Source organism: Castanea sativa, chromosome 8 (assembly GCF_040712315.1).
Source record: "Castanea sativa cultivar Marrone di Chiusa Pesio chromosome 8, ASM4071231v1".
Taxonomy (NCBI): Eukaryota; Viridiplantae; Streptophyta; class Magnoliopsida; order Fagales; family Fagaceae; genus Castanea; species Castanea sativa.
The window spans coordinates 49,462,011-49,533,237 of record NC_134020.1 but is presented as its reverse complement, the minus strand read 5'-3'; the positions used below and the strand labels follow the sequence as shown (position 1 = coordinate 49,533,237).

The 71,227-nt window shown below is 35.2% G+C and overlaps 7 protein-coding genes across 8 annotated transcripts; 4 read left to right on the top strand and 3 right to left on the bottom strand.

Moving 5' to 3' along the window:
• Positions 1-1,405: 1,405 nt before the first annotated feature.
• LOC142606487 (uncharacterized) lies at positions 1,406-3,754 on the top strand. The gene is made up of 2 exons (XM_075777826.1): positions 1,406-2,551; positions 3,191-3,754. Exons 1-2 carry the CDS (start codon positions 1,406-1,408, stop codon positions 3,752-3,754), a joined length of 1,710 nt encoding a protein of 569 aa, XP_075633941.1.
• A 9,304-nt stretch (positions 3,755-13,058) lies between these two features.
• LOC142607209 (L-ascorbate oxidase-like) lies at positions 13,059-19,964 on the bottom strand. The gene is made up of 5 exons (XM_075778636.1): positions 19,363-19,964; positions 19,055-19,147; positions 18,728-18,940; positions 17,801-17,998; positions 13,059-14,284 (listed from the first exon to the last, which is right to left on the bottom strand). The coding sequence occupies exons 1-5, from the start codon at positions 19,660-19,662 to the stop codon at positions 13,322-13,324; spliced, it is 1,767 nt and encodes a 588-aa protein (XP_075634751.1). The 5' UTR covers positions 19,663-19,964; the 3' UTR covers positions 13,059-13,321.
• A 10,206-nt stretch (positions 19,965-30,170) lies between these two features.
• Positions 30,171-30,935, top strand: LOC142606486 (putative F-box protein At4g22030). The gene has a single exon (XM_075777825.1). It carries the CDS (start codon positions 30,171-30,173, stop codon positions 30,933-30,935), a length of 765 nt encoding a protein of 254 aa, XP_075633940.1.
• Positions 30,936-32,182: 1,247 nt separating this feature from the next.
• Positions 32,183-37,726, bottom strand: LOC142607263 (leucine-rich repeat protein 1). Its single transcript, XM_075778691.1, has 6 exons — positions 37,181-37,726; positions 35,092-35,163; positions 34,722-34,865; positions 34,290-34,361; positions 34,125-34,196; positions 32,183-32,588 (listed from the first exon to the last, which is right to left on the bottom strand). The coding sequence occupies exons 1-6, from the start codon at positions 37,426-37,428 to the stop codon at positions 32,516-32,518; spliced, it is 681 nt and encodes a 226-aa protein (XP_075634806.1). The 5' UTR covers positions 37,429-37,726; the 3' UTR covers positions 32,183-32,515.
• Positions 37,727-43,009: 5,283 nt separating this feature from the next.
• On the top strand, positions 43,010-45,165 carry LOC142607261 (L-ascorbate oxidase homolog). Its single transcript, XM_075778690.1, has 3 exons — positions 43,010-43,257; positions 43,437-44,546; positions 44,668-45,165. Exons 1-3 carry the CDS (start codon positions 43,010-43,012, stop codon positions 44,966-44,968), a joined length of 1,659 nt encoding a protein of 552 aa, XP_075634805.1. The 3' UTR covers positions 44,969-45,165.
• Positions 45,166-62,954: 17,789 nt separating this feature from the next.
• Positions 62,955-65,815, top strand: LOC142608263 (L-ascorbate oxidase homolog). The gene is made up of 3 exons (XM_075780008.1): positions 62,955-63,230; positions 63,787-64,896; positions 65,432-65,815. The coding sequence occupies exons 1-3, from the start codon at positions 62,983-62,985 to the stop codon at positions 65,730-65,732; spliced, it is 1,659 nt and encodes a 552-aa protein (XP_075636123.1). The 5' UTR covers positions 62,955-62,982; the 3' UTR covers positions 65,733-65,815.
• Positions 65,816-67,235: 1,420 nt separating this feature from the next.
• Positions 67,236-69,646, bottom strand: LOC142607986 (gibberellic acid methyltransferase 2-like). Of its 2 annotated transcripts, none has more exons than XM_075779679.1 (3): positions 69,001-69,645; positions 68,364-68,657; positions 67,236-67,866 (listed from the first exon to the last, which is right to left on the bottom strand). In XM_075779679.1, exons 1-3 carry the CDS (start codon positions 69,559-69,561, stop codon positions 67,498-67,500), a joined length of 1,224 nt encoding a protein of 407 aa, XP_075635794.1. In that variant the 5' UTR covers positions 69,562-69,645; the 3' UTR covers positions 67,236-67,497. The 2 variants fall into 2 exon arrangements, with proteins under 2 accessions (XP_075635794.1, XP_075635793.1); XM_075779678.1 differs by having other exon boundaries at positions 67,674-67,856; positions 69,001-69,646.
• Positions 69,647-71,227: the final 1,581 nt, after the last annotated feature.

The window sequence follows — 71,227 nt, the reverse complement described above, 5'->3', positions numbered from 1 at the left end:
GATAGGGGACTATGATGTGAAAAGAGTAATGGTTGATCAAGGGAGTGAGGCTGACATTATGTATCCTGACTTATTTAAGGGGCTTAAATTGAAGCTGGAGGACCTTACAGCTTATGATTCTCCATTGATAAGTTTCGAAGGGAAAACTGTTATTCCAAAAGGGCAAATTCGGCTACCTGTGCAGTCGGGTTCAGTGGTTGTAAATGTAGACTTCATAGTAGTAGATGCTTATTCTCCCTACAAAGCTATTGTGGCGAGGCCTTGGTTGCATGCCCTCGGTGCTGTCTCCTCAACTCTGCATGTTAAGGTGAAATTCCCAGTTGGGGAACAGATTGAAGAAATTGTTGGGAGTCAATTTGCAGCTAGGCAATGTATTATAGCAGCAGTTATACACAAGACCGAGCAAGAGTCGTCGGCCTCAACAGGAAAAGGTTCATAGCAATTAATGTTATCGGCCACACCAAAGGTGGTCGAAGTCGAGGCGCCTACATGTGAGGAGTTGGAAAAAATTCTTATTGATACTGATGTTGAAAAATTCTTCCAAGTGGGAATTCAATTGCCACTTCAGGAAAATGAGGAGCTGGTTAAGTTTCTGAGGAAGAACATGAATGTATTTGCATGGAATGCTTATGAAGCCCCAGGGGTTGATCCGAATTTTATTTGTCATCATTTGAATGTTAATCCAACTGTAGTGTCGAGAAGGCAATCACCTCGGCGTTCGTCTAAGAAGCATGCTGAGGCTGTCAAGGAAGAGGTACTTAAACTAAAGCAAGCTGGTGCTATCAAAGAAGTGTTCTACCCTGAGTGGTTGGCGCATAGAGTGGTTATGAAAAAGAAGAATGGGAAGTGGAGAGTGTGCGTGGATTTTATGGATCTGAATAAGGCTTGCCTGAAAGATTCATTCCCAATGCCTCGCATAGATCAACTGGTGGATGCTACTGTTGGGCATCCTTGGATGAGCTTCTTGGATGCTTTTCAAGGTTATCATCAAATACCCTTGGCGTTGGAAGATCAGGAGAAAACAACATTTGTCACTCCTACAGGGAATTATCATTATAAGGTGATGCCCTTTGGTCTAAAGAATGCAGGGGCTACCTACCAGAGGATGATGACCAGGATGTTTGAACCCCAATTGGGGAAGACAATTGAAGCATATGTGGATGACATGGTGGTAAAGAGCAAAGCAGTTGTTGCGCATATATCAGATTTGGATGATACTTTTCAAACGTTAAGAAAGCACAAGTTATGTCTTAACGCTGCTAAGTGTTCTTTTGGAGTGGGATCTGGTAAGTTCTTGGGTTATATGGTAACTCATAGGGGAATCGAAGTCAACCCAGCTCAGGTCAAAGCAATAAATAGCTTATAACCACCTCGAAATCCAAAAGAAGTACAAAGATTAACAGGGATGACTGCTGCCCTTAACCGTTTCATTTCACGATCCGCAGACAGGTGCAGACCTTTCTTCCAATTGTTGAACAAGTGGAAAGGATTTGAATGGACTGAGGAATGTGAGGTAGCGTTTCAACAGCTTAAGGAATATCTATCATGTCTGCCTATTATGTCTCGACCAGATATTGATGAGGTTTTGTATGCGTATATCGCCGTAGCTGACCGTGCTGTTAGTTTGGTTCTGATACGAGTTGATAATAATGTGCAGAAACCCATTTATTATGTGAGTAAATCTTTGCATGAAGCCGAGGTTCATTACTTGCCATTGGAAAAAGCAATTCTAGTTGTGGTGCATGCTACACGTAAACTCCCCCATTATTTTCAGTCTCACATGGTGGTGGTCCTAACTCAACTTCCTCTCAAGTCTGTACTTTGTAGTGCTGATTACACGAGTAAGATCGTTAAGTGGGGCACCATTCTAGGGGCTTTTGATGTCAGATATATGTCTTGCACCTCTGTGAAGGGTCAAGTGCTAGCGGATTTAGTCACAGAATTTGCTGAGCCTACCATAGAAGAGAGTGTTAAGAGAATGGGCATGGATGAAAAATCAGTTGGCATGGTCGCTTGCAAGGAGCATTTGGTGTGGAAAGTGGATGTTGATGGGGCAGCAAATCAGAGAGGCTCTGGTGTGGGGTTAGTAGTAGTGACCCCTAAAGGAGTAACGTTGGAAAAATCACTAAGATTGGGATTCTCGGCTACTAATAATGAAGCCGAATATGAAGCTTTGGTGGTGGGAATGGATATGGTTCAAAGAATGGGTGGAAAAGCAGTACAAATGTTCTCGGATTCGCAATTGGTTGTAGGCCAAGTTGAAGGAAAATTGGAAGCTAGAGATCCGAGAATGCAAGAATACCTAACCCAGGTCAGGTACTTACAATCTAAATTCGAGTCTTTTACTTTGTCACATGTATCCAGAAGTGGGAACACCCATGCAGATTCTTTAGCCAACCTCGCCACATCCTCGGCGCAAGGTTTAGCTCGGGTTATCCTTGTTGAAGATCTGTGTAAGCCAATCAAAAGCAATGGTAATCATATTCAAGTTCATCAAGTCAGAGTGGGGCCTAGCTGGATGGACCCTATAGTGTCCTTTCTTAAGGATGATGTATTGCCATAAGAGAAAATTGAAGCAGATAAGATGTGCAGGAAAGCACCTAGGTTTTGGTTGTCCGAGGATCAAAAACTATACAAGCGTTCTTTTTCAGGGCCATACTTGCTATGTATACATCCTGATGCAACGGAATTGCTGTTGGAAGAGTTGCATGAGGGAATTTGTGGGAGTCACACGGGAGGACGATCGTTAGCTCATAGAGCCCTTACACAGGGGTATTGGTGGCCTAATATGCAACGAGAAGCCCAGAATTATGCAAGGAAGTGTGATTAGTGCCAAAGGTTTGCCCCTAATATTCATCAGCCAGGAGGTGTTCTTAATCCTTTGACAAGTTCTTGGCCTTTTGCATAATGGGGCTTGGACATTGTGGGACCCTTCCCAAAGGCATCAGGGAACAGGAGGTGGCTACTTGTTGGAACAGATTATTTCACCAAGCTGGTGGAGGCAGAGCCGTTATCTAACATTAGGGATGTTGACTCGAAGAGGTTTGTGTGGAAGAATATCATCACTCGGTTTGGAATTCCTCACACTCTCATCTCAGATAATGGCTTGCAATTTGACAGTAAAGCTTTTAGAAGGTATTGTTGTGATCTGGGTATCGTTAACAGGTACTCTACACCAGCTTATCCCTAGGGAAATGGGCAGGCTGAAGCGGTTAATAAAGTTATAGTCAGTGGACTTAAGAAAAGACTAGATGATGCCAAGGGTAGGTGGGTAAAAGAGTTGCTGCACGTTTTGTGGACGTATCGAACTACGCCTCGAAGATCAACTGGAGAAATACCATTCTCTATGACTTATGGAGCCGAAGCTGTGATCCCATTGGAAACCGGCTTTCCAAAAATGAGAGCGAGTTCTTTCACCCCTAGTGACAATGATAGTTTACTAGAAAAAAGCCTAGACCTGGTTGAGGAACGACGAGAGATTGCTATGGTCCAGTTGGCTTGTTATCAGCAAAAACTCAAACAGGGATACGACTCTCGCGTGAATCCAAGACCACTTGCCCCTGAAGATTTAGTGTTAAGGAAAGTCTTAGGAACTGCCAAAAACCCAGCATGGGGAAAATTGGGCCCTAACTGGGAAGGGCCCTATCGTATCACTTCAGTAGCTGGTATAAGGGTATATTATCTTGTAGATTTGGATGAAAAAATTGTACGGCATCCCTGGAATGTAAGTAACCTGCGAAGGTACTATTATTAATGTAAGGCATTTCTGCCACTTTTGTTCTAATATTCTTGCTTTACACTGATTATTATGTTTTTTTTTTTTTTCCTCTCTAAGTATCAAACAGAAGCATGGTCATGTTTGGTTCCTCGGACCACATACCTTGTGGAAATTGATATCCTTATATTAATGTTAAACAGAACTTTAGTTACGTCTGGTCCTCAGATCATCTACTTTGGGAAAATTAATACTTCAGTTCATTTCTTTAAGTATCGAATAGAAGCATGGTCATGTTTGGTTCCAAGGACCACATACCTTGTGAAAATTGATATCCTTATATTAATGTTAAATAGAACCTTAGTTACGTCTAGTTCTCGGATAATCTACTTTGGGAAAATTAACATTTCAGTTCATTTCTCTAAGTATCAGACAGAAGCATGGTCATGTTTGGTTCCTCGAACCACATACCATGTGGAAATTGATATCCTTATATTAATATTAAACAGAACCTTAGTTACGTCTGGTTCTCGGATCATCTACTTTGGAAAAATTAACATTTCAGTTCATTTCTCTTAGTATCAAACAGAAGCATGGTTATGTTTGGTTCCTCGGGCCACATACCTTGTGGAAATTGATATCCTTATATTAATGTTAAACAGAACCTTAGTTACGTTTGGTCCTCGGATAATCTATTTTGAGAAAATTAACATTTCAATTCATTCCTCTAAGTATCAAACAGAAGCATGGTCATGTTTGGTTCCTCGGACCACATACCTTGTAGAAATTGATATCCTTTTACTGACGTTAAACAAAATTTTAGTTGCACCTGGTCTTTGGATCAGCTAATTCTGAGAAATAGACATATCGGCTTCAGTGTTAAGGTAAAACTTGGTTGTGCCTATATCCTTAAACCACATACCTTGTTGAAACTAACCCTTTGTCATGTACGGATTGTAGAGGTTAAGTTGTTCTTGTTCCTTACATCATTTATATTTGGGGAACTCAGTGCTCTCTATTCTTTTGTTTGTTACACATTGAGGCTTGATTAGATTGGGGGTACATTCTGGTTGGATCATGAATAGGTTCGTTTGTTTATTAAATTTGAAAACTCTTAAATCAGAGGTAAACGGAAAATCGTGAGCATCACTTAAAAGCATTTGCGAGTGTGATAACCTTGAATGACTTATGCATATTTCTATCTTTTGATTAATTAGCATGAAAAAATAGACTAGTGTTCTATTATGATACATAAATGTTAAGTAGAATGATATGTTGGTAGTAAATGCAGTTCAAGCTTGTGGAATAAATAATTTTCTCTTTTCATTAGTAAAAGTCGTTATAAATACATTCACAAGCAAATCGTTGAATTAAATCAGCCAAAAGCAAATAGAAAGGAAATTTAGAAGAAAGAAAGTAATCATGGCTTAGGTTTGGTCTTCAATGGGTCTGAAGGAGCAATAGGAAGTGTAATCTGGGCCGAGGATTCAGCAGTAGTTCCTTTGCCTTTGGGGCCTCCCTCTACCGTTATGGGCACAGTCGCTAAAACGATCTCCAGCGTTTCATTGGTCTTTTTGGCTTGGGGGAGTTCTTTGGGCTCAACAGGAGGCTGTGTAATTTCTTGTGTTGCCGCTTCTGTCGAACTAGCTTGCCTTGAAAATTGGGGTTCAATGGAAGTGGGATCTTCGGCGGCATCACTCGCCTTTTTCTCTGCTTCGGGGAGACCAGTACCATCATCGGCTTTAAGGGGAGTCTTGACCCTGATGGCTGGAGGAATATAAACATTTTCTGCCTTCCAAAGAGGCGAAGAAGTGTTAACCCCAGCCTGGGATAATGCTTCCTTCCACACTTCAAGGCAATAATCCCTACATACCCCCGGCACTTGAGCTTTAAAGTTTTCATTGGTTTCAGCCACCCCCACTTCATAGCCATCTTGCTCCGCCTTGTTTATTGCCTTTTCAGCCTCCTCTTTTGCTTTGGCAACAGCTTCTTCTTTGGCTTTGAGGGTCTCTTCCTTTGCCTTCTCGGATTCTTTTAAATCCTGCTTCTTTGCCGCAGCAAAGTTCTCATCTGCCTGCCTGAGCTGCAATCTTTGATCCTTGGCCTGCTTTGTAGTGGTTTTTAAAGAAGCCTTCAAGCCAGATTTTTCACTTACGACTTTATTCAAGCTTGCAATGACCTCTTACAACTTTTTTTCCTTCAGTTCGAGGATTCTCTAGGCGTTGTCGAGCTTCAACTCTGTAGATCTAAAGGATTTGTATGTATTAGCAGCGATCTCTTCTGCCCTATGAGTGGACTGAACAACCTACATGAAGAAGACAGCAAATCATAGTATATAGTTGAAATTTCTTGAAGTAAATGACAGGTAAAAATAAAAATAAGTAAATGTAACATTTAGCTGAAACCCTTACCATAACAAGTTCTTTCTTCAACGTCATGAAGACATTCTGATCCCTCATTCTTCTGAGCTCACCCATGTCCTCGGGAAGTAGTAGAGCTTGCTCCAAAGCGTCTGCTATACACGCAGCAGTTCCCTCATCAGAAGTCCTGATGGAGGCATCAGCAATAATTACGTGGTCGTCCATAGTCATTGGGGGAGCCCAAATGGGGGCATGTACAACTGTTTGGGATTCAGTCCGTTTGTCCGATCTTGTTTGCATGATACGAAGTTGCTTCCCTCCTTTCTCGGGCTCTAAGTCCTTGGGAAGAGCCACTTTTCCTCCCTCCATTACCTCCTTCCCTTTTTGGTGATCCCTCTTCCTTTTATGGTCGGTTTGATCAGCGTGTTGGGATTGGGTTGGTGGAGGAAGAGGGAGCTTGGGTTGAAGACCTTTCTCGGCACCCTTATCTTTGGATTTCGTCTGGGGTACCTTAGGGAGCTCTTGAGTCCCTACTTGAGCCTCCAACACATCTTTAAGGTTTTGTTTTGGTTTGCGTTGAATGCCCATAATATCTGGTTGTTGGAGAGTATCTTGTGGGGTCGAGGGAGATTTGTCAAGGCTGGCACTTTGATCTTTAGGAGTAGAGGGGCGGTTAAAAACTTCAAACTCGTCTTCAGAGTCTGATACTTCAATGATTTCTTCTTCTTCTTCCTTTATAATAAGACTCGAGGAGGATCCTTCACCTACTGCAGGTTGTGTCGGAGGGGCAGTGAGAGGAACACCTTCTGGTATGAGCTGTGGTGGTTGAGTGGTGATGGTGTCTTATGGAATGGGGCTACCCTTAGGCAAAAGAAAACCTTCAACCGCAACACTAATCCGATGTAGCCGAGGATCCTTTGCCTTGATTACACACTTCGGCGCTTGAAAAGCTGTGAAATCGGATTGTAGCCGAGGATCAGGTGGGCTTCTCGGAGTTGATAATCTGAGTGCACAAACACCTCAGCCTTTAAAATTTTGTTTAGGCGTGCAAAGTCAACAAGGTGATCGTGACGAGCAGTGGCGTGTGGGTCTGCAAAATTGTTGCAAAGAGGAACAAGGTTATAAAAAAAAAAAAAAAAACTTAGCATTACAAAATACCATTTCAATTGGGATTCTGAGAATTCACCTAGTGTCCCCTCCTTTGTCAGGCAGGGGATACCGTTATGCCAATCCCCGGATATTATCAAGAAATCTTTATTCAAACCCTTAGTGGAGTGAGGGAGGCACTGGATTAACCTAACTTCTGGCCACCTAGATTTCAAGTAATATCCTTGTCCTGTTAGGTGGTGAAGGTTATAAACCCAATTTACATTGTGGTGGGTGAGTCCTAAGCCTATCTTTTCATTTAGGGCATCTACAGAACCTAAAATCCTAAACATATTAGGGGCGCATTGTGTAGGAGCTAACCTAACCGCTCTCAAATAGTCCCTAGTAACCGACCCCATAGGGATTTTCATCCCTCCTTCTATGAAAGCTATCATGGGGATCACTACCTCTTCGGTTTTTCTCTTGGCGTGCCATTCTCCTTCCTTACAGTATGTGACAGACACGTTTTGGGGAATTCTATAAGTTACCTTAAACTATTCTATTTTCTCAGCACTGTCCACTAAAGATGCAAATCTACCCATTTTTTAAGAGTTGGGTGCAGAAAGGGTGTAAGGGTTAAGGAAGCAAAGGTGGCTGAGAATAGAGAAATGCAAAGTAATGGAAGTGGAAAAGAAAGATAACAAATTTTTTTTTTGAGAGAACTTACTTTTGAGTGATGGAGTCACCTCGGCCTGATTCTCGGGTAACGTGCGGACGCGTGTGGAGTGCAAGGATAAGTAAAGTCGTTGTATGAACTCAGCAATGGATAGGAAGGGTTGAATTGATGATATTTATATCAATGAGGTTATAAAAGCGGGAAGTTTCCTGCTTGTGTCCTTGTGCAAGCCTCAACCGTTGGATGGGTATCGCATGGTCGAACGTGGAGAACAAGCAGCCGCCAAAAATATTAATTAGGATATGCCTAGCATATCGATACGCCAAAAGCGTGCCATGAGAAGTGCAGAAACATCATCATAGCAATAAAAGAACATGACAAATAGGGCTTAATTGGAATCTGTTTCGAGATCCTCATTCCTCCCAGGAAAGTAGAAATAAGGATCCCGAGGGGCTATTATAGGGTCAATGGGCCCATAATTTAAGTAGGGCTGGCCCAAGGGTACTCGTAAAGCTAAAAGTCCAGCCCGAAAGTGTTAATTAAACTCAAGGATGAGGAACGCCTGTCTATGAGACAAGGTGGGAGGAGGAAGAAGTCAAAGTTGGCCGAGACATTTAAAAGTAGTATGTTCGAGGATGGAAATGTTCTCGGCCACCTATAGCCGAGGATGAAAGTATTCTCGGCTATCTGTAGCTGAGGTGGGAAGGGGTGATCTAGCAGTACAAGAGTGTTTTCCTTGAAAATCCTGAGCGTAAAGATGTGAGGTAAGAGATGAGAAGGAAGGATGTAAAATATCTAGGATAAAGCTGCCATCACCGCATTCGCAACTACTTCTCTGGCCGCATTAATGGGTAAGTTATGGTTGAACGTGGTAATTCAGTCTTCCCTCTACTGCTAAAGACTTAAAAGGAAAAGTTGATGGGACAAGTATCCAAAGGAGGACTTTGATCTACACGTGGAAGATGAAGATGAAAGGGAGATGATATAAAAGGGAAGGAAGAGCAGAAAAGGAGGGGGGAAAGAAAAAAAGCTGGAGAGACTAAACTGTAATACAAATGATCCTTGGCCTTTGTCAAGAGAAAAGTGGAGTGTTGTGAGGCATGAGTGCAACAATCTAGCCTAGTATTTACGCCTTCCAATATTCATAAACCTAGATTTGAAGTCTACTCTCTATACATCTTATTGTTTTGGGCTCATTGGGCCGGTTCCCTTCATATTATTGGATTCTGGTGCAATTTGTGTCCTTACAGTTCCTAACAACATAAATAAATCTATAAATTACAATTCATAATTTATAGAATAATAATGATAATAATTAATCAATATAATGATATTTCATTAAACTTTTATTTACTATAAAATTAGAGAACAAGTTGATAGATTTTACCTTGTTGATGCTTCAAAGTAATTCCATATCATGAGAGATAAATTACTGTCAATTTTTTGAGTTTGAGGTATGAAAGATCCTTGTTGAATCCACCAAAGTGAGCCAATAAAAAAAAATGTTGGTACAAAATTATAAATTTTTAGGAATTATTAATACTACCATAATCTAGACCTTTGGACAAGTTGTGTATGAGAAGAAAAAAAAAAAAGCTTTAGTTCAAAGGTCTAAATAACCATCGAGAGGGATGAGACAAATAAACCGTCTACGAGGATACCCTATGTAGGGACTGGAGGTCCTAAGAACTAGGTTCAAAGGAAAGAACTAACTATGGAGTAGTTTAGATAGCATCTGGTAAATTTATTTTTGAGTATAACTACTCTTGTCTCTCCTTATGGTGTAAATGCATGTATCTCGTAGCGTTATATTGGATGAGTTTTCTATTAAAAACTCTTAATGTGGTCTATAGCTCCTATATGAGTGGGATGTTAGAGTTACGAGAGCATCCTTGATAAGCACATCTAAGTGAGCATGGAAGTGAGATTGCATCTTATGAGAATAAGACTAATTCTTTAAATTGCTCATAAAAATTGGGATCAAGCACAAGGCTGGAATGTGCTGGCTTGAAAATTGGTGATAGAGTATTGAAATATTATGTATATGATGAAAAGTCATAGTTCAAGACATTGTTCACTATTGACTTTGGAACAATATATATTGTTAAAATGCTAAATGAGAGTTCAAGCTATTGGCACTCTCATTATGCATGGTATTCTATCTTAACCCAAAAAGGTCTTATACGTACTTAATTATAATTTTATAAAAATAAGTGGGGGATTGTTGGACTATTTTTACAAAATGTATTATAATTATTGATCAATTTTTTAATGTCAGATAATGCAATGTATTATAACAAATGCTATTCATATATGTTATTTGTAACTAGCTATTAACTATATATTTTTTTAGACAGTTTCAAAGAGCTATTAGCAAATGGTATTCATATACGTTATAAAGAGCTATTAACTATATAATTATTGGCTTACCGTTGGTGTATTACAATAGTTTTCCATGACAATTTACTATTAAATTTTTTTGGAGTGTGTGGGCCTTTTTTGCAAGTGTTGGGTTGGGCCGCCTGCTGCGACACTAGGCCCAAGGAGTTTTGGATCAGGGAGTTGGGACTAGTCCAAGAGCAAACCTTCTTGGTCCGGCTTGCGCACAAATAATTCCCCTGTTGATCAAGTTTTTACTACACGTCCATGGCAGGCAGAACTGTTATATTAACTACAGTTGACATATATAATAATGACAGTGATAGAAATTCCTTTGGGATTCAGATAAAATAAACAATGGGCTTTGATAAGGGGTACCCGTTTTACAAAACAACAATAAAATGATAGGTATTAAATGAACAACAGCAAACTTATTAAAGGAAGTAAATATTAGCCTGCCGCGTTAAGTTACTGCCAAGTCTAAGTCAAAAAGGGGAACCACCTCTTCAATGTGACTAATCTCTTATGCAAGGAGAAATTAGCTGCTTTGAAGGAGCGGGACTAAATGGCTTGTGTTTTGTAAAGTCCTTTCCTGTTATCAGAGAGCATGGGTTGAAGAGGGAGAGGGAGATTGACCCATTCGGTGCATGCTTGCCACTTAGTTCTTTCTCTTTTGTTTTGCTTCTTCTCTTTGCTTTTTTTATCCTTACTATCTTTTCGTTTTTACTCTCCTTTCTTTCATTTTTCTTTTCTTTTCTCTTTTTTTCTGGTTTTCTTACTCTCACCGTTCTTATGATTCTCACGATTATAACCCAGAGGTTGCATCCCCCTGCCGTGCACAGCAAAGGTCCCTTATATAGGGCCAGCCGTGGCAGGTTTTTACCATTTTGGCCCTTAACCTTTTTTTGTCTGGTGTGGGTGTCCTTGCCGACCATCATTGACTGGTCAGTCGCCCAGCCTGCACTAGCCGCGCCTCCCTACCTCACCAGAAAAAAAAGTCTCTTTTGTTTGCTTGCTTGCCGTGACACTCTTACCTGCCACGGTGTAAATACTCCCTTTCTCTCCATCCCTCATGGCATGCACCTAGTGGTTCCAACTCAGTTTTGCCTCTTTTGGATGGTATGTCATCTCAACAGGACATTGCCTCCAAAAGAGCTTGAGCAGGAAGCACAAAAATGGGTCTTTCCCCATCCCCACCGCCAAACCATACCCTCTTACTTCTGACCCATGACCTCATCGTTTCCTGTATTGGTTGGGTACAGGCTGGTGATGCTTGGGTCTTGCGCATGCTTTACCTCCATGCTCATCCAAGTTCTGCCCGCTGCTCATGTGTCTGTCGCAGTCTGAAAGTCAATCTGCCCCGTCTGCCGTTCACTTTTGACTTCTTATGGCGTGGGCTACTTTACCTGACTTTGCATTTATGGTTTGCTTCTCTTAGGAGCTGGGCCTTGCCCGTTTGTGGGCTGTTCTTATGCTCCTAGCCCTTGTTATTTGTTTCCTACCGCATCCCACTATTATGCCTGCCGTGAGGTTTGTTTAACCCAAGTCTGCTAGGCCTCTCCTGGGCTTTTCTATTTATTCTTTTTCTGAAGGCCCAATAAACTCTTTGGGCCCTTTACTACTTGTGGGTTCCTTCGTCCCACCTACTTTCCTTTGGGCATCCTTGGCTCGTTTACTTTCTTGGGGGCATCCTTGGCCCTTTTCCAATTCTATGCTTCCCATGGGCTTTTGCTAACTCCTTGAGCTTCCTTGGCCCAAGTGCTTCTTACTTCCTCATTGGGGCTCATGGATTCTCCATTGCCCCTTACTTTCTTTACTTATATTTTTTCGGGCCTGCCGTGACAGCCATGACACATTCTTGCTTTTCTATATCCATACAGCCCATGGGTTTGTTATTTCTTTCTTCCGGATCTTTTTAGGCCCACTCACTTCTTCAGGGCCCATTTTCTTGCTTTATAGACCCATGATCCATTATTCCTGCCGCTTGGGCTTAATGACATTTTCTATCCAACTTTTCTTCTGCCCACGTCTTTGGGCTTTTCCTCCTGCTAGGCTTCTAAAAATGAGCATCTACATTGAGAAAAATTTACCATTAAATTGATTAGTCATAGCTAGTAAAAGGAAAAATAAATTATAGTAATTTCCACTTAAAACATGATGTTAAATGGATGGATCTACTAGTCTATATATATAAGGCCTATATGTTCGATCATAATGAGTGCTTCTAATTGTTTCATCTCACACTTCAATGTGATTGAAAAATTTGTCTAAATACTTTGCTCAATCAAATTTTCTCTCCTCTCTTGGAAAAAGCGAAAAATATATCTTCCTCTATATTATATTTCTGGATTAAGAAAGTATTATATTTTAGAGTTTCTTATCTTACAAGTGGTGTACTTGTTAGAATATATAGTTTGGTGGTTAAGTTTGTTGTATATATCTCGGGAATAGCACGCAAAATTGTATTGTTTTAAGAGAGTGACTTGATCCATGCCTCAACTTCGCTACCTTAAACTCAAAACATTAATGGTAATTTTGTTATATTATTATGAGATGATTTTGAAGTGGGGTAATATCTCAACTTGCTTTCTAATTTTATGGAAAATACAATTTTAGAGAAATATGATTATATAAATTATTAATTGTAATTTATTTATTAATTTATGTTATTAGGAACAACTTAAAAACTCTTTGAAAAATTCTTTCTTAGAAATCTCTGCACATTTTTAAATCTTATTGATTGACAAAAGATAAACCAAACCTAATTGGCCTCTATTCCTCTAATTATTTTTAGAACACATTGCCTTCAATTTTCATTTTCTCTATTCATTAAGATTGTCTCTCTAGGAAATCATATTTTTCCTTACAATTAGTGAAGGAAGAGAGATTTGAACACAAGTTCTTAGCAATGTTACTGAGTTACATTATTTTTGACAAGTTGTTCGAACTTTTAATAAACTCTAAGTTGCATTGCATAAATAGCAATGAAACTGAATTACATTATTCTTGACAAGTTGTTCTAACTTCTAATAAACTCTAAGTTGCATTGCCTAAAAAAATTGCACAGTTACAAAACTGCGGTGGACTAAAAGGAAGGTATTACTCTCAGTTCTTCTGGCCCGAGAACATCTTTCCAGTGAGACCACAGGTAAGACCCTCATTAGGTATCGTACTCAAACGATCAACACCTTCGGCAAAGATCACACCCATACCCATATGCAAATGAGGTTCAATGTGGCAATGGAAGGCCCATACTCCTGGATTATCAGCCACAAACCTTAAAGCCGTCCATCCATATGGGAAAATGATTGCAGAGTTCCTCAACGGTGGATTCTTCAAGTTCAGTTTCTTCTCATCCTTGTCTGCAGAGAATTTCCCATCACCATACCCCAACACCCAAAAATCATGACCATGCAAGTGCCAAGGGTGTATTTCACTAACATTGGCACTCAGTGCATTGGCATTTTGAAGTATCACGTCCACTGTAGTATTGAAACCTAGCATGTAAACCCCATTTCCATAAGTTGAATTAGGATTCACTGGTGGTTTCGTCACATCATAATTAATGCTATCAAAGTTCTCTGGTGGGTTCTTTTGGTCGAAAGCATTTTTAAGACCATATTTTATGGAGCCCAAGTAGGGTGTAGGTGGTAATACTAAGGACACATTGTTTAGTGCCCACTTAGTATATCCATCGATTTTGTTTTGAGTGTTGAGGAGGATGATCCTACGGTCATGGTTTATAGGAGGCTTTGGGGTCCCCATGAGAGCAAGAATTTTGTTGGTGAAGGCTTTGCTGTGGTTATAATCATTCCACACAGGAGTGACTGGAGGTGCAGAAATAGGAAGCTTTGAGGCTGAATTTGGGTGGTAGTTTAGGATGGTGAGGCCTTGAGGGGTTTGAGGAAGCCTTCCTCTTACACCTATAGAAAGCCAGTAGTTATTTGAAGGGTCTTGGTTGGTGGTTAATAGGACTGAGTAGCTCTCGCCGGAGTATATGTCTAAGTCATCAACCTCAAATGGTTGGACGTAGTTCCCGTCGGCTTCCACCACCAACATTTTGTGATTCTACATGCAACAATGAACAAACATGTGTAAGTTTTTTTGTTAGAGCTGAGAAAGTTACAGTTTAACACTAAAGAGATTGAAAAGCCAGAAATATACATACAATAATATTGTGTCTAAGTCTAGGAAGTAGAGAGAATTGTTTTTATGATAAAAATGATAATAAGGGGTGATTTTATATGAAAATAGTGTTATTTAAATCATAATTTGTTACGTCAACTGTTATGAAAGTAATTATAAAAATGGTTGTCCTTGTCTTTTTATCTTTGCTGATCTAACCAATAGTTTAGCTAAGTCTCTCCCAAAACTAATAAAAATATACGCTCGATTTTAAACTATTAGGGCGGCAGGCTATCTTGAATGGGGGATGTGTTAGCTATGTCTGCCCTTTCATCTAAAAAATTATTAGTCACAATTAAACACATCAATATAATTCTTTATACAGTCCATCTAAACTTAATACATGTTAGATATAGACCTAAGATATGTATTCGAACAATACCTTCATTGCCTAAATCCAAATACTATATATATATATATATGAGAGCAATTACAAGTCATTCATCTATCAAGTGGGTATTAATTCGTTTCTTAGAAACATATCATAATTTCTCCAATTGATTACATAATATTCCCTAAATTATTAAAGATTGGATTCTCTACATAATATATATTCCAAGGCATATTTTGGAGGTATTTCAGGTAGTTAGAAGATTGAGGGTATCTTCTGATTATTGTGAAGGTTTCAAGGATATTTTAGAGATTTTGGGAAGTTGTTGATTATATATTCTGTAGGCTTCGGGATATTAATTTTGATTATTTTAGAAGTTTTAAAGGTATTTTGATTATTTTTGTAAGTTTTAAGGGGAAACTTTGAAGGTTGGTTGGTTTATTGATATTAATAAGAGGTTTATTTATTTATTTATTATTTTTTTTAAGGTTGGCCAAGAGGATGTTTGGATACTCAATGTCTCGGTTGGAAATATCAAAATGTGTCAATTGAGTAAGATTTACAAATCACTTAACAACAATAGTTAGTTAAATGAGTATATACATAGATAGATGGATATTAATTATTAAGCACCTTATGGTCATTTGTGACCCGCCAAACCACATCCATACCCTACTCATTTTGCACCCCGACTATTCCCAATCCTATTCTTTGTGCATTTTATATTGCTTCATGGGAAAGCATCTAGTGATGCGAAAATGATATTGTGTACCCGGCATATATGCCGGGTACACAACATACCACCTCCTAGTGATGATGCAAAGCAGGCATGCACTAAAATATTCCTGGTACGAGCTTTAAGCAACCACATGCATTTTCTTTTTCTTTTTCTTTTTGCTACAGATCGAGGTAGCACACATTTTCAGACTCAGAGTTGTATAGGACTCAAAAGCATTCAAATTTTCAGACATGCCAAAGTAGTATAAGCCAAATTTCGACACCTACTCCACGATTATTTGCCCCCACCCACTCCACATTCCTAATCCCTTTAAACAACCCATGGGTTCACCAAAATAAAAATAGAAAGGAATGGAAAAAAAACACATAAAAATTATGAATAAGTGATCATTAAATTCATATATATTTTAAACTTTTTAGATAATTAATAATTAATTTATCATAATATGGAAATAAATGATGGTGTTAAAAATTAAGGCTTTAGGTATTAAAATTAATAGTTTAAGACAGATATGTAATTTCATACAAAAAAGAAATCTATTATGTAAACCACAGGTGTTATTTTGACACCTAAATGATTGGAAAACAAATTATGCTTTCAGAAATCTTAAAAGATAGGCATGGCTTAATGAAAATGTTTTTGTTTTGTGGGTTGTTTACATAAAATACCAGATGGTGTTCATATGAATTTTGTAGAACCTAATTAGGTCCCCATCCTACATGGGTTTCTCAATGACAAAGTCAAAGATTTTAGTGCAGATGACAACTGGACAAGACTAAATAAAAGTTGGCAACAAATTTTATCACTACAAAGTATACTATAGTATAGTAAAACTCATAAATAGTATCAAAAAGTATAATGAAACTTATGAATAGTAACAAAAATAAATTAAATAATAGAAAAAGCTAATTTTTGTAAGTCAATGAAAAACATAACCTAAACCGATTGATTATAATAGAAATAGAAGAGCCTAGGCGTGACTTTTGGTATTAGAAGCAAACCCTAATTTTTCCAGTGTTCCTTTCTCCTTTTGACCTATTTTAACTAGTGGAGTGGGTTTGGTGGTGCAGATGCAACATGACTTGGTTGTCACCTTGTCATTTCATTTATTAATATTCTTTGTTTGTTTGTTTTTTTTTTTTTTTAAATTTATTTTTGGGACTCGGGGGAAGCTATCAGTGGGTTTGGTGGTGCAGATGCAACATGACTTGGTTGTCACCTTGTCATTTCATTTATTAATATTCTTTGTTTGTTTGTTTTTTTTTTTTTTTTTAAATTTATTTTTGGGACTCAGGGGAAGCTATCAGTGGTTTGTGAGTTGTGACCCATCAATGGCAATGCAAAGGAAATGACAAATGAGCATCTGGTCCATTAGCACACTGCGAAAATGATTAGACACACAATGTGTGTCACTTCTACAAACCCAACAAGCTAGCATGTCATCGGCTAAAATGGCTGTACTGCACATGTATTCTGCCACAAATACCATGCTTAAAAACGTGGGTATAGAACCTTTTTTTTGTAGTACTTCCACCACCGCTGATGATTACACCAAGTCACCAATAGTACTTTGGACACAACTATTTGATGTAAAAAAACATTTGCAAGGGTCCCTAGCATTACTATTATTACACTTCCACTAAAAAAGAATCAAATATAAGATTTGATTTTTACTCCAGTTTCACCATTTTTTTTGAACTTAATTTGTTTACTTTGGTAATAGTAGGACACATGACTCACCCAAATCTATATTCTGTTTATCTGTTAACTTTAGATTGGATTTTAGTTTTTTTCGAATACAAGAGGTAAACTCATGTAAAAGTGTTAAAATCTAATTAAAAATTGACATATAAACAGGCTGCGAGTTGGGGTGTATCTTTAATTAGTATTATTATTGCATATTTTACTTCTCTATATTATAATTATCTTTTGATTACCATACTTTTTTTACTAAATTATTACTTAAATGCTTTGATGATTTTTTTTTTGTTGAAATTAATGCTTTGATTATTATGTATAACCCAATTTGAACCTTTATATATTAAGGGTCATGCTAATGACTATTTAAGCCACTTTTGACAGCTTGTCTCACCCTTTGTCAGTGGCGACAATGAAATGTATAACAAGTGTGGTATGACATAATACTATGTTTTAATATGTTCTCATCTGTCAACCAGATTAAAAGGTTTCTGGTCTCTACCATATAAATATATATATGAATGTGAAAGCGAATTGAATAATAATATTCTGTAGTTTAACTATTTTAGCGCATAAAAAAATAAATGCAGGCGCAAAAACGCAAGATATAGTAGCACTTCAAAATTATTACCCCAATGGCCAAGCTGAGTGAAGCTAGTGAAGTGGCACTGGCAAGTCTTAGCCTGTAAGTCTTATTTGGTAGCACATGTAGAATCTTGGGTGCACATTGTTCAGTTCCTCTTAATTTGCACTGGCTAATGGATGTATTGCTACTGAACTTTGCTGCCAAGGAACAATTGTACTGTCCCCTTCCATTGATCAGCAAGCTCTGCATGGGAAATGCATTCAATAAAAAGGAAAATAATACATAATAAAAGTTATTTATATTCTATAAGTCAGATAAAAGAATCCTAAACCTATACATTAATGATCTTCTCTTTTTATTTTTTATTTTTAAATATACATTAATGATCTTCTGTGACTTTAATGGGGCTATATTAAATGTATTTGATGCATGATAAATTTTCTCAAATTTAACTCATTTTCATTAACAATATAATAAAATACAATCAATGCACAATTAAATCAACTGATAAAAGGCAATTAATGTATAATTAATTGAATGGTACATGTATTAAATTAAGGAGGGAGCTTCACACACATATACACTTAGATTAGGCTAGAGTAGAAATTCTATCTAGTATTAAAAAAAAAAAAAATTCATTAGCTTACCTATGATCAAATTCATTATGATACTGTACATCTTTTTTAGATATATGTTTATAATTTGATTTTTTTAAAATATATAAAAATATTATTTAACAGATCATCATTAAATGCATCTTAACTAGGGAGAGAAAATGAGTTATCATTCTTGGTGGTGTTTTATGAAATCTTGTACGTACAAAACCGATATTCACTAAAAATAGAATATCAAAATAGTTGCTGGTCAAATGTAAGCATTGTGGTAACATTTTTCGTAAAAAAAGAGACTTGTATGAAATTTTTAGAAAAAAAAAAAAAAAATCAGCCATAACAGATCATAAACAAATTTTACCTGGGATTCACCAACCCAACGAAATGGGTTGGTGAAGAGGCCAATCTCTTGGTCATGAGTATTTTTGTGCCACCAGTCACTCAACAATAGATTGAGCTCACCATCATAATAGAATGGCTCTTTCTCTCCTTCTGCCAAGTCCACTATCAGAGACCCATACAACCCTGCTGATCTCTGCATGCCCAAGTGCCCATGGTAAAAGTATGTTCCTGGCTGCATGCACCAATATATTTTATAAATAAATTGACCATCATACTTTATTTCCAATCCAAGAGAGGAAAAAAAAGTAAAAAAAAAAAAAAAAACAGAACTAGAATACGTTTTTACCTTATCAACTTTAAACCTATAATTATAGGTCTCTCCAGGGTTGATAGCACACTGTGAAATGGAAGCAGTTCCATCTGCCCAAGGTGTTCCAATCTGAAAACAAGAATTAATACATTCAGATAAATAAATAACTATAGCCTTAATCCCGTAATTCATGCTTTTAACAAAGTTTGTACCTTATGATTGATGTATAATAAAAATGAGCGAAAGTGATACTGCTTTAATTACAACCGTGCTAGCTCATATATCGTGAAAAAACTATGAAATTTATTGTATATGTAAAATTGTGAAGAAAGTGAGAGCAAAACCTGTCTGATTCCATGCCAGTGAATTACAACTCCTTCAGTGGAGAGTTTGTTAGTGAGTTCTACACTAATGGTATCTCCAACTTTTGCCCGGATCGTTGGGCCGGGAAATTGGCCATTGATTGCCATCACGATATTCTCTATGCAATCGGGAGACCAATACTTATACTCCACTTCCCATTTGAAGTGCCTGGTTTTGGCTCCCAAAGATAACTGTATACAAGGTAACAAAATGAAACAAATAACAAGAGCCCTCACATATCTATAAAGTGGGTCAATCTTTGAACCACAAGTTGTACCCATTTTCAGCTAGAGGGGAGCTAAAAATGAATTTAGTGATTGAAGAAGAAGGGTAATATATTTTAAAAACAAGCAAAGTCAAGCTATGGCTAGTGGAAGGTTGTGTGGGTCATGAAACTCTTTGTAGTTTTGAAAGGTAGAGGTTTGTTTTGGACAAGGAAGATTGCAGTATTGGTTCGATATCTATATGCATATATATAGGAATCAACATAAGACTAATAATCTTACAGTGCCGAATTTGGGGTAGAAAGGAGAGAAAGGACCATGCAGACTATTTTTTCCAGGTTTTGAAGAAAAAATGGGCCAGATGAAAATTATTATTGACTTCCTTTATTTAGTAGAGCGCAACGGAAAATTGTTTTCTGTTTAAAGTTTTCTAGAAAACAATTCAATTTTACACTAAGTTAAATAAAATAGTTTTTCAACTTATTTTAAGGTTATTATTAAATATATGAAAATGAGATATATATATATATATATATATATATATATATGTATATTTAAAAAAAAAATTCTTTATGAAAAATGATTCTAGTTGAATTGTAAAATTCCTCTTGACAGTTATTCATTTTCCATGGAATACACTATTTACTCTTGAACTATATATAGGAGTTGACAGTTTTCCCATTTTATGTTTTAATTTAGTAAAAAGGGAATACATTTGTAAATTTTAGTAACCTTGATTAAAAAAGTATCAAGTAAAATTTAAATAATTTTCAAACATATTATATGAGTTAAACAAAAAAAATAGTTAAAAGGAAAATTTATTTATTTTTACTGATAAATATATTATTCTATAAATTTCAAATATGACATATTAATTGCATAAATAAACAAATAATGTCAAAATTTAAGAAAAATATATATACTTTATTTTGAGAGAAGAACAATTACAATAAAATTATACAATAAAAACTATAAATATATTAATTATAATAAAAGTTAAAAAAATTATTTATTTTATTGATATATGCTAATTGACACTTTCTAATGTTTACGATGGAGATGTTCAAAGTTTAGATCCACCATCTCAGGTTATCATAACTATCAATTCAATTCCATTGTTTATTGTTATTATGGGCAAAAGAAAAAGTGCCAAATTTCCTCTCTCCTCTTAATGCCCTCTCCTTTATAGCCTAAATTTGGCACTGACAGATAAAAATGTTGGGAAAAAGCAAAAATCTATTCAAAATTTTGAGTTAAAAAGTGATACTTGGTATAAATTTTGTTAGGGCATGTTTGGTACACTAATGTGGATTATAACAAGAATGATAATCTTTATTAGTAGGAACAAATGTGTTATAATGGAATAACTAAACATATTCATAATTTTGATTGTGAGTTGTAAGATTAGGATAAAGAGGTTGTGCGTTGTAACATTAGGATAAAGCTTAAAATCTATTTTATGAAATATTTTTCTCATATAATTATATTTCCTAAAAAATAATATTTTTAAATTTGAAATAGAGATGAGTTATTTTTTGAAGATCTATATTTGTTACGTGGATATAGAAAGTTTTTATTTATTTATTTAGAAATATATTAATTTTAAAAATTGTTACAAATACTAAGAAATAGTTATTACAACCCTTTTAGAGAGAAATATTTATTCTCATTTTAAAGAATAATTATTGTTATGTGGGTATAGAAAGTTTATTTATTTGGAAATATAATAATGTTCCTAGGCATATTTGGAAATCTATTGCTGGATTATGTTGTTTTCTTAGTCCTTTTCTACTTACACAAATGTCAATATGATTAAAGATTAGTAACTATTTCATCAATTAAATGTCCAAATTCAAATTGTTTGTATTTTAAAAAGATACAAACATATGAGTAAAGAACTTAGATATTAAAGTACATATGATTGATATAAGTTTTGATACAGGAATGTTATGTATGGGAAGAATATATAATGCAATGTTTATCGTGTGAAAGATATTAATCTAATCTATAGTTATTGAAAGGTGCAACTGTAACTATTGGACCTATCTATCATATATATATATATATATATATATATATATATATATAAGCTAGTATTGTATATGTTAGGACATATGTGTTTCACTTGTTTAGAACATATGTCATTCTTTTATGTAATTGGCTAATCTTTTGACAAAACGCACTTTACTTGTAATTGAATAGATTTATGATGAGTTTTATACTTTAAGAAGCTGTGTTTCAAGATCAAGTGTTGAAGTCATCAAGTCTGTCCAAGAAACAAGCTGAAAAGTGCAAGTTCCTTGAAGCTCGACAGCTAGCATGTGTTGATGTTTAAAGAGCTGTTCCAGCCCCGTGGCTCGACAGCTTCTCGACAGCAATCTCGACACCTCTATTTGTCGAGGTTTAAGAAAAACAGATTTTGAGTTCTGTTTTGATTCCAATCCGTGGATGTGTCTTTGAGCCTTCTTTTCATCTAATCCTAGGCATATAAAAGGATTATTTTAAGGGCCGTCAAAGAATACACAAGTTGCACAAGCATTAAGAAATCTTTGTTCAAGCAAGTTGTGATCGGAGAAAAAGTTCTTGCCCTAGTTCATCTTTCTTGTGAAGAAGTTGCTGTGTAATGTGCACCGTAGGGTTTTGTAACCAAGCATCTTCTTGATCTTCATCATGTGGATGAATTGAAGAATTTTGCTGCCAACAATCTTCTTTAGTTGGTGATTGAAGTTGCGTACTAGGATCTGCGCAATTGGTTAGTCACGTACCTGGGAGCCGTGCATTGAAAGGAGAAATTGTCATTACAGAACAAGTCCAATTGGGTATTGGGGTAAGGGTTCAACTGTAGGTTGGTAAGGTACTTGAGATTCCTTTACTTGTAACCGCTTGTTGTGATAATAGTGGAATTTCGGGAGTGGTGACCTTAAAATCACCCGGTGGGGTTTTTGCCGTGTAGATTTTCCCCATTCGTAAACAAATCACCGTGTCAATTATTTTCCGCTGCATACTTATTTTAATTGGTGATTTGTTTGTGCTACCATGCAATTTGCATGTTAATTTGATTAATTAATAACTCGGCTAATTAATCAATTAATCCATCATAATGGGTTAATACGTTTTTGGCCTATCAAGTGGTATCAAAGCAGACACACTCTGATTAGGGTTAATCTTTGTGTGTGATCCATTGACCCCTGTTTGTCATGGATAAAGGTCAGTCTCTTATTATACCTCCATTGTTTAGTGGTACTAACTATGCATACTGGAAAGTACGCATGAGAGCTTTCTTGCAGTCTCTAGATGAGAAGGTGTGGCAAGTTGTGGAGATAGGTTGGACCAAGCCTAAAGAAGCGCCGACTGATTGGGATGATGCTAAGATCAAGGCGGCAAACTTCAACAGCAGAGCATTGAATGCCTTATACAGTGCGGTCACTAATGAGGAGTTCAAGAAGATATCCTCCACTAAAATTGCTAAGGAAGCATGGACCATCCTCCAGACAACCTATGAGGAAACAAAGGCTGTCAAAGATTCGAAACTACAGAGACTTACTACAAGCTTCGAAGAAATTAAGATGGAGGAGGATGAGTCGTTCGATGAGTTCTATACCAAGCTCAAGGACATAGTGAACTCAACCTTCAATCTTGGGAAAACCATTCCTAATTAAGCTTGCTAAGATATTGCACCTCTCATTCCCTCTCAGCATCTCTTCAATGTTTTGATGTTTGGAATGAGATCTAATTTAAAATTAATTTATAAATTGAATTTCAAACTTGCATTTAATTACAACTTTCTAATGTACCCCCTTTCGCTTTATGCTACTATGTGACTTCAACTTCCTTGTAATATATATATATATATATAGTTTTGGGCGTGTGATAAGGACAACTCAAATTATTTGACATATATATGATCTATGGGGGTTAAAAACCACCATTTCTTGGGATAACATATGGTTACTCGGGAAGTAGTTTGATTGACAAAGGGAATAAACACTCCACAATGGGAAACTCAAGCAATTAATTTCACAAAATCTTATTTATTCATAGTAAGACTAATATGTTAAAAGGGAAAAATTCAATTTCCAGTGGTGATATATTACATCAATTTTTTGGTGTTTCACTCCTTTCTCCTTCTACTATTTCTCTCCCCCTCTTTTTTTGTCTCTTTTTTAAGTTCCCCTTTCTTTTCCTGTCCTCCCCCTTATATAGGTATTTTTTTGTTCTTATCTCTACAGCTGTCCAGTCGTCAATTGAGTTTTTAGAGATATTTTCTTCTCCTTTATCGGTTTCCTTCCTTCTTTTATCCTGGAATTTTGATTTTTAGGGCTGCTTGTACTGTTCAAGTTGTCTCTTATGGATTCAATGCGGCAGAGGTTAGGTAGAAATCCCATCATTAATGCGGAGGTGAAGATCTTCAATCTTCTTACGTGTTCTGGAAGTCTCCTAAGGTTCTAGGTATCTTTTGAAAATCAGACATGGATTATTCGTGCACTTCACCTCGGGTAAGGCTAGGCTCTCTTTAGCTTATTGCCTTTTTCACGAGAACGATCTACTAAAGTTGCCCTCCTCTTCTTGGGTGCTCGGGATGACCTTATTGCCTGTCTTCTATACCCAATAACCCATTGGACCCTCCAATAAGTATACATGTTTGGCCCAATTTATTCCAGGGAGCCCAATTTAATTTGGATCATGTTTGGCCCAATTTATTCCAGGGAGTCCCCATCCAAGACTCTTCCACTCCCCACATGATCCAAATTCCAATCACATTGACTTGGATTTTGTTAACTGAGATCAATTATTGATCAATCAAACAACACTCACAAGCTACACCTACATTAGGGATTTGAACCTGAATTAATTTATCTGCATAATGGGTTGCATAGAAAGTTTCCAATCATTTGATTTGCCCATGTAAGAATCATATTCAATGTAAGATATTTGCCTCTTTTTTGTTTTTTTTTGTTTGTTTTTGTGTGGGAGTCGTAAACGTACACCTAAGCGTATGAAAAATAAACACAAGTCAAATGACTTTGTAAGCATTATCTTCTGTCAAGGAAGTATCTTAGATTTAGGAATGCTTTTATGGTGGGACATACAGGGGTGGCGCCACCTTAAGGCCAGGGTGGTCCAAAGTCAGCATTATCTTCTGTCAAGGAAGTATCTTTGATTTAGGGATGCTTTTATGGTGGGACAGGACATATATGAGCTGCAATGGTCAATTTCTTAAAATTTTGGTCTCTTCATTTCCTTTATGTTCATTTTTAATTTCATGTTCTCTGTGAGGCCAACGAAGCAGCACATCATCTTGCTAGCTAGTTGGGTCTTCTCGATCTTATATATAAATTAACAAAGTTGGAACCATCACCATCTCTTCTATTCCTTCTCATGTGATAAGCACTTGATGGATATGGGAACGGTTCCTCTTTTTTAGTCTTTAAAAATAATTATTATAATTTTCCAGGTATATATATGAGGTGCAATGTTCCACTATATTCTATAATAGCCATCGGAGTTAGCAAGTCGTCCTATGTAAAGGATATTTGCATGGCTGTGAGGTATCTATTCTTGGCATCTGGTAAAGCAAAAGGGTCATTTTCCTTTTTTGATGGAACAAGAGGGTCACTTGTGTGTATCTATATATTCAACATTTTATTAATCTTATACTATTCGAAATACCATCGGAAGGTTCTCAAAAATATTCCATTGGATTATTCGTTATTTTTATTTGGATACACACATTCAGATTCTTGTCAATCCAATCTTATTTATTATTTCATCCATAAAATTATTACTCAAAATTATATATATAATTTATGTATAAAAAAAAACTAAAAAACAAAGTCCTACATATAATTTAGGAAAAAATACAATCTATACTCTAAAAATTTGTGATTGTTAGTTTAGGCCTCGTTTAGGAAGAAGAAATGGAATGGAATAGAAAGAAATGAAAAGAATAATTTTAGAATATTCTTCCCTTCCCTTATTTGGGAGTTTTAATTTGGGAGTTTAAGTAGGAGGGAATGGAATGGGTACGAGGGAACACTCATTCCTCTTTATTCCCTTAAAACCTCAAATTTTCATTCCCTTCGAAATTGGGAGGAATGAGAGGGAATAGAATTAGATTTAATGAATTTTTTACTAAAACTCCCAAAATACTCTTATATACTCAACCATTTATTTTAAAATAGGGGTCTAATAGTAATATTGTCATAAAATGATTTCATTCCATTCCCTCCATGTTACTCCCAAACAAGATTACTTACATTCCATTTATTTTCATTTATTCCCATTCATTTATTTTAAAACATCCAATCAAGGTTACTTAATTTCATTCCATTCAATTCTTTTTCATTCCTTTCCCTTACTTAAATATATTCTGTTCCGTTCCATTCCTTTTCCTTCCATTCCATTCCATTCCATTCCCTTATGATCATTCCATTCCATTCCCTTCTCTTATGAACTCCCAAACGGAGCCTTAGTCTATTACATATAAATTTTGTTTTTTTAGTCCATTAAATTTGAGAATTTTGTCATTTTAATGAAATTTAGACTTACATGGTAAATTAAAATGGAAATCACCAAACTTATAGGATGTAAATTGTATTAATTTTTCCTATAATCTAAAATAAATAAATAAAACATGAAATATTTGATAGATAGGAAGGTTATTGATATCTAATTGTGATGATTTTCTCAAGGTAGATTTCCCAAAAAAATCATCCAATACAAAATTAATAATTGACATTACATTAATAAAAAGGCGAAAAACTCATTTTAGTCCCTACATTTTCACGCGATTCCCACTTTGGTCCCTAACTTTTTTTTTTTTTTTTCCACCGATTTTAGTCCCTATCCTGGAAAATGCGTCTTGTTTTAGTCCCTGACGTTACATCAGAGACGGAAATTGCACAGCTGTCAAACGGCATGCACTGTTGGCCTGACGTTGCCATTAAAATAAAAATAAAAAATGCCACGTCAGCATTTAAATTAAAAAAATTAATTTATTAATTTTAACTAAATAAAAAAAATTAAAAACATAATTAAAAACTAAAAATTATAAGAATTGAGATCTAAGTTTGTTTTGAACAAAAACATCAAGAACACAAACCCAGAAATTAAAAAAAAAAAAACCAACAAACAACCCTTCAACATCGAATTCTCTAGCAAATCACTAATCCACTCGATTTTCACAAAGTCCATAATTGAATAACTAATCAACCATACAACACCGAATTCTCCAGCAAATCAAACCCATAAACCCAGTATACAATCCAATCTCCAACAAACCCATAAATCTATATTTTCTTAGAAAGCAAACACAAAATAAACCCAAAAAATTTAGCTCAAATACAAACTTAGCTCAATTAGCACCAGAAATTTCAACCTCAAACTTAGAGACTTTACCTTCCTTTTCCCCGATTACGGAGGAATCGGAAGCAACAATGGAGTCCAAAAATGGAGTCAACTTAGGGTTTGTCCATCAGCAACAATGGAGTCCAAAAACTCCTGCAACGCGATCGCCCTCTTGATCACACTCTTCCGGCAATCCCTAACCCCCGAATCGACGCCTTTCACCGAATCCATCCTGAAGAGCAAGCTCATCAGCGTCTCGTTCACCCTTAGCCTCTCCTTTGGGTCCTTCTTCATCGATTCCAGCGCCTCCTCCCTCGAGATCCGCCTCTCCACCTCATCAACTTCTCTCCTGATCGCCGCGATCTTCTTCACGCTCTTCCTCACCAGAAACCCTCAGAACACCTTCTGGATCTTCAACGCCGACGAGTCGGACTATGCCCCGCCCCGACCTGACGAATTGGACTGAGATCGACGCTACTTTAGATCTGGGTGTTGTTTTTTTGAATGAGTTTGAGTGAAGGAAAGAAAGTGTGTGTATGTGCGTGTTTTTTTCTTTCTTTGTTCTTAGATCTTGAACTGTGTTCTTGTTGTTCTTGATCTCAGGGTTGTTTTTTATTTTTTAAATTCTATTTTTTTTTTTAATTTAAATGTTGACGTGACATTTTTATTATTATTTTAACGGCCACGCCAGGCCAACAGTGCATGCCGTTTGCCAGCTGTATAATTTCTGTCTCTGATGTAACGTTAGAGACTAAAACGAGACGCGTTTTCTAGGATAGAGACTAAAATCGGTGGAAAAAAAAAATTAGGGACCAAAATGAGAATCGCATGAAAATGTAGGGACTAAAATGAGTTTTTCGCCTAATAAAAATTACATCTACAGTAACAAAAAATGGGTAGAGGGGGGCGATCTGAGTTAGCGTCATTCACTTGGGCGTGACCATAATGACACTCTACTCGCTGAGCTCAGGCTTGTAGGAGTAGAAGATCAGGATGAGTTATAGTTGTGCACGCAGCCCCATCAAGGATGCTAGTGTGCATGAGCCAAGAGCATGGAGTAAGAAGGTATGATTAAGTTTAGAATTCTCAATCGTAGATGGTATGATCTTAATTGTTTATATGTCGATAAAGTCTTACCCATTTTCATCAATAACATTGTGATTATATTTAGGCTATTTGGCCTTTTTTTTCCCTTCAGCCTATCATGTTTTTCTCATAAAAGCAAAAAAGTTCAACAAGAGAGTCCATCCCCATTTTAAGCCTCCTTAGCTAGAGTGAACAATGCCCAAAACAATAACCAAAAAAAAGAAAGGTACTTTCTACTAAGATTTTTGTAACTCAACTGATTGATAGAGATATCCAAAATTTAAATATTTCCGTCCTCGTTGTAATTATTGAATTATTCCATATCAGTCACGATTTTGGACCTGCAGCCAATCAACCAGACAGCCCGCCTATGTGCTGTTTTTCACTTTTTTGACCCACAAATTTAAGGAATTTAGTTAATGGGCCTTAGACAAAGGCTTAAATGGGCCCAAGCCAGGCCTGCAGACTCCTTGTCAAAAATAGAGAAATATTGGTACAATTTTTAACCACTCCCATGAATGAACGAGTAGCCGCCGCATACTGACCAAAAAAAAAAAAAAAAGAGTAGCCGCCGTACGTCCACAAGGATTATTGTAAAGTCGAGTACCAAGAATAGCACGGACCTACTATTATTTTCTTTCTAAGTCTTCTTCTTCTTCAGGTAAAAACACTACTCTTCTCTTCCTATTTTCATTGATGTTCCTTTTCCTTCATTAATCAGTAATCACCCGTGTATATATCTTCGAAAGCTTTGCACCTTTGCGTAGCGCATGAATTAATTTTTTAATTTTTTCATGGAACATATATATAATGTGCGTATATTGAGTAGTAGTAATTCAAAATCATGCCCGTGGTTCTCTCTCTCTCTCAAGACTTTTCTTCAAGCCCTAAGCAATTTATTTTGGCTTCGTCTAGGGGTGGTAATTCATGTTTACGAGTTGGATTCGTGTCAAGTCGAGTCATGAGTATTTGGTAATATGAGTTGACCCAAATCTGACTTATTTAGTAAAGGTGTTAGGAATTCTCAACTTGAACATAAACTGTTTATTAATCAGGTTGACTCAACCCGCTCAATACATGTGACCCATTTAATAATCTATTTGATTAATAGGTCATACCCATCTTATATAATTTTTATTAATTCTCATATATCTGAAATTAAAATATAATTACAACTATAAATATAGTAATAAACATATAAAAAAATAACCATAAATTAAGTAATAATATCAAAATAACTAATAACTTTAGGGTCAAACGAGTTAGACGAGTTTGCATGCATGTTAAACACGAACACGACTCGTTTATTAAACGGATTAGTCATGTCAACCCGAATATGACCTGAACTCATTTAGCCTCAACTCATAATCTGTTTATAAACATGTTAGTCGTGTCAAATTCGCGAGTCATGTCATATTTTGCCACCCCATTGAATTTTTGGGAATGCAAATTCCTTTTGCACTTTCTATTCCAGTTTTGAATTATCTGTTGGTGTGTGTGTGTTTAACCCTGTATTTATCTCATAAATGAGCTAGTAAACATTAATTAGTTGTTGTTTCAAGTAACTAATTGTAGTTTAGTCACTGTCATAAATGAGCTAGCTAGCATGAATGTGGGGCCTAATATAACGTGCACGTTCTGTTTGGTTTATTCCATTGAAAGTTCAAAACCTATTTATGATTAGAAAACCAACTTGTTTGTTTCGTTTTCATTGAATGTTTGAAACCCATCTAAGTAAAAGAAAAGGGCTTAATTCAATATTGCCCACGTGCTCTGTAACACAAGATACCATAATTTGAGTTTTAAGTTCATCAGGAAAATTGTTCATAATGATTAGAAATTATTCTTCCTTGATGTGTAAATTAATATTCTTCTTAATTTTGAGCAGGATTACATAATTAACTTTCATACTTCTTGTGTCCACCAATGGCTCCACCTCCAGTCTCCTGGTCTGACCTCCCAGAAGACCTGCTGGAGCTAATTCTCAAGCAAGTAATGGACATTGCTGATCTTTACCAATGTCGCAACACTTGTCATTTATGGCGATCTATTGCAAAGAAACCATTAGCATTGTCACCTCCACAGCTACTTGGCACAAGAGACCTCTACAATAATAAAAACCATAACCATATATGGGGTTTTGGCACTCAATTTTCCTTCGTGATCATTGTAACAATCCATATAGCTTACCAATCCAGCCAGAAAATGTGGTTTTTCCACCAATCAAGTTATATTTATCATCTAAAAAACCAACAAGTATAAGTTGCATTATTTTCAATCTTGGTCTTGGAATTTATGCTGCGTGGGAGAGTAAGTTTTGGAGACCAGGAGACAAGAAGCGGATACCCATCCTTCGTTCCGGCTTCTGTATTAATAGTATCATACACTACAAGGATGAATTTTATGGAATTGACCCTTTCCCTCACCATAGCTATGTCAATGGAGAAATAGAACAATTCCTTGTACAATTGGAGTTCATGAGTTCCTCCCTTGGTGTCAAAAGAATTCCCACTAAAATCAATAGACCACAGTATATGTCAACAAATCATGCCTCTCACTTTCTGGTGGAATCATTGTGTGGGAACTTCTTGTTGGTTTGTAAGACTTGGAAACATATTGATAGCATCTGGAGGTTCGAGGTGTACAAATTGGATTGGGAGAAGAGTGAATGGGAGAAGATCACAAGTTTAGGGGATCAAGCAATTTTCTTAGAAGAAGATTCTTTCTGCATACGAGCTAGTGCCTCTACAAAATACAAACAGAATTGCATTTATTTCAAGGATTGGAAATTGAGAAACCTAGTTGCAATATATGACATGCGAAATCAGACTCTGTCTCAGCCTCTTTTTCCTCTTCCTGATTTTGATTGGAGATACTGGTTTAGACCAGAAATATAATCAAATGTCATTCGAAGACATACACCTCAGCGCAAGATTCTTCTTCAAGCCTAAAGCAATTTATTCCCTCATTTATTGTTGCTTCTAATGATTTTTTTTTTTTGATGTTAATTCCTTTGTACTTTCTAATCCCGTTTTGAGATATCTGTTTGTGTGTGTAACCCTGTATTTTTATCTCATAAATGAGCTAGAAAGCATTATTTGTTGCTAACATAGTAGATAATAATTGTAGTTTTAGTCACTGTCAATCTGTCATGTTCACCTGCTACTGGCTATGACCAGGGAAAGAAAACCAGTTTGTTATGATCACTATGGGGGCTATGTAACATGTTCTGTTTGGTTTATTGCATTGAAAGTTCAAAACCTGTGTAAGATAAGAAAACCAATTTTTTTTGTTCGGTTTGCATTGAAAGTTTGAAACCCATCTAAAGATAACTAACAGAAAAGGGCTTTTAATTCATTGCCCACATGCTCTGTCAACATGAGATACCATAATTTGAGTTTTTGTTCAGGAAAGATGTGCTTAATGATTATAAATTATTCTTCCTCGATGTGTATGAAGGGAAAATCCATGGTTCGCAGTGCCTATAAATTTGCTTTGGCTGAGTCCGTGAATAGCTGTGTGGGAGAACCTTCAAATGGTGATAAACGCAAAAAAATTTGGAGAACAGTTTGGGGTTTGAGTATGCCAAATAAGGTCAAGTCTTTTGCCTGGAGAGTGCCGAAATATAAAAGCAAGTCTGTGCCATCGGGGGGTTATTAATAATGATGTTTGTGAAGCTTGTGGATTGGGGATAGAATCTAGTGGGCATATGATTTGAGAATGTGAAAGAGCTCGTGAGGTGTCAGTCAGTGTGTCCAGCTTCCCATCCCATGGGATGAGCTTGGGTTTCAAAACTTGTTGGGGGGCAAGGTCTCCCCTTCTTGTAGCCAATAAAGGAAAAAAAAAGTGAGCTTATGTGCCTTAGAGAAGGATGAAGTTCGTTCTACCTGATTCTCCCAACCAAAATGAAGGCTTACATATATGAACTAGAGAAAAGCAACATCACTATTGCACGCATGCACACTAGTTCCTGTTAGGAACCACCCGAGTAAACTAATGTTTAATACCTTGCAGTCCAGAAACAGCACACATCAAACTTATTTTCAACCAGTATTCCCGAAAATTTTGAAGCTGGAAAGAGAACTCACAAGTATATGAGCTTGTATAAAAATCATTAGTAATAATTAGGACAAGGCAAGAGAGATGAAGTCAGACCAAATCAACCATTTGCTCGATAGGTAAACCCTTTTCTAGTATTACATTAATACATATTAATGTCTTGAACATATTATGAGCGAAACAGTCAACCAAATCAACCATTCACATGGTAGGTAAACCCTTTTCTAGTATTTCATCAATACATATTAATGTATTGAACATCTTCGAAAGAGCACAACAGTATAGTAAAATTTACAAATAGTTATATATGAGGGATTGAATTTACCACCAATCCCACTACACTGTAGGTAACACACTTCCAATTTCTGAAATACTTATCTATTCCGTGCAAAGTTGAGCTTTGCGGCATCATACATCTTCATGAGCAGTTAGTGTCATAACTTGCAAGTCCTAGCAACTCTGGACCTTCTAGCCGGGGATTATTCTCAAAGCTACACCATTGGAACAAAATAAAGATAAATTCCTTTGGCCACTGGTTTAAACAGATCTCAACAAAAAAAAAAAAAAAAGAACAATTGGTAGCAATGACATAAAATATATGGCAAAGCTTTGGTTATGGTGCAAGCCCTGCAGTGCAGAAGCAGCAACCGCATGGATACTGATATGCAAATGACTACTAAACCAGTAGATTTGCCACTACAATCCTAGTAACTGATCTGATTGCACAAAAGTGAACTATAGGACGATCTGGATTGATCCTTAAATTTATTATAGAACAATCCTACAATCTGGAATATGATTAGTTTGAGACCCAGCTTCAAGTAATGGAGCATTAGAATCTTTTCAACTAAAAGGGGAAACAATTGTAGATACCAAACATACAGCCAATTTCTCATTCTCAAAAAGACACAGAAAAGGCAAGAAGAGATTCAACGGGATTCCCACAAAAGCATCATCAGAATGGGTTGAAAGGATACAGTTCAATGTCTTAAAAAGGCACATAGAGAAGGCAAGAAGAGATTCAAAGGGTTCCCCATTTAGCATGGGTGGAAAGGAACCTAGTTCATTGTATTTGTATGTAACATTTTTCACCAATCTAACAACATATGTGAAATCTTTTTTTCTCTAACAAGTTACACATGCACCCAAAGGATCTTGAACCACAACTTCACCCTCCACCTTGCTCTTACAAGGAAAAGAATTGTCATTTGAGCTAGAGCTCATTGCTGAAACCTTGTTGTGATACACCATATATGAATTTTCAGCAAATAGAAATATGTGAAAAGTACTTAAACCACCATACTTAGCCATACAAACTGTATAAAAGTAAGACACTTTCTTAACCCTCAAATTTTCATACAAAAGTCAAGTCTCAATGTGACAGCAACATATAGGAACTTTCACAAAACAAGTTATTCAGCGTCCAATAGATCCACAGTCAAACAATGTTTGGGTTAATCATTTTCCGTTCCCCCTCTTAGGTAATTCAGATTTGTTCCAGGACTGATTGCCAATAAATAGATTATTGTAGCCACTCCAAATCATATGTTTGAAACCACTTGAAAACATATGTTACAAAATAGCATGAAAAGTATACTCCCCTATTGCCATGTACAAAACCCCAGTGGTTATCATTTTCCAACAGCCGGGAAATGCTATTCATATTATACGTCTCCAATTCCTAGGCTCAAGACAGAAAATAAACAACTACACACACTTTTATATTATAGACGTTACACATCATACATCAGAATTCAATATAAACTCTTGTATGGCATAGCAGAGAAAAGGACTCAGAAAGAGAGAAACATGATTAATTCACATCTACAAATAAGAAGAGGAACTAAATACACCTTAAGGTCTATGGGCAGTGTCACACAGGTTAAACCAACATAAATTCTGACAGGATGCATGAAAGGGTGTCAGTGGTAGAAGTAAAACAATTTTCCAAAAATTTTAGTACCTATTCTTGAAGATAATAGAAAACACACTAAGATGGATAATGAACAAAAAAAAAAAAAACCTACTTGTTCAAAGGAATGTGCTCAAATGGTCCGCTGGTAGGAATAGTTCCACACAAATCATTGTTTGAGACATCCCTGAAAAAACAGGCAAAGTTTTTAGAACTTTCAGTATGTGTGGTACTCTACAAAATACTACTATCCACCCAAGAAAGAGTTGAAATAACTTACACAACTTTAAGGCTTGAAATACCAGTGAGTTCCCTGGGGACTGGCCCAGTTAATCTGTTATCATTAAGACGTCTGCCAAACCAAATATTAATGAGAAAGAAAATTTAATGGATGTTTCCATGTTATAGAATCGTAATTAGAACCATTAAGAATTTGGCCAGGGCCCATTAGATCATAATATAATATTGGTAAATATTAGCTAACCAGCAACATTGATAACATGTTCACTTGGCATCCTAAATTTTGGCTCTTGGTTGATTCAACGATCTGCCTCACTTATTATGTACAGATCATATTGAGAAAAAATATAGGTGAAAATAAATTACTCAGCTCTAATCCAAGAAGATAATTGAGAGAAATCAAAATCAAGGCATCAGAAAGAAAACTCTAGTCATGCATGACAAGATGAGTACTAAGTTTGATCAAACTTACAAAAAAACAAGAAACTTCAATTTCCCTAATGAAGGAGGAATTGTTCCAGAGATGTTGTTATTGTATAAGTCCAAGCTGATGAGGCTTTTCAGGTTACCAAGCTCTGCAGGGATAGTTCCTTGGATGTTGTTTTTATATAGCTCCCTAATGCAAACAAAGTGAAAAGTGTTTGAAGAGATTAAGATAATACCCAGATATAATAGCATGCTGAACTTTATTGCATGGCAATCAAAACTGTACACAATTGCCTTTAGATATCAAATACATGATCATTTCGCACTTAACAATAACTCAAACGGGCAACTGCTTGTGTTCATGCCTACTATCAAGATAAAATTAACCCAAAAAAATAAACAAATAATATGCATACAAATACTGTAGATGCTCTAGCTTCCCAAGTTCAGGTACCAGATGCCCAGATAAATTTGAATTACCAAGATCCCTGCAGTATGAGAACATAACATTAATACTCTTCTTGAGAGACAAAGAACATTAAGTGTTCTTATAACTTAAAATCTACATCTGTGTTATATAATAACCACATAATAGGACATGGAGTTGCCACTCATACACGATAGAAAGTTACAACTGAACATCATGTATAAGAGCACAGAGACATTTCAGTCAATAGTTGAAACAAGAAGTCATCACAAGACAAAGCACTAGGTTCCCAAAGCACCAATACCATCAGAATAGCATAGTCGAATTCAATGATTTTATGGAGAGTCATCTATTTTGTAGACCGTATAAAATGAAACAAAATGCTTTATTATTTTTCCACTTTAGATCTATACTATAAATTTTCTTCTTCTTTTGTTTTGGTGATAGGAGGGAAAATGAGGATTCCCATTATACAAAATGAATGAAAGAATAGTATGAAATATGTTACTTATTTTTAACAGATACAAATATAGTCCAAAAACAGATTATAAGGCAACAATTCCAAATCAAAGAGATCATATTTTTCAACTAATGAGATCACAGTTAACTAAAAGGCCAGCTTCCCCACCCACTAATTAGCAGAAAACTGCAGACAGATAGGATAGATACAATGTTCAAGAGACAGCGGTCTCCCCAACAGCAAAAATTCATTTTTTTGAGCATCAAATAGCATTAAGGATATGTCCATAAATCTACATGGAGTTCTTTAATTTGGAGATTCATCACCAAGCTTTAAATATATAGTGGACAATGTGGAATGCGTATTTTTCAGATTAAACCAAAAGTACAATTCTAGAGACAATCATCATATTGGTTTTAAACCTCTCAGGCTACTTTAAAAAGTCAGATCAAAACAGTGGACTGTGAATCCATCATGTACAGGTCCATTCCCCTTCATTTGCTCATAATAAATGGACCATCCGTTACAAAGTCATAGAACAAGGCTAATGAGTTGTACTCCAAATAGCTTTCCTAGGAAAGGAAGACGTATTAGTCCTTTTCAAAGCCCATAATAGGTAGGAACAGTAAATTGTACATTCCATTTTAACTTCTAAAAAAACCCTGTCTTCCATCCCAAACTGAGTTTTTAGCATGAGATAGTAGATCAAAAAGAGCACTAAATGACTTCACGTCCCAATCCTAAACTCGCCCCATGAATATTGGATTCCTCTGCACTACTCCCCCATAACCTCCATGTAGGTACACAATTCCGGAGCTTTGTTGGCTCCAATCTGGAAAAATTCCAAGTGTAAAAACCACAAAGCCTCATCCACACGCTCACCATGTGTCATGCCAAAAACTAAGTTTCCCACTATCTCTAATACTAAATCTCAAATACCCTTTACATATATAGAGCAAAGCTCCTATACCTAAAGCTTTAAAAAGGAGCTTCTTAAACTTATAATTAAACTTAAAAAAAAAAAAAACCCCTAGAATGTTCTTAAGTCGCGAGCTACAGAAACCTAAGGCGATGAAGCAACCTTCCCATCTTCCATAATGTTAGGAACATCCACAAAGAAAGTACACCTATGGAGACACAAATGGCCTTTTAGGCCCCCTTAAGGTGGCTCAATGTCCAACCTTCCATCCCCAATAGCTCAAGTTACAACAATAATCTAGGAAGCACGGACACGGACACAGATACGGGTATGATACAGTGATACGAGCAATTTTTGAAAAAATTATAACATAAAACAGCTGATACGACACCCTAAATAAAGAGGCCCGTAGTTCCAAAATTATCGGAGTCAGCTATAAATCTTCAACAGATTAGTGATCAGATTAGTGATCGGGCACTTGTATTCTTTTTCATTTCTACCATTTTCAGCTAAAAAAATTTAAAAAATTAAAAAAGGTTAAATTAATAGTAGTACTTATTATGCTTTACACAAAGCAAGCAAAATCCATAATTCAAGAACTGAAATATAATAGAAAAGAAAAATCAATCAGATCAATTATAAGGAACAAAGAGAAAGAGAGAGAGAGAGAGAGAGAGAGAGAGAGAGTGATAAACAGACACGCGGGTGACGCGGTTATCTTGGTTACAGGTGATATGGAACCAAGTACAGGGGTTAACGAGAGTTGGATCCCAGCTCTGAAGAACGTTGTCCGGATCTGACAAGCTCCGCCTCAGGGTGTACAGTGCGTCCCCTTCTGTGTTCCCTTTCACTTTTAACGGAATTATTCCTACACTTATAACTGTCACTACTATAACTCTAATTACCCACTTCCACGTCATCATCATCATCATCATCATCTCCCTCATCTGCTCCTCCTTCTATTCGATTCAGATTCAGATTCACCAAATCTCTCTAGGGTTTGTATCTACTCCTAATGTAATAATAATAATAATAAAAATAAAAAAACTTTACTATTGTTATTGTTGTGTCAATAATATGTGTGTGTCTAATTATGATTTTCCTACTACTATGGATACTATTGTCAAAAGAAAGGGAAAGAAGGAGTCAAAGATTCTAAAAGAAAAGAGTGGACATTGCGGATCGGCTTTGGGAATATCTCTGACTTATTGGAGTAAAACATGGTTTGGTTTGGTTTGGTTTGGTTGGGTGTCTTTTCACTTGCTTACTTTTTTATTATATTTTATTGTATATTTTGTGTTTTTTTTTTTCAAAATCATTTTTGGTGTTTGATTTTCTATTGTGAGTGTTTGTCTGGTGAAGTTACACTAGTTTAGTGCTTTTTATAGTGCTCAACAAGTACGAAAATTCCCAAAGATAGAAGATTATGATTGTTTTTATCTCTCTCCTTTTTTTTTTTTTTTTGGGTGGTAAAATGGTAAAATAACAGCGTGAATAAGTTATTACAAGAAAAGTTCAATTTTATTTAAAGCCAGTAAGTTTTCCATCACTTACGGTGGGTTATCAGAAATAACAAAGTTGGAAGATTTGTTAGCTCCTAACTTAGCAAGTGTATCTGATATTCTGGTTAGTCCCCCTATAAATATGCTTTAAGTTTAAAATTTTGCGGAACTTCTTCAATAGGGTCCTGCAATCATTGAGTAAAGGCTCCATATTAAGATGATTCAAGGAGGGGTTGTTAAGCAATAAAACAATAATCTCATAATCTAATTCTACTAATAGAATTAATTCCAAGATGGGATGCTAAATTTTTTTTTTTTTTTTTGATAAGAAGATGGGATGCTAAATTAAGACCATCCTTCAAGGCTCATAGCTAGGCCAAGCCATTGGCTGTGAAATCCAGCCCCCATCAGATTTACTTTACACCTTATAACTTTTTGCAATTGTCATTTAGTTCATTAAGTTTAAAAATTATTGTTTTAGTCCATTCAATCTTATCAATCAACATCTTAATTCAGTAAGTTTAAAATTATCATTTTGGCCTATTAACTTTAAACAATTATCATTTTTGCCTACTAAGTTTAAAAAATTATCATTTTAGTCTATTAACTTGATGAATTTTTTTTCTTATAAAAGTTAAACAACGTCATTGTAAGGATGTTAATTAAAATTTTTTTAACGACAATGAATGGAATGACTAAAATAATCTTATTATCAAAGTTAGTGGACTAAAATAATAATTGTTAATTATAGGGGACTAAAATGACCGTTTATCAAAGTTATGGAGTGTAAAATCATTTTTGCCTTTCTTTTCTCTCTTTTCTATTTTGTGTGTTTTCCCTATAAAGAATTTTTTTTTGTGTGTGTTTGTTTTAAGTCTTTTTATTTTTTATTTTATTTATTTATAATAATTTGTTTGTTTCAAAGTTTAACAGATGAGAAAAATGAATTTATGAAACTGCTACTATTGAGATTCTTATCGCTATTCTAGGAGATGCAAACTGGGTTACTTTAAAATCACATTACATTTTGCAAAGTCCACATAGAGTAAGCTTTCCAATATGATAAAACGAACTATAATTAACTATATGAAAAGGGTAGGATTAACTATTGCCGTTAAGGAGATAAAAAGACTGAACAACAAAGATTATAATTGAGTAACAAGAAAAGTCTCTCATTCACACTTTTATTGCTTCAAACCTTCCAAGAAAGAGGGCACAATCTACAAAAATAGGAAGGCAAGAAGAACATGACAGCTCAGTTACAACTTAGGATCTAAAGAGAGAAATGTAAACAAATTACCAACGGAAGAAAAATACTAGTCCCAAAAACAGATATTCAATGTGACACCAAACTTAAAGGTGGAAATTTACGATATAATCTCTAATAAAATAAAATATAGATATAGATGAGTTTGACAACTTTTTGCTTTTTGTCTCAGTTTTATTTTAAATAATCTCACTTTTAGCCTTTTGTTTTACATAATGCAAATAAACTAATGAGAATAAGTTGTTCCTAAACAGAAAAATACGTACAGATTATCTACACAACTGCCCTTTACAATCAGCCAAACCTAATACTAATTGACTAATTCTCATACCCCGTCATAAAGAAGCAAAATGTCAGAAACATGCAGGTACAAATTAGCTTGATGTGATAACATCTGACCACCCATTTTGAACACCCTCTCTTTGATGCATTCTTTTAACAATTTTTTACATTCCACAAATTTTGAAAAAAATCAAGTGCCTAAATCATCAACTTGAACTGATTTTAGTACATTTGATCTGTTACATGGCATGAAATTATGAGAAACAAGAGACGTACAGCCCCGGTATGGTTCAGGGTTCAGGCTCCATTTTGATGACTTTAGAACCTTTATGCAGCCCTTCCTAGTTAACAACATTAATCCATTGCCTGGGCAAATCAACTCTGCTGACTTGCTTCTTTCATAAAGCTTGAAAGGAGTGTAAATTTAGAATTGACTTCAGCACCATTTTCACAATCTTATGTATTGCAAATTTGCAAGTTTCATTCCCAAATCTTAATCAACTAGAAGGTGTGGGGGTACATCAACTTATGCTTGGACTTGCCAATATTATTCTTTTCCTTGAAAGATATGATGTAAGGCTGCAATGCACATGTCCGCGGGAAAAAAAATACCAGATAACAAGATAACAAAGCCTAAACCTTGATTTCATTTCCACCATATACACCTACTAACTAAATACCTCTGCCAAAAAAAAAAAAAAAAAAAACAGTTCTAGATCCACAGCTAAGAGAGGATGTGTAATTGCAAACAAAAACTGACAACTCTTTTAAGACTTCAGAGTCTTTCAAGTTTTCTCTGTTCACTAAACATGTCATCAATCAATAAATAATTCTGAATAACACACCATACCAACATGGACCAACCTTTAAGTAATGTGAAATCGAGTTCAATTAGAATAGTCATTATGCATAACCCTTGTCGGTGTGGACTATCTATAATTAACGACAAATTCTAACACTGAAAGGTCAAGCTGGTGAAACATCCAGAAAAGCCAAAAGACAAAAGATATAATGGCATTAAACCTCTGAATATGTAGCATGCCTGGGAGAAACTGTATATGATGGCATTTACTCTGACTCTGCCTTGAGCAAGCAACAAGTATATCACAATTAACCAGTATGCTACAACACTATGGTAATTTCCCTTTTAAAGTACATGCAACAACAGTGTTTAAAATTGTCAACCTATCAGAATTCTAGGAGAGAAAATAATTTATCAATCCAGTACAAAGAGTGCACATAAACAGAACATTTGTTTTGTCTGGAAAGTTCTATCAGTTTTCAGCTCGAAAATCACAATTGGTCGGGAGCACAGATGAGACAGCTGGTATAGTGAACTTATCTGTGGAGAAAAGGCTACCTTACTCTATTTACTTCATTTCATCAACTAATTCGTCAAGCTCGTTATATAGCTGTAAGAGAGATATTCAGAAAATCTTCAAATCAGATGTCATTCAGTTAATCTTACTCTAATTATGATACTAATTGATGAATACATTGTGAAACATTACAAAGTGCTTTTCAATTTTAATGATTCACCTCCTAACCATAAAGGAGGCCCCATATAAAGAAAATATAGAGAATATACATATAACTTCAACAGCTTGTGAAATGTTTCAATTATGAATACCAAACCATGCCAACCCAAAGCTCTAGACTCAGCAAAATAAGTACAGCCTCAAAGCCAACTATTTCACATTGCTTGTTCAACGTGCTAAAATATGATAAACTATCTATTGGTTTTTATTTCTTCACCTGTACACCATGAGAAAATAAAATGATTAGACTGCTAGAATTCACTTAACAAGGATCTTCCCTGTAAATTTTCAGCCTTGGATCTAAGAGACTACATAGTCTCATTTAATGGTGAAGATTTGATTATCCCTTGAAGCCAACTAATATCAGTTTGAGAAGTTTATACATCCTTAAGAATAGCTGATAGTTCATTCACTTTGGACTTTGTCAGCTGCATAACTTAAGTGGATTGTAACTCCTTAACCACAAAGCCCACACATTCTAGATAATTAGAGAGTTTGGCAATTTAATTCTAAGTAACAACTTGCTGCTATGTCTCGACACAATTCTAAGCCAATTTTAATATAACCTGAATTTAATACTTTAATTGGAAAAATAGGAGAGGCATCAAGTCTCCTAGTGATGATTTTCCAACAACAATACAGCTCTTACTTTTTACCCAGCAGACCCAAAAGGGCACATTGCTTATGAGTTATGACTGATGACTAGAAAAATACCACATCTTCCATACCAAGAAGTAATCAAAATTAAAACTATTATAAGTAGAATGTGATCAGAATTATAAGCTAGCCAATACATTTGCATACCTTTCAGTCTACCTTACTTGCATCCAAATTAAATAACAGTACTAAAGCTTGAAGCTTACATTAAAAAGGGAACCACATTATAAGTTGTCAACTATAAACAGAGAGTAATTTATTTTGCCAGCAGGGGCCGTGAACATTTTACATTCAGTGGACAAAAACCATAACTCCAAAAGGAACTTAAGAAACCAGCGAGGAACAAAAGCAACACAAAACACACAAATGAAGTGAAAGTTTTGTTCTTTAATGATTCAATCTGTTTCCCCAACTACCAAACAGATCAAAAAGATAATTGAAAATCTGAGAAGTGAGTAGGATATAGATCAGAGTTCTGAACCTCAGCATGTTAGAATAAACAGAGTACCTTGAAAAAACATAGCTGACAGATGTGAAATTGGGTCAAGAAAAATGATGATTCTGAGCAACAAATCGCAGGTACAGGGACACAACTTAATGAGGTATCATTTTTCTTCGTGGGGGAGGGGCTAATACCAACAAAGTAATCTATAAAACGTAATGTCAACTTTGTAGAACAAGAAAAAAGAGAGAGAGAGTAACTCTTGAATCAGCTTGTTGTGGAAATACAGAATGTACCATGCTCACTTTTCGGTGAAATCAAGGTTTTGTCCGTTTGATCCTTACCTTAAACAATAATCAAAACGACTTTGACCCGTTAAGAAACCTACAGCGGTGGTGAAACTGAAATGAGATTGACAGGCATATGAGAAGAAAAAATCTGTTTTAAAACAGAAACTGCAATTAATGGTCAGGATTAAAACAACACTAAGTTTAAGGAATTGCGCGTGGATTACATAAGGTACACTTTCGTCCCCTGTGACATAGACATAGTCAAAAAAATACAATGAAACAATAAATAAGAGGAAGGGCGCAATGTAAGGGGCAAGAAAGAGGGAGAGCTATGAGACAATAACGGAATGTTCCAATGGTTAAAAAATAGCCACTGACAAATATAAAAAGGGAAGGGATTGGAGTGCCATGAGGACGGTAGAAGAACTCTCTTCTTCCACTTTTAAGGACATGTAAAGCATTCCCCAAGTAGGAAAAAGATTAATTTCAGAGACAGAGAGAGAGAGAGAGAGAGAGAAAGACACAGACAGAGAGAGGGAGAGAGAGAGACATGGGATCCTTGAGGATTATGTTTCTGCTGTGCCTCTCGGCTGCAGCGATGTCTGTGGTCCGGAGTGAAGACCCTTATCTCTTCTTCACGTGGAATGTCACCTATGGCACCATTTCTCCACTTGGAGTCCCCCAACAAGCCATTTTCATCAACGGTGAATTTCCAGGACCCAATATCAACTCCACCACCAACAACAACATTGTCATCAACGTCCACAACAACCTCGATGAGCCATTCCTGGTGACATGGTATTCATTCTCTCTTTTTCTAACATGGAAATGAATTCAATAGTTGGATTTCAAAAAAATAATAATAAATGAATGTCTGGATTTTTTTTTTTTAAATGATTGGTAACACGTTAATTTATAATCGTTATGTCATCAATCATATATGTTAATGTTTTCGATTTGGTTAATCTGGCATCTAGGAACGGCATCCAACATAGGAAGAACTCATGGCAAGATGGAGTGTTGGGAACCATGTGCCCCATTCCCCCTGGCACGAACTACACATATCACTTCCAAGTTAAGGACCAGATTGGGAGCTATATCTACTATCCCACAACTGCCATGCATCGTGCAGCTGGAGGCTTTGGCGGCCTCCGCGTGAACAGCCGGTTGCTCATTCCCGTCCCATATGCCGATCCTGAGGATGACTACACTGTGCTCATTGGTGACTGGTACAGCAAGAGTCACACAGCTCTCAGGAAGTTCTTGGACAGTGGCCGCTCCCTTGGTAGGCCAGATGGTGTCCTCATCAATGGAAAATCCCCTAAGGGTGACGGCAAGGAAGAGCCTTTGTTCACCATGAAGCCTGGAAAAACCTACAAATACAGAATCTGCAATGTTGGGATTAAGAATTCCTTGAACTTTAGGATCCAAGGCCACCCAATGAAGCTTGTGGAGATGGAAGGATCCCACACTGTGCAAAACACATACGAGTCCCTTGATGTTCATGTAGGGCAATGCTTTGGGGTTCTTGTCACAGCTGATCAAGAACCCAAGGACTACTACATTGTGGCCTCCACACGATTCACCAAGACCGTCCTCACTACCAAGGGAATCGTCCGCTACACCAATGGAAAAGGTCCAGCCTCACCTGATATCCCTGAGGCTCCTGTTGGTTGGGCTTGGTCACTCAATCAATTCCGTACCTTCCGTTGGAACCTCACTGCTAGTGCTGCTAGGCCTAACCCTCAGGGCTCCTATCACTATGGTTCTATTAACATTACCCGTACCATCAAGCTCATCAACTCAGCAACCAAGGTCGATGGCAAGCTTCGATATGCTATCAATGGTGTATCCCATGTCGACCCTCCTACACCTGTGAAGCTCGCTGAGTATTATGGAGTCGCAGACAAGGTCTTCAAATACGACACCATCCCTGATGACCCACCAGCTGAAGCTGTAGATAAAGTCACCTTGGCACCCAATGTCTTGAACATGACATTCCGTAACTTCATTGAGATCATCTTTGAGAACCACGAGAAGAGCATCCAGTCATGGCATGTGGATGGATACTCCTTCTTCGCAGTCTCGTAAGTTATATTAAATTTACCATTTCCTATCAAAGCAAGTAGTCCTGAGTTCGAATCTTATAAAAAAAATGTGAGATTCTTGACGTAGAAATTGACTATTTTATGTGTTTTTTGATAACAGTATTGAGCCTGGGAGGTGGACTCCAGAACGCAGAAGGAACTACAATCTTCTTGACGCTGTAAGCAGGCACACAATCCAGGTGTTTCCCAAATCCTTTGCAGCTATCCTCTTGACATTTGACAATGCTGGCATGTGGAACATAAGGTCTGAGTTGACTGAGAGACGCTACCTTGGGCAAGAGCTCTATGCTAGCGTTCTCTCTCCTGCACGATCCCTCAGGGATGAGTACAACATTCCTGACAACACCTTGCTCTGTGGCATAGTCAAAGATTTGCCCAAGCCCCCACCATACGAAATCTAAAGATGATCCACGTACCTCTTTGCCATGTCGCCACTTCATACAATGAGGGAGAGAGAGAGAAGGAAGGAGAGAACCAGATATACATCGTGTGTAATAGATGAGAGACAATTACGTAATTGTAAGCATTTTTTATGCAAAGAGTGTAGAAGATGGTAAAGAATAACAATGATTGAAAAAACACATAGAGTTACTGTTCTATATAACCTTTTAAACACGACATTAAATTTTTGTTCCATTCATTTTAATATAACTATCTTTTATATATAGTTCTTGTTCTTTTGAGTAAAACTGTGTAAGTTATTTTGCCTCTGTATAATTTTTCTTTGCTGCTGCTTTTATTTTTCTGCCAAATTATAAAAATGGCAATGGTCCAATTTGAACTCCAAGCACAATCCGTTGGAGGTCACCACTCATAAATAAAAATTTATCAGTTCTCATTCCCTTCTCCTTAAAGCCTAAACTCTTTTTTATATGTTATTTTAATTTAAAAAAAATTGCCATGGCATCCCTCGAAGAGCATTGTGAAATATATAAGTGGTTACCTTTGAATCGATATAGCTATCTTGTAATAAGAAATAATTATAAGGCTTCTTCAAAGACTTCCCACACCTGCAAAAAGTAAAGATCCTCTTGGTAGAATTCCTTCAAAAATTTATGCTGGGTTGATTGGTAAACATCTTACTAAGAAATAAGAGGTGACTCGGTCAAATAAATGCGCAGATTAAAAACTAAAATACCTCAAATTTATCCTTGGAGTAAACTCTATGATTAGCTCTCAATTTGAGCATATCCAATGATTACTATTAGTTTAAAATTATTTCTTAGAAATTTAAAACTATTACTTATCTTTACTATATATTTTTATCACTTAAGAGTTTAGTTTCCTTTGTTAGTGAATGGTGAATCCATTCTTAGCAAAAGACAATGTCTTAGACAGAATATAGTCTTTATTAGTGGTCTCCATGTGACTGTAATTCATTCATTTCATTGTTAGGCTCTTATGGTTATGTAAAAATGCATTAGTTCTAATTGAAGGCAAAAATAAACTTTATAATGGTTTGATGGTCAGTCATATAAATTAATATACTTCATTATCGACAATATGATGAGTATATAGACTGAAACTTTCTACCAATACAAACTTTAAAACTTAAAGGCTAGAAAATTAAATGTATCTAAGGAAAGATTTCATGTTACCAAGTTATTTGAAAACAATATCTAACCTTTTACTAACCAATAAAAAGTTACACCATTATATTCATAGTTAAAATCCATCTTTGTCCATTATATTAACACCATCATATTTTTATTAGACAATGTTGGAAATAAGCCAAAAATATATAGAACTATAAAAAGCACAATTTAAATAAAATTTTAGATTTTGTAATGGCTTTAAAGATAAAAATTTGCTAGTATTTATCATTGTCATCTGTAGGGATGAAGGACACATATAAGGATATTGGGCCGTGGGTCTCGCCTGAGGACATCAAAGAGCCTGAAGATAAGCATGTATTAGTGAAGACAAGTAGTATTAGTGAAGGCAAGTAGATTACTAGGCCGAGGAAGAGGTCTGATCATAATGAATAGGTGACGTTCTCCTAGGAGCATCCCACTTCGGCCAATAGAGCAGAAGCCTAAAGTCCGACCACCCATCAAGTACTCGGCTGTAGGTAACTGCGCTTGGGAAGATAAGTTTTAGAGAGAGGTGAGTCAATAGAGAATTGAGAAATATTTGGGAAAAAAACTGCTATCACCGCATTGAATGCTCTGCATCTAACGATTCTAACCCCCTGACCACATTAATGTGAAAGTGATACCTAAACAGTGACTTTCAACCTTACAGCTACCCACAAGACTTCAAGTTGGTGCTGATGGGATAAGTATCAAGGAGATTAGCAATCTGATTTACACGTGGAAGACTAAGATGAAAAGGCAGAATGGAATATAAAAGAGGGAAGGGAATATAAAAGAGGAAGGATTCCATTGCAGTGGGGATCATGAGAAATCCAGAAGAGAAACCACTGTGTAATCAAGAACTTGAATATTTGTATTAGTCTAGGAGAAATATATAAGAACATACTATCCTCGAACCTGACCGAAGAGTATCTTTTCTTTTCAAATTGTTTGTCTAACTCATTCTAACGCCAACTAGACTATTGTGATCTACATTCTAACTCACTGAACGTTCAGTAACAGACCTACTCTTTATCAAATTTATTGTTTTTGGGCTCATTAGGCTATTGTCCAAATCTCTTAGGTTGTAGAGTGAGTCGTGTCCTTACATCATCTATTCATCATGAGCATCCCATAATTTTCTCAATCGAGTAAAAAACAGTTGTAGTCATAATCATAAACTTTTTTTCGCTTGCAATCATGATCATAAACTTAAAACAACATTGTACAATAAAACTAAATATTTGGATGAATATATGATTGATTATTTAGTCATGCATGACACGTAAATTCAAAATGGAAATTAAGTTACCAACCACCATGCATGGAAGCCAATAGGATATAACAATATAGAAAAGAACATCAAAATGAACACAATTTTTTCAGCAAACACATATTGTTAATAACTATATTAGAAAATCTTAATTTTAAAATAAGAACTACAAAAGAAAAAAAAAAGCAGCTAGGTAGTTACTATGTTTGTTAAGTACATATAGAGCACTTATCACCCAAATAAATTTGAAAAAAAGTATATATAATATTAAATAAGTTAATGAAATAAAAATTAAATTAATAAAAATAGTTTAAATCAAGTGATTTCGTTCAATTGAATATAAAATATAATCAAATATCCAACCCAAAACATATATCCAACTCTAAGACCATTTCCAAATTGAAAAAAAAAAAAAAATAACAGAAGAGCCAAAAGAGCATTACAACAAATCTTAGGTGGCAAGTTGTTAGGTTTCAAATTTTCTAACTTTCAAATGTATTAATTATTACAAGAAATCTTAGGTGACAAGTAGTTATTAATAGGTAAAAAAGTGATGTTGGTGATCTCATATTAGAATCAGTATCAACTTGTCACCTAAGATTTTGCGTGAAATTATTATGGATAAAGTATTTCTATAATGAATATAATATTCATTTTTGTCCATGTGTAACAGTATAAAAGGTGTGGACCAAATGGACCTATAGGGACTAAAATGGGCTGAAATAGACCAAAATGGACTGAATGGATCAAAGTGGACTGAATATACCAAAGTGGACATAGTGAACTGAAGTGGACCGAATATACCAAAGTGGACATGGTGGACCGAAATGGACGGAAGTGAACATAATGAACTAAATTGGACCAAAATAGGCCATATTGGACCGAATGGACCAAAGTAGATGAAATGGACAAAGTGAATCGAATTGAACTGAAGTAAACTAGATAGACCGAAGTGGACATAATGGATCGAAGTGGAAAAATTAACTGAATTGGACCTTATGGGCCAATATAGTCCAAATTGCATTGGTTGGACCAAAGTAGACGAAAGGGACCAAATGGATGGGACCGAATTGAACCAAATAGATTGAAGTGAACAGAATGGACCAAAGTGGACATAGTGGAATGAAATGGACCAAAGTAGAAAAAATGGATTGAATTGGACCAAAATAGACCGAGTAGACTAAATTTGACCAAAGTGGACCAAAGTGAACCGTAATGGACCAAAATTGACCAAAGTGAACCGAAATACTATGCTGATGTAGCTCAACAAAATCGTAGTAATAATAAGTATTATGCTTTAACTTTTAGATATTAAAAAAAAGATTGATGATAATGTATTTTATTCCTTTTTTTTTTTTTTTGAGAAACATGTATTTTATTCCTAAAGAATAGTTATTCTTGTATTTTTTTTTTCTCTAATCTGTTGTGAATTTAAATTTTTGACATAAAATTGAATTTTTTAATATCTATTTAACTAAAATGAAATTATAGGATTTGTCTTGTGGATTTTCCTTAAAGTTTTTTCACTTATATTTGGTGTGTTTGCGTTCTTGGTGCTTGATTTTTTATTTTATTTTTTTTTTGCAAAAGGGCTTGATTTTTTTTTTGTCACTATTTCTTGAGTTTGTTAAAATTTAATTCACACGTAGATAGTCACTTGGCCTAACATTTTAGGTGTCAATATCTTGGTTTGAATTTTTTATTTTATTTTTTAAAGAGGGGAAAAAATGCGAAAAACATTTGTTTTTCTTTTGATCATTAGCTTGAGAAAAATAATTGATTTTAGTTGCATTTACTTAAATAATGGTATTTTAACTAAATTTGAAGTTTTTTGTTTTGATTTTTTTTCCTCTTTCTCTTGGGCTTTAGGGTCTAGGGTTTAAATTTTTATGAATTTTAGGTCTTAGAGTTTATGTTTTCAATGGCTTTAAGACTTAATGGTTTTAGGGTTTATGCCTTTATAGTTTCAATGAATTCATTAACATGTTACGAAGGCACAGTGGTATCAAAGGAGACAGGTTATTATCAGAGTATTACCAGTAAAAGTAGAGAAGAAAAGAAGAAGAAGAAGAACAAAGAAGAAAAGAAGAAACAGACTTAAGTTACAAGTAGCTTTAATTTGTATTTTAGATCTTAAGCTACTGGTCGTTTTTCTTGTATCCATTAATCACTGTGTTCCACACACGTGTTTGTTGTAACTAATCTAGATATATTCCAGCTATTAGTGTTAGTTAGGTTAGTTAGTTTGTTTTTTTTTCCTTCTCTTTCTTCACTCTGTTTTGGAATAGCCTATATATATGGCTATTGTTGTATTTACTTGTATATCATTAATTCAATACAATCTTTTCATCAAATTCTGTTTATAGTGGTTGTGATGGTGGTGTGGCGACATTAGTGGTATAGTTGTAGTGACAGTAGTGATAATGGTGTTGTTTCTGGCAGCACTAAAGAATGGATTAGTTAATGGAACATAAAAGGGTGGCAAATAAACGTTTTTTAATTCTAAAAATTGTACCATAGAAAACCTCTTTTTGCTTTCTTTTTGATTAGCCATAGAAAATGCTTTTCAGAGTAGGATTCCCTTCTTACTTTCCATTGTACCAAATATTAGAAAAAGGAAAAAAAAAAGAAAAAAGTGACAAACAAAGTGTAATTAAAAAAAAAAAAAAACAATTTAGAAGCCATTTTGACCCTTTGAGGCCAAAGAGGAAGTTTTTCGACAAGAAGAGAGGAGAGTGAAAACCACCACCTTTCACACTACAAGAAATAGACATTATTTTTTTAATAGTAATGTAAGTGCACAATTGCACCTGGACCCAAAGACAACTGTGGGCTCAGGCCCAATGAGCCTTAAACAATGAAATTTGTAGAGTGTGGATTTGAAATCTAGTTTAAGGATGCTAGAAACTTGATAAACAGGCTAAGTTGTTAAAGTATTTGCAAATAATGAATGATTATGACAAAGGAACTTCCTCGGATATAAGCCGAGGACAATTTCTGTATTATTTCTCTTTTTCCTTTGAAGGTTACAATTCTGAGTCCCTATTTTGCTAACTGACCGATCCCCCTTTTCTTTGGCATTTACTCTTCTTAAATACTTCTTCTCTTGGTGCTTTATCCACGTGTTGCACAAATCTTATCCTCTCCCTCTGATACCACCTTCTTCAAGTGTTTAAATAGTAACCAGAAGGTTCAGTTCTACTGTTCAGGGGTCACTTCCCCATTAATGCGGCCAGGGAGGTAGGTGCAGGATCTTTAATGTGGATGTGGCAGCCTTTTCCTAAGATATTTCTCTAACACCGGTGCATCTAGAGGATACAGGGATCTCCCTCTTAACCAACAGTCTTTCCGGAACTCTGCCTTGATCTTTCTAGCGAATCTCCAAGTTATCCCGGGTCTATTCGAGGAGAGATTCTTCTTCGGATGCATCCTCGGACCCTCAGCGTGTGGGCCGACTTGCAGTCCTAAAGGCCTTTAGTCAAGAACGAACTGGCCCTTCTTATCAGAGCCCGAAGGCCCAAATACTTGCTCGGGTCCTTTTACTCCCCACAAGTAATTTTGGGGACTTAGCCAACAAATTTTACCCTTATCAAATTACTCTTATTGTAACTCTTCGTAATGTTACATTAGTCAATAATTTTTTTAATTAATACTTTGAAAATCTGATTATCAGATCATGTACATGTTAAATTTCGTTGCTTTTAATATACACATTAAATTTCGTGTGAACCGGATGTTGTTTTATTATTTGATTTAGAAACTCATAATTTATAAATAATTTTAAAGTTAAAATAAATAAACCCTTAAAATTTAATTTGTTTTATGATGGGATAATTATTGACATTTGAAAAATACCCTGGAGCCCACCCACCCTCTAAAAGAAAATATCCCATTTTTTAATATTAGTACAAACTCAAAATATTTTCATTGAGAATATTTTCTAATTCTCCTAATCTGTTTAAGAAATTAAAAAAAAAACTTTTAGGTGTAGCCTTAAAATATAAAATGTTACGGACCTTATGGTATTGCAACATTCCCTTACCAATGTGCCCAATTTTATTTATTGTTATTGTTGTATTTACTTCTTGTACAATACTTTATACTTTTCTTGGTTTTCTTTTTTAAATAAACCACATTTTGATAGTTGGAAATGAAGTCAATATAGAAAAAAAAAATTGATGCTTTTTGTTAATTTACAAATAAAGACACCATATACATAGAACATTTTAAAATCAATGCTTACTTAAAAATTTAAAGATATTGAGTAAATTATCATATTTTTAACTTCTAAGATAATTGTAAGTGCACAATTGCACCTGGCCCCAAGAACAGTTACGGGCTCAGGTCCAATGAGCCTTAAACAATATGATTTGTAGAGTGTGGGCTTGAAACCCAGGTTAGAAGTGTTTAAGGATTAAATGACAAGCCAAAAATTGCAAACACATGAAAACAACAAGGAATATTGTAAATCAACTTGCTCGGACGTAAGCCGAGAACTGTTCTTATATTATTTCTTTCTCTTCCTTTCTTTTTTCCTTTAGATCACAAAGAAGGAAGCCCCCTATTTCTGTTCTAGGTTGCTCCTTAAATACTCTTCTTTTTGATACTTTGTACACGTGTTGCCCCAACTCCCCCTTAGCCTAGATATTTCTTTTCTCAGTGTCTTTGAATAGTAACCAGAAGTTTCCCTTCCACTGTTCAGGTGTCACTTCCCCATTAATGCGGCCAGGGTGGTAGGTGCAGGGTCTTTAATGTGGAGGTGACAGCCTTTATCCTTGGTGTTTCTCTAACATCGGTGCTTCTAGGACATTCAAGGGTTTACCCCTTTTATCCATTGGTTTTGACCATGTCATTGCCTAATGTTTATCATGAAGTCCCGGGTTCTCCGGTGTCCGTCCGAAGAGAAATTCACCCTCGGCTGGATCCTCGGATCCTCGGCGTATGGGCCGACCCGTAGTACTAACAAGTTCTAAACTCAAGAGCAGGTCGGCCTTCCTTAGCACGGCCCAAAGGCCCATATCTCCATCAGGGTCTTTTTACTCCCCACAATAATTTTTTTATTTTAATTTTAATTAATAAAAATAACTTGTTTGAATGTCTTACAATTAGTCTTTTAAATTCATCTATTAATTGATTATTTTCATTTATATCTTTTACTTATGTAAAATAATACCTGTAGTCATCTAGACTATGAAGTAGTTTAAACATTCCAATGATTATTAAGTCAACTCTAACAATAAACATAATAAAATGAATTGCCACTAGACAGGAAAATATAAATTATAAGTTATATTTTATTTAATTACAGAATTTTAGTAATTTTTACTTATATTAATTAACAATTTTAACATTATTTTTGCATTCATCTATTTATTTTAATCTTGCCTTGGAATAAAATCATGACTCTAAAAACTTATTGATTTTTTATTATCTTGATATTTTGTAACACGATGGGTATAAAGAGGTAATATAATCCAATGATTGATTCATGAAACACTACAAAAAATCGTCCTACAGTAGCGTTTTTTTTCTAGCGCTTTTTAAACCGCTGTAATAGAGAAGCCTGTACCAACACTTTTTGAAACTGCTGGTACAAGAAATCCTATTACGGCAGCTCAAAATCGATGCTTTAATAATCACTGCAATAGGAGGCCTGTTGTAGTGGTTTCCAAAAACGCTGGTATAGTAAGCCCAATTGCAGCAATTTATAATCGCCGCTATAGGATAGGTTTATCGTTTTTTTCAATTAATTTAATTTTTGAAACTACCATATCCTCGCGCTTCAAAAGCTCTAGAATAGGTCTATCCTAAAAGCGTTGGAATAGGGGTATTGATTTCCCTTATGGGAGAGACCTATACTGGCGCTTTTGAAAACGCTGTCACATGGTTAATCTATCTCGGCGTTTTAGAAAAGTGCTAGAATAAGACTGTCATATTCCCTTATGATGGGGACCTATCTCGGCGCTTTTCAAAGCGCTGGAATAGGGTCCACCTATTCCAGCGCTCCAAAAGCGCTGGTACAGGTTTGCTCCATTCCCTTATAAGAGAGACCTATCCTGGCGCTTTCGAAAGTGCTGGAATAGGTAACCTATAGGGATTTCTTAATTAACAAATAATCAATACTCCCCTAAATCTAGAAAAAGACCAAAGTACCCCCCAAAACATAAAAAAGAGTAAAATACTTCATAAATTGAAAAAGTGACCAAAATGCCCTTGTAAACACAAAAATATGTCCAAAACACTCTCGATACCTATAAAAAGACCGATATACCCCCGAAACCTAGTAAATGACTAAAATACCCCTAAAACATCAAAAATGACCCAAGCACCCCCAAGATATCGAAAATGACTGAAGTACCCCTTGTGCCTAAAACAGACCAAAATACCCTCGATTACTTAAATAAGACCAAAATAACCTTATAAGTTTGATAAATGACCAAAATGCCCTTAGAAAAGACAAAAAATGTCCAACACACACTCAACACCCAAAAAAAAGATTGATACACCCTGGAAATATAAAAAATGACCGAAATACCTCCTAAAAGCTAGAAAATGACAAAAGTACCCCCCATGTCTAAAAAAGGTGGAAAACCCCTCAATTACTTTAATAATACAAATATAGCCCTATAAATCGAAAAAATGACCACAATGCCCTCGTACCCACAAAAAAATGTCCAAAATACACCCGACACTGAAAAAAAGACCAATGCACCACAGAAACCAAAAAAAAAAAAAAAAAAAGAAGACTGAATTACCTCTGAAACTGTGGAAATCCTAACCGAAACACTCTTGAAACTTCAAAAAATGAGCACCCTCCCCCCAAAGCGCATAAAATTACGAAAATACCCCCCGAAACATGGAAACCGACCATAAATATCCCCTATGCTTGAAAAATACTAAAATACCCCTCAATGAGTAAAATAAGACCAATATACCCCTATAAATGTAAAAATGACCACAATGCCCCTGTAATCGTTGGAGCTATCTGAAATACACTTGGAACCTAAAAAATAACCGATACATGCCTAAAGCGTTAAAAATGATTGATAACCTGTGAAGGCAACGTTATAATGATAGAAAAATTTGAGAAATGTTATAGCATGACCGAAATACCCCCCAAAACATAAGAAATGATCTCATACCTTTTAAACATTTTAATAATTTCTTAAGTTCCAAGGGCATTTATGTCATTTTTAGGATTAGGATGTATGTGTGTAAATTTTTTGCATTTATGGGGGTATTTGGGTCATTTTTTTAGTCTTAGAGTGTATTTTTGGTCATTTTTAGGGTTTAGGGGTACTTCGGTCCTTTTCAAAGTTTCCTAGGTATTTTGGTCACCTTTTGGCTTAGGGTGTATAGTGGACATTTTTAATACCTATGGGGTATTTGGTTCATTTTCAGCTGACGGGGGTATTTTGGTGTCTTAGCCATTTTTTGAGTTTGTGGGGTACATTGGCCTTCTGTTCAGTTGTTTTTAAATAAACATTGAATTATATTTCTTCCAATTTTGGTTTTTTCTTATGATTCAGGGGTACTGTGGTCTTTTTATAGGATTCAATGGTATTTTAGCTATTTTTCTTGCTTTGGGGATGTTTCGGCCATTTTTTGGGCGGTAGGGGTGTTTCAGCCATTTTTTACGATTATGGAGGTAAGTTGGCATTCTTTTAGATTTAGGGGTATTTTAGTCATTCCAAAGTAATATTTTTATTTTTTGATTCTCCAGTCTCATCTTACTTTTTTTTTTTGGTTATTACATTATATTTTAGCAATTTGTAACGGGGAACTATATTTTATTAATTTGAAGTATTAAATTATAATATATTAAATTAGTTTGAATTATTAAAGTAAAATAAATTTGGTTAAATTGAATTATTAAAAAATATTTTTATTAATTTATATATTTCATTTTATTAATTTGTAGTGTTAAATTATATATCTTTTAATTTGAAGTATTATATTAAATTATACTCAATTAATTTGTAGTATTAAAATATATTTACATAATTGGAAGTATTAATTATATTGTTTTTAATTAGTAAATTATATTTTATTGACAATAGTAGTATTAAATTTTATTTTAGTAATTTGAAGTATTAAATTATATATTTGTTACTTTGTAGGATTAAATTATATTTCATTAATTTGGAGTAGTAAATATTATTTTATAAAAAAAAAATCCTAAAGAGCTATTAAGGCGGACTTGATTTTCGCCACAACTTATATTTCTGTCATAATAAACCTTGGCCTACTCTTTTTTTTATTGCAGTAGCTTTAAGTCCGCTATAATAGGAAAAAATGTTGTCGCAATAAAAATCTGCTGAATTCTCTCTAAAACTCTTCGGTTTTCACCAAAACACTTAGTAAAAAATTGGGGTCTCTTTACTCTCTCACTCAAATCAATCCATCGGGCTGCCCACCCAAACACTCTCTACCTCATTCTCCCTCACTCTCGTCTCTGTACCCTCACCGCTTGGACTGCCGAGCCACCACATTCCTCTCCGCCACTGGTCCAACAGTCGTCCGGCAACCTCATTCTCCGTCACTCCCTCCCTCACTCTCCCTCACACTCCATCGGCCTTGCCTTCTGCCGCCCATCACCACCACCTCCAACAACACAGCCACCACAGCCATCCTCAGTCTCCTTTCCTCCCTTAGCCACCTGACACACCCTTGACGGTATACCTTCCCTTGCCCCTTGTATGATTTTTGTATTTTTTTTTTCTTTCTTCTTAGGCTTCTGTGACACTTTGAACTGGTGGTTGTTCTAGAGGGTCATTATTTTTTGAGGGATATGCAAACACTGTAGTGTGACTATAAGTATTTTGTTAATAGTTTTGGATTTGGTGCTTTGAGCTACAAAATTTTATTTTATTTTAACTCTAGCTTATTTTGTAATACATGGTTATAGTTGTTGGTTTAAAAATAAAAATTATTTAACTTGGGAGTGTTGGTTATTGTGTTTGAAGGAAAGGAATCTTTTTGTGCCTTTTGTTGTTACTTGAATTGTGAGTTTTTTGGTGTTGCCCACTTGGGTATTTTCAATTTTAGGTGAAGTTGGAGATGGGTTTTAATTATAAGTCATTTTTGTGATTTACTTTGTGTGAATGAGTTTGTTTTTGTTTGGGTACTTATTTTGGTTATTTGTGGGAGTAATTTTTGTTGAAATGAATGGTTGAGTAGGTAGATCTGTGTTGAAAGAGTGTGTTTTGGGTTTTTTAGCTAGAGTATGTCATAGCAATATAATTGAAATGGTAAGCAAATGATGGATCTGTATCGAGAATGACATATTATCAACGTATAACATGCTAGAGCAGAATACATTGTCTAATATGGTTTTTATTATTTAAAATCTCATGGAATGAGCTATAGGTTTTGATGACTAGTTTGGTTTTCAATGACGGGACATGCTTTTTGGATTGGTTTAGCCTTATAAACAAAATTTTAACACCTAAACATAAGTGATATAACTGAAAATTCAAAGACTTGGGTGCGAGTGATTTACAAGGCTTTTTATTTTTTTGGGTACTGAAAGTTATTAGGTAAATGTGCCAAGCTGATAATCTTAACATTAGGGTTGCTGGTTTTTTTTTCCTTGTTTTTCAATTATAGAGTTACAGCAGCAATGCCTACGGAAACGAACTATAATCAGAAAAGCAACTTTTATCTCATCTCAAGAATTTGGAGTTTTCCTTAGTAGTATGATCCATCTTGGTTTGACAATATTCTGATTGTTCTGTTAGCTTGACACTGGCTTGTTTGAAAGTGATTATGATTCCTAGTCATGTGGTTGGAGGTTGTAGATGGTTTGCCATGCTATATGGATCTTATTCAAGACCAGCTAGCAAGTGAAGAAACCTACTAGGTAGATTAAGCTGTTTGAAGCCATGTAATCAAGGAGACATCCTTGGCAGTTTGACTTTAATAAGGTTTGGCCTAGACAAAGTGGGTAGAAACTTTGCAAAGTGCATGATGGCTCTAGCTATTTTCCAAACCCTGAACCTCTATCTTCCTATAGCATTGAATCATCAATTTGCTAGAATACTAGAAAACAAACACAATATGGTGCAGATTTGGTGGATTTCACTTCTAGAAAAGGGATTAGAGCACATGGGTCTGTAGTGGGGCATAAAGAGAATTATCCTGGAGATGTTGCATTGGTGCTGCTCATTTGTTTTGTTTTCCCATTATGTTTCATGTCTACGAAAACGCTGTTGTTTAGTTGTTACTCTAGTCATTGATGTTAGATTGGAGTAGCTGTAGTTTTGAATCAGCCAAAAAGAATTTAAAAATTGTATTAGTTTTGTGTGATAAGTTTCGTATCGTTGCGAGTTTTGGTCAATTGACAGTAAATGTGTTTTTTGACTGTGTATAAGTGGTGATTTATGGGGGTGTGTCCTACTTTTACAACTTGATTTGATATGATTTTGCCTTGATTTTGTAGTTTATAAATCAACTAACAACCCTTATTTGTTGTTAAAGGCGTACTTTGCAAAACTCTATCATAAGAAGAAGTTTGTAGATCTAGTTAATTCTGTCATAATGTACATTCGAATAATATAGCTTTGCAATTGAATATTTAGAAAGTTGATTTTTTCATTAGTGGGTGGTCAAATGTAAGATTCGACAAGAAAACTTTGCAGCTTAATATTTAGAAAGGTGATTTTCATTAGTGGGGGTTTTACCTTTTCATTGTTGAATTTGTAGTAGGATCAGCAGCAAGGCTTGGAAGAGGTCTTTCTTGTGTGTGCGCACAAAGAAGAGAAAATGATGCTCGTCCCTCATTTGATTTAACCCCTACCCAGGTAAAAATCTTGAGATTTGATTAATTGGCTTTAGTTTTGCTTACTTGTGTTTTTTTTTCCCCTATTGTTCACCAATAAAATATCATATTTCGAGCAGAAATGTGTTAGGACTTCCTTAGAAACTCATTTGCAATTCATTAATAACCAAATAAAAATCTGCAGTAACAAGTTTAGATGTGGATCTTGTCCTTGGAAAGGATGAGACATACTAGTTGGCTAGAAAGACTGGTAAATTAAGAAAGATTGAGGAGCTTTTTTTTTTTTTTTTTTTTGGTAATAATTTGTGAGGGGCTTATTTAACTATCTACATTTGTGAAGAAAATTTATCAACTTGCATTTGAGAAATAGTCTATAGAGAGTAGTGAGCTAAAGTGCCTCATTCATTTAATTGTATGATGTGTTGCTTTCCATCTAGGAGATGGTTTAAAACTCAAAGCTTTGCATAAACTCCCTTTTCTTTTTTGGTCTAAAAATGATTTTATATAAAAATGAAAAGAAGATTTACAAAACAGAAGCTTGAGTTTACATAAGACTATATACAACGTTAAGAATTGAGGTGGTAAAACCCCATGAAAGTACAGGATCATGCACATTGCTTGTGCATGACAAAGGGCATGGCTTTCTAATTCAATGCAAGCTTAATCAGAGTAATATTTAATTTTCTTCAAATTTTGGTAATAGTGCTTACCATTAAACTATTCTATATATGTTAATGATTTTATCTACTAGGAAAAGGGGTATTACGCGTCCTTGTGAGTTGACACAATTGCAATTTAGTACACAAACTTTTAATTGCTAAATTTAATTTTTTGAGGTTTGAACTAAAATGAAATTGTTAATGGTTCCACTCAAAATACTTCTCACGATTTCCTTTTCGTTCATACCACCTCAGAGAGTCAAACTCTAACAATTGAAAAAGTTTGTGGGACTAAATAGTAATTGTGTCAAACCACAATGAGGTTTGTCCTACTAATGGATATCCACGTTCTCTAATGATTTTTATCACTTCCATGTTCTCACAAATCACATTTGATGGATGCATACTGAAGAGTGGTGTCACTTTTGCTAAGCAGTTTTTAATTTGTTAATTATGAGTGACTTTATGAGTGAACTGAATAGGTTGGATAGGGCAACATGAGAGTGCCCACTTGAACAAAATAAGTTTGAAATATGTAGCTTATTTAATTGAACTTATTTAAGGGTTTTGCTAATATAGAATGTGATATCTAAAACATGTTTCTCATATAACTTAATGTATTGCTTGGTTCTTTTTAGGAGAGTCAGAGTTAAGGTTTGAACATTTCCTCTACCCTTTTATATATATGTTTGTCATAGCGTATTTTTTAGTTCACCTGGCTTATGTACAATATAGACTCTTTTTGTTAAGTGCAGTTATACTTTTGTCTAAGTTGGTCATTTTTTAGCCTGACAATAAATAAAAATAAACTCGCTCCTTAAACAAGCACTAGTCTAAGTACCTTACTACAATTCAAGGCTGTTTTTAGTGCCAAACTTGCTCATTATTTCGTCTGGACTGTGTGGTAAAAAGACTTGTTTTACTTTGTGGGTTGCTACTCTAGCTTGTCTTTTATGGACCAATTCGAGGGAAATTAATTTGAGAGTTTTGAAGGAACATAATGTTCGAATGCTTAAGTGAAATCTCAAATTTTGAGTGTGTTTTAATTGCTAATGTGACACTTAGTTGTAATACTAGTGATATTGTGTTATTTAGCTACTAACTCTGTTGTTTAGTACACTAATTCATTGTGTATTTCTTAATTCATAGGATGGTGACAATGATTCTACAGTGGATATCTAGTCTCCCGGTACTCAACGCTTATCATTTAATGATATGCAATAGGCAATACTTTGGACCCTATTTTGGAGTAGTTACCGTGACATTTTGATACTTATAATAAAGTTTCAAACTTTGATATATATACACATCATAGTTGGAAACTTTATTATAACATTCTAGACAATTGGAATGTATTCTTTTGTGCAGGACTATCTACATAGTTGTGTAGAATGTATTATTTTGTTCATAACATTCTAGACACTTTGGATGTATTATTTTGTATATAACATTTTAGACATTTGGAATGTAATTATTGATATGGTGTAATTAAATATATTTAGTTTGTTGGTTTAATGTGGTATTGTATTTGCTATTGGAGAATATGAATTGTGGTTCATTACAGTTGCTATAAAATATGTATTGGAAAATATGTATTGTTGGTACATTACAGTTGCTAAAAAAATAAAAAATAAAAAAATGACCTATTGCGGTGCTTTAAAAACCGCTGGAATATGGTATGGGCATAAGGTATGGGCATATGCCTTATACCAGTAGTTCTCAAAGTGCTGGGATAGACAGAACCTATTGTGGCAGTTTAAAAGCACTGGTATAGGCCTTTTTAATTATATTTATTGAAGACCTATGCCAGCGCTTTTAAGAACGCTGGAATAGCTATTGCCTATACCAACACTTTTAAAAGCGCTAGTATAGGTTGTATTCATATTTCCGTAAATACTCTATAGGGGCGGTTATAAAACCGCAACTATAGATAGACATATACCAGCACTTTCTATACTAGCGCTTTCGAGAACGTTGGAATAGGTACTGCCTATACCAGCGTTTTCAAAAGTGTTGGTATAGGTTGTATTCATATTTTTGTAAATACTTTATAGGGGCGGTTATAAAACCGTGGGTATAGATAGACCTATACCGGCACTTTTTAATAAATAAAAAAAAGCGCCGGTGTAGGCCCTAAAATCTGCTGGTACAAGTCTTCAAAGCTATTGGTAAGGGTTATCCCAATGCAAGTAAAACTGCTGGAACAGGGTCTAAAAAGCCCTAGGACCTATCCTAGCGCTTTTGAAAAGCGCTAGTACAGGTCTGACGATCTTATACTAACTGTCATTGCATGGTAGTTTGAAGCGCCGAGAAAAACAAATGTCGGGATAGACATTTTGACCCTATTCCGGTGCTTTCTAGGGCTATTCCAACAGTTTCGCAAACGCTAAGATAGCCCCATTTTTTTGTAGTGAAAATAGTCTTTCAATTAAAAGGAATAGAGTTGTATGATATTGCTTTAGCTTACATAAGATGTAGTCTCGGTTTTCCAATTAATTCAATCACATGATTGCATTGACTAATGCAAATATAGTATTATCTTTTTCAAGTGAAATTTAATTCAACTATGTTGTTTATTAGTTAAAACAACTACATGACGAAATTAGTTGAGGAATCTAAGTAACGACAATTGAAAATTATACCTACATTTTAACCTAGACTCCCCAATTAAATTCAAACTAATAACTAGCCCTGAATTTAAGAACTATCCTATATTTCACATCAAAATTAATACAACTATAATATTAAAACATGCATGTAATTGAATGGAAAGCTAACGAAGAAGGATACCAACATTTCAATTCTCTAAAGAAATAAATTTCTTCTGCCACTTATGTAATTCACAGATATGATAATCTTACATAAATTTATAAGCTAAAAATTACAAGAATTACAGATTTAATAGGTTTTTTTTCTGCTAATTTATTTTTAAGGAAAGAAGGTTAGATAAGGTCATATAGCCTATATGCAATTCTTTAGCATATCCCAGGACTCTCACGGTGGTTTATGCACTTATAAAATAACTACAATCCATTCAACCCTAATCTTTTTATTTTACTGAATAATTTCAAGAAGGAAAAGGATATATGAGGTACAAAATTGTTGTTGATTATTATTATATTTATAAACAACATCATATAGCTAAAAGTCTTGTAATTCAATGGCTACTCTCCTAAATATTGAATTATTCACAAAAAAGAAGAAGAAGAGAAATCATGTATAGCATAATAACAAGAAGAGTCTTCTAGCTGTATTGTAACAGTGAGTGTCTTCACAACACCCCCAAGCTGTATTGTAACAAGAATGATTAAATTGCAATCTTTTAGCTGTAGTGTACAAGAACGATTAAATTGCAGTCTTTTAGCTGTATTGTAACAAGGAGAGACTTCACAACACCCCCAAGCTGTATTGTAACAAGAATGATTAAATTTGCAATTTTTTGGTTGAACTTTATGTGCATCATTCTTCAACAACCTTGAGCATTAGTTTTCAACTTTCTTTTCTTTTCTTTTCTTTTTCTGACAAGATTAACCATTAGGCGAAATATTAACAATTTAGTGAGAATGGTATGCTTCAAGTAGATCACACATGTTCAATTATTAAACTAAAATTTTTGGCTCTTTTTTAACACAGAAATTCAATATAACTTTAGAGTTTAGACTAGTTCTAGTATCTTGCCTTTTTTTTTTTTTATACCTTAAAAATATCTTCTGCCGTTGAAAAATTGAGTTGGGAATAGTTTTGGACAGTGGCAATTAGTTTGACATTAACCAGGACATGATGTGTTTAGTTAGTTAGTTAGTTAAGAGAAAAAGCGAGTGCATATATTTAGGGGAAAAGAGAGAGAGAGAAAATGAGAGGAAATTGAGAGGAAGGACGGAATGCAAGGGGCAAGAGAAAAGGGTGAGCTCAGAGAAGATTGCGGAGAGTTTGTATGGTAGAGAAATATCCTATTAAATGTATATAAGAGGAGGAAGAGAATGTCCATCGGAAACGCTAGAAGGAGACCATCCATCTTCTTCTAAAATAGGAACTGATATATAGTGGGTACATAGGAAAGGGTTGATCTAACAAAGATCAAAAAACACAAAAAAATAGAGAAAAATATATAGGTAAGAGAGAAAAAAAAATGGGTGAGGTGAAGCTTATATTGTTGCTATGCCTCACCATTGGAGTAATGTCTGTGGTCCGAGGTGAAGATCCTTACCTTTTCTTCACATGGAAAGTCACCTATGGCACCATCTCTCCATTGGGGATCCCCCAACAAGGCATTCTCATTAATGGTCAATTTCCAGGACCCAATATCAATTCCACCACCAACAACAACATTGTCATCAACGTCCATAATTACCTTGATGAACCCTTCCTCTTGACATGGTATTCATTCCTTTCCTTCTTTATTTATTTTTTCTTCTTTGTTGTCTTTTTTTTTATTGTTGTGTGCCGCCAACATTGACATGCTATCTGCATCCACATTATCTATCATAAAATTTTAAATAACTTGACATTTTTTATAGTCAAATAAATTTTAACTATACATATAGAGACATGCTACGTCCACAACATTTTTACAATATTTTCACAACAAATCATAGGTGGTTAGTTGTTATTGGTTCAAATTTGAATCAAATATTAAGATTACTTTTTTGCCCCAACAATAACAATCAGTAACAATCCGCTACTTAAGATTTGTTATAAAAATATTGTGAACATATCATTTCTCATATATAAACTATAAATTCTCCGTTTCACTTGAAAAGGAGAAGATATTGTTTTGTTACATATGTTACAAGGAAAAATAATAATTGAATTTAAAGTGTATAATTCTGTTTCTTTCTACTCTATATGAGGAAATTTGTTAGAATTATAAATCATTCTATAACATTTTTTTATATATAGTGAGTTAATATTTTCTAATTGGTATGGCATTTAGGAATGGCATCCAACATAGAAAGAACTCATGGCAAGATGGAGTGCCCGGAACCAATTGCCCCATTGCCCCTGGGACAAACTACACCTATCACTTCCAAGTGAAGGATCAGATTGGAAGTTACATCTACTATCCCACCACTGCCGTGCACAGGGCAGCGGGTGCCTTTGGCGGCCTCCGCGTGAACAGCCGGTTGCTCATTCCTGTCCCATATGCTGATCCTGAGGATGACTACACTGTCCTCATTGGTGACTGGTACACCAAGAGTCACTCAACACTCAGGAAGTTATTGGACACTGGTCGTTCCCTTGGTAGACCAAGTGGTGTACTCATCAATGGAAAATCTTACAATGGTAAGGGCAAGGATAAACCCCTTTTCACCATGAAGCCAGGCAAGACCTACAAGTACAGAATCTGCAATGTTGGGCTTAAGGCATCCCTCAACTTCAGGATCCAAGGTCACACTATGAAGCTGGTTGAGATGGAAGGCTCCCACACAGTCCAAAACACATACGAATCCCTTGACGTTCATGTAGGACAATGTTTCTCAGTTCTTGTCACTGCTAACCAAAAGCCCCAGAGCTATTACATCGTAGCTTCAACTCGATTCCTGAAAAATGTGCTCGTTGGTAAAGCTATCATTAGCTACACCAATGGCAAGGGCCCAGCTTCACCTAAGCTCCCTCCAGCCCCAGTTGGTTGGGCTTGGTCTCTTAACCAGTTCCGTACCTTCCGATGGAACCTTACAGCTAGTGCAGCCAGGCCTAACCCTCAGGGCTCATATCACTATGGTGCCATTAACATTACCCGCACCATCAAGCTTGTTAACTCTGCTAGTAGAGCAGGTGGCAAGCTTCGTTATGCAATCAATGGTGTATCCCACATTGACACTGCCACTCCACTCAAGCTTGCTGAGTACTATCGTATTGCCAACAAGGTCTTCAAATATGACACAATCCCAGATGATCCCAAGAATGTCGCTCCAAACAAGGTCACCGTGGAACCCAATGTCGTCAACACCACCTTCCGTAACTTCGTGGAGATCATCTTTGAGAACCACGAGAAGAGCCTTCAGTCATGGCATTTGGATGGATACTCCTTCTTCGCTGTTGCGTAAGAAACTAACTAAACTAGCTATTAAAATCTTAATTATGTTACTTGATTTTAGTGTGCACAACAAATTTCACAGTTTTTCTTGCATTCTGCAAATCAAAATCTATCTTCTATGTCATGTCATATAGTTATGTTGTGCACATATTGATTGATTCATGTTAATCTTAAACTTAAGAAAATTTGTATTAGTTTGTACAAAAATTTGTCTATTTTAGTATAAAAAATCTATTACTTTTTCTATTTTACTTAATTATTTTTCAAAAACATTTGAGTACGATTATTAATTTTACATTACATTTCATTAGAATATTATTTTTTTTATTACTCTCTCAAATTATCTCTCCATCTGTATGTGTATGAGTATAGAAAGTATTAAAGAATAGACTTGCATGCATACAAAGTTACTAAGGCAACCATGTAAATTTACACAATTTTAATTTAATTGGTGTGGATGATTTTTGAGATTAATTAGGTAAAATTTACCTTTTATGCTATTATAAATTGAATAATGTGAGCGCTCTAAACATGCATGCAGCATTGAGCCAGGAAGGTGGAACCCAGAACGTAGAAAGAACTACAACCTTCTTGACGCAGTGAGTAGGCACACAGTCCAAGTGTACCCAAATTCATGGGCAGCAATCCTGTTGACATTTGACAATGCTGGAATGTGGAACTTGAGGTCGGAGCTGACAGAGAATCGCTACCTTGGACAACAGCTTTACGTGAGCGTTCTCTCCCCAGCACGTTCTCTCAGGGACGAATACAACATTCCAGACAATTCCTTGCTCTGTGGCCTAGTCAAGAACTTGCCCAAGCCCCCACCTTACACCATCTAAAATTTGACCTCTCACACACACAGCTATGCTCCCACTAATTTTAATTTTTAAGGAATATTGGAGTGGCTGACTCCACTTATTTTGTATCAACCCTTTCCAAAATGCAATACAATATTACTCTCTGATTTTTATTTATTTATTTTTATATACTCTCCTAGTAGTAGTGTCATGTAATAGGAATAAAGTACTGTGTTCAATTTCAATGATTATTTTATTAATTTATTTTACTTAAATTTGCTAACCAAAGGCTAATTAAAGACCTAATGAGCCTTTGTTGATTCTCAAATGTAATTTTTTATTTTCCTGTTTATGAGATGATTATATGTTTAATAATTAGCTAGCTTTTAAATTTGCGTGTTTCCCATATATAAAAGTGGTATTTTTTTATATATATAAGATAGAAATGATATTATAGCCTAATCTAAGTGATATAAAACTTAGTTGATTCTCCAATTTGAATTTTTGCATTTAGTGTGTGATTTTTTAATTCCATCACATGTTTGGTTAACTAATTTGAATTTATGAATTTAATTAATATGTATAATTCTTTTAATTACATCACATGTTTAGTTGACTAATTTTCATTTCCAAATTTAATGTGTGATTAATGCATCCTATTCTAATTTTGTGTTGGTTGCTTTCCTTTCTTAAACTTTGATCTTGAATTTAACATACGGTAAATATGGTGATATAATTATAAATTATGGGATTAGGTTAGGATTTTTTTTTCCTCAAAAAAAAAAAAAGTTAAGATTTCTTTAGTAATTCTTCCTTAAATATGACCCAATAACGCAAGTGAAGGCCACATGTGGATCCATAAGTTTGGGTGTCTAACGCCTTTATTAAGTTAGACATTTATATATGAGGTTCAAAGTGGCTCTTGGTCCATTTAAAATTAAGTAACGACTCTTTCCCATGTGTAGGCTTGGCCCACACCAAACAACCCAACCCGATTTTACAATGATCCATTTTCTTTTTTGAGAATCCAATGATCCATTATTTGAGGCCCATATTAAAATAGATAAATACTTGAATCAAAGCCTTTACTATGTAGGACACAACTTTTATTATATAACAATGTATGAAGTATAGTACACCATATCATTTGGACTAGAGCTTCTATAATATGTAATTTTACTGAGAATGTTTGTTTAAAATAATTGAATTATGATTATCATATAATTTCACTTTTGGCATTAGTAATTATTATATAATTTCATAACTCTCTTATAGTATAACAGGAATATTATAAGTTTCAATAAAAGATTTTAAAAAAACAATAAAAATTTCGATTGGTTTTAATCACAACGTATGTGCTTCTTACTTTAATTTATAGTGTCTTGTTGAAAATACATTAAAATGATTGAATTAAAAAAAAAAAAAACCCATGATTTAAAAACCAATCTAATAAACAATAGTCACTTGGCAAAAAGGAGAGTTTAGCCATTTATCACAAATGGAAGACAACCACTTTGACATAATCACAGCTTCCAAAGTCTCAATTTTTATCATATAGTTTACAAAATGTATATATATTTTTTATACTCAGAGATGGAATGTCATGGTCTTTTGAAGTCGAAACATTTTCTGGAATGTTTATTTTTATTTTTTCTAAAATAAAATTATACAACACATGTTTTCTAACTATATGTCTAAATATAATTAGAAAACCTAATATACTTCCCCCAAGAAACTATACCTAAGTTTTCTCGAGGGGATAGTATACAATGGAAGAGGAAATTGAAACTCACATGTTTTTAGGTAATTATTCCCACATTCTAATTAGACAGGCAACAATAACACCATAGTAACCAGTCTTATGGAGGAGGTTAATATCAGAAGAAACCTGTTTTTCAAAACACTTGAATAACTCCTCAGAGATGTTGGGACCAAGGTGGGCCTCAACTATGGGCCTCAAAGTGGCACGGACCATGTTGGTTTTGGCTCTCCCATAGGAAACCGGATCCCTGATCCACTCCTTATGCTTCTCTTCTGAATACTCCATTATTTTATGGTACTCCATCTTTTGTATCTCAAAACCACCGCATCTCTTAATTGCCACCTCCACCTCCTCCATGCTTCTCATGTATGCCGGAATATTGAACCCGTCTCTCGTCTCTTCGTCTATCAAACCCTTCCATTGTTTTTTTTTTTTTTAAGGAAAAAAAATTGGGGGGAAAAAGAAAAAGGAAGTGAATCAATATCAAGATGCCAATGTGATTAGGTCTAGCTAGTTTATATATTGCAAAATAAGAATTGTTGTAAGATAAAGCTAAAAAATTAAAAATTAAAAAAAAAAAATCTTGGTATAAGTACAATAATATATGTAGGACTAATCACGAAGAACAGCTACAAAAAGGTGATCGAAAAGGAAATAAAAATAAATTTAGTGACATCATTTTTCACATGTTTTTTTTTTTTTTGAAACTATTAACATGGTTAGTTGTAAGTAAAAAATGTTATATCATTGATGTTACTCAAAAAAAAAAAAAAAACTCAAGTGATGTCAAGGAAATTATATGATTGGAAAGTGGAGGTTTATGAATGTATATATATATGTGTGTGTGTGTGTGTGTGTGTGTGTGTGTGTGATGATAAATAGGCAGGGGGAGATAAGATAGCAATTGATACCATTTTTAATAGGTCTTGCCAAGCTTGATCCATGGAAGTGGCAAAAGGGTGCTTGGCACTCGAGTCAGGATCCCCTAACTGATTCTCAGGCTGCTGGAATCCAGGCCTTCCTCCCATTAGCATAAACAGCATTCCTCCATGAACAATCTCCTCTTTCCGGCATCTTAAAAAGTTCTCCAGATCCTCTTCCGATTGCTTTGCATATGCTTCAACTACCTCTTTCTTAGCTCCATCGATCCACACTCTTCCTTTATTCCAAGCCGCTGATCTCTTATCTAGTACTGCATCTGGTATCTGATTTATATATAAAGGAAAACTGAACATAAGTAAGAATTTTTCTTTTCTTTTTTGGCAAGGAAGCACGTATTGTTTGGTTCTAATATAGCTTAGATGTGAGATGAACTATTTTGTGTCACAATATAACCAACAAGACACAAAAGTAGAGGAAACTTTTGAAAACAAGTTTACGAGATATCAATGGAATAGTGTGTTTGGTGTGTGGGTGTGTATGAAGGTGAGATAGATGAATATATATATATATATATATATATATATATATATATATATATATATATATATATATATGTATGTAAAAGTATAACTATTACTATATATTGTTGGTTAATTTAATTAGTACCTGGGAGAGCCAGTGTAAAGCACTTAAGCTAACCACAACATGAAGCTTTCTCTTAGGAAAAAGTCGACCATAGAAGGAGCCAGGCACACCTGCAGCATAATAGTGCCTTGTTGTGGCTGCAGGCAGTGATCTGAATAAAGAGTTGAAATCATTTGAAGGGAGATCAGAGAAGAAGGCCTCAAACTCTGGCTCAAAGCCACACTCATGGATGTATTGCTTTCTCAGGCACTCAACAACCATGTCAATTGTGGCCAAGGTGTTGTACCCAGTTGCGCAACCCAAGTCAGCAATCCTTATACAACAATCCTTTTCCTCCTCTATCCTAGAGAAAAGTTTCAAATTCAGTGATTGTATAGCTGTTAAGAGCAATGGCTTAGATAAGGTGATTGCAGATGCTGGAGCTTCTGAATTCTTGGCATAGCTACCATCATCATCTCCACCTTGCATACATAGAACCCTATGAAGCCCTCCTGCCCCTGTCTGCTTGTGCTCCTTGTAGTTTGTCTCTAAACCCTCTCTAGGACTAGTGGTGGATATGGTCATTGGTCTCGATAATTCCATCTTCTTCAATCTTCTTACCGGGAGTGTAAAACAACTACAGAATCTTGAAAATCGATACCAATGACCATATCTTAAACTATAAGTAGATAAGCACTTGTAGAGTTGTAGTTGTAGGTAATTAAGTATGGTGGCATAAATATGCTTGAAGGTTTCAAAATGTGCTTGCTGACACACTAGATGTGAAATGGGGTCACACAATTTGGTAGGTAGAAGTATTTGGTACGTAATAGTATTTGTGCTACGTGTTAATCTCAATTTCTTTCTCTTTTTTGTTATAATACACTGGCAGCAAAATGATATAAATGTGTTAATCTCAAAAGCATATTTAAAATGGTACCCTACACGCAAAGACGTACGTAAGTCCATCTGTCCATGGGAGCTTGTAGATATATAACAATCTATATGTTATCTAGGATAAGAACAGCAGTACTTCCATAGTTCCATAATTACCAACAAATCACTAGTAGACTATTAGATATAGCAATTAATTACATATTTGTCACATGCACTATGCTGTAAAAACAATGCATAAAAATCCAAATATGTTATGATAATTACTAGAAGAGAGAAACAAAACTAAGATAAGGAAAAAGGGTAAAAACTAGTTCACATGACCTGCATAGGAGTATGTATAAGAGAAGAAAAAGAAATGCATAGGAATTGAATTCGTTTTGGCTTTTAGTACCAAAATATTTAGCAGGCGCTGGAACTACAATTTTTTTTAATATAAATTACTGATATGATAAGTGATTAATGGTAAGTTAAAAAAAATTATATGAGTGATAGACTCATACGTGAACCAATAAAAATTTGCCACCAAAACAGTTTGTAAAAATGTTGTAAGAAAGTTTGTGAGTATAGCATTACTCTTAAAAGAATCAATGGTATTGTTTAAAAGAAAGAAAATGTAATTTTATAGAATAAAATTGCTAAAATTAATACATTTATATATATAATAATATATTTTTTAAAAAAATATGGGGTGCCATTGCCCCCCTTAGTCCAATGAGGGCTCCGTCCTTGGCTATAGGTTGGTCTAATTGTTTACATGCTGAACTTTGGGTCGTGAGAGATGGACTTGCCCTTTGAATACATCTCCAAATCCTAGAAGTTGAAATTGACTTAGATGATAACTCTATTGTTGGGTTACTAAACAGCAATGATGACTCTCTAGCTAATTTTGCACTAATATATGGTTGATGACTACAAGAACTTAATAAACCAAATTCTTAGGTGGAAGCTAAACCATTGCTACAGGGAAGCCAATACTTATGCCAATGTGCTTGCAAAAATGGTAGTCCACCTTCAACAGGATTTTGCTATTTTTGACACTCCTCTTGTGGAGCTGTCGTTACTTTTATTGTATGGCTTTACTGGTCTTGGCTGTAATCGTCTATGCACTGAAACTGCCTCTATGGTACATAAAAATGTTTCCTTACTTGTCAATGATTATAATTTATACACTAGTTTTGTTAAAGTATTTCCAAAACTTGTTGACTGCTTACACTAATCAGCAAGTTTACTGTAAAACCTAATTCACAAACTCCTTCTAATTAAGTGCAAAGCCAATAATATTAGAGTCTAAATTTAGTAAATATGGGATGTAAAACTTATATTTTACACCATCCAATAAGAAATTACCACATCAACTTTTTACTTAAAATTC

Bases quoted from the DNA above. Each gene is read 5' to 3' on its own strand.
- LOC142606486 (XM_075777825.1), top strand. From the start codon at position 30,171: ATGGGGTTTTGGCACTCAATTTTCCTTCGTGATCATTGTAACAATCCA.
- LOC142607261 (XM_075778690.1), top strand. From the start codon at position 43,010: ATGGGATCCTTGAGGATTATGTTTCTGCTGTGCCTCTCGGCTGCAGCG. The intron at 43,258-43,436 runs GTATTCATTCTC...TCTGGCATCTAG, and splicing joins GAGCCATTCCTGGTGACATG to GAACGGCATCCAACATAGGA. The intron at 44,547-44,667 runs GTAAGTTATATT...TTTTGATAACAG, and splicing joins TACTCCTTCTTCGCAGTCTC to TATTGAGCCTGGGAGGTGGA.
- LOC142606487 (XM_075777826.1), top strand. From the start codon at position 1,406: ATGACTGCTGCCCTTAACCGTTTCATTTCACGATCCGCAGACAGGTGC. The intron at 2,552-3,190 runs GTATTGCCATAA...GCTTATCCCTAG, and splicing joins TGTCCTTTCTTAAGGATGAT to GGAAATGGGCAGGCTGAAGC.
- LOC142607209 (XM_075778636.1), bottom strand. From the start codon at position 19,662: ATGGGTACAACTTGTGGTTCAAAGATTGACCCACTTTATAGATATGTG. The intron at 19,148-19,362 runs GTTTTGCTCTCA...TCTTGTTTTCAG, and splicing joins ACTGGCATGGAATCAGACAG to ATTGGAACACCTTGGGCAGA. The intron at 17,999-18,727 runs GTAAAATTTGTT...TTTCCCATGCAG, and splicing joins GTTGGGTTGGTGAATCCCAG to AGCTTGCTGATCAATGGAAG.
- LOC142608263 (XM_075780008.1), top strand. From the start codon at position 62,983: ATGGGTGAGGTGAAGCTTATATTGTTGCTATGCCTCACCATTGGAGTA. The intron at 63,231-63,786 runs GTATTCATTCCT...TATGGCATTTAG, and splicing joins GAACCCTTCCTCTTGACATG to GAATGGCATCCAACATAGAA. The intron at 64,897-65,431 runs GTAAGAAACTAA...ACATGCATGCAG, and splicing joins TACTCCTTCTTCGCTGTTGC to CATTGAGCCAGGAAGGTGGA.
- LOC142607263 (XM_075778691.1), bottom strand. From the start codon at position 37,428: ATGAGGGAGATGATGATGATGATGATGATGACGTGGAAGTGGGTAATT. The intron at 34,866-35,091 runs GTATGCATATTA...TGTTTGCATTAG, and splicing joins CTAGAGCATCTACAGTATTT to GGAGCTATATAAAAACAACA. The intron at 34,197-34,289 runs GTAAGTTATTTC...CTGTTTTTTCAG, and splicing joins ATTTCAAGCCTTAAAGTTGT to GGATGTCTCAAACAATGATT.
- LOC142607986 (XM_075779679.1), bottom strand. From the start codon at position 69,561: ATGGAATTATCGAGACCAATGACCATATCCACCACTAGTCCTAGAGAG. The intron at 68,658-69,000 runs GTACTAATTAAA...TATATAAATCAG, and splicing joins CTTTACACTGGCTCTCCCAG to ATACCAGATGCAGTACTAGA. The intron at 67,867-68,363 runs GTATCAATTGCT...AAACAATGGAAG, and splicing joins GGCAAGACCTATTAAAAATG to GGTTTGATAGACGAAGAGAC.